The 65,257-nt window shown below is 33.1% G+C and overlaps 4 protein-coding genes across 4 annotated transcripts in view; 3 read left to right on the top strand and 1 right to left on the bottom strand.

The window, feature by feature from the left end:
• The first annotated feature begins 5,829 nt into the window (after positions 1 to 5,829).
• On the top strand, positions 5,830 to 9,844 carry LOC132714848 (uncharacterized). Its single transcript, XM_060697764.1, has 2 exons — positions 5,830 to 6,448; positions 7,277 to 9,844. The coding sequence occupies exons 1-2, from the start codon at positions 6,024 to 6,026 to the stop codon at positions 8,661 to 8,663; spliced, it is 1,812 nt and encodes a 603-aa protein (XP_060553747.1). The 5' UTR covers positions 5,830 to 6,023; the 3' UTR covers positions 8,664 to 9,844.
• Positions 9,845 to 24,327: 14,483 nt separating this feature from the next.
• Positions 24,328 to 36,869, top strand: LOC132714843 (uncharacterized). Its single transcript, XM_060697761.1, has 6 exons — positions 24,328 to 24,869; positions 32,049 to 32,653; positions 33,095 to 33,163; positions 33,340 to 33,417; positions 34,055 to 34,221; positions 34,426 to 36,869. Exons 2-6 carry the CDS (start codon positions 32,491 to 32,493, stop codon positions 35,293 to 35,295), a joined length of 1,347 nt encoding a protein of 448 aa, XP_060553744.1. The 5' UTR covers positions 24,328 to 24,869; positions 32,049 to 32,490; the 3' UTR covers positions 35,296 to 36,869.
• A 367-nt stretch (positions 36,870 to 37,236) lies between these two features.
• Positions 37,237 to 44,545, bottom strand: LOC132714847 (uncharacterized). The gene is made up of 6 exons (XM_060697763.1): positions 44,129 to 44,545; positions 43,627 to 43,757; positions 42,613 to 42,731; positions 42,067 to 42,210; positions 39,748 to 40,806; positions 37,237 to 39,378 (listed from the first exon to the last, which is right to left on the bottom strand). The coding sequence occupies exons 1-6, from the start codon at positions 44,234 to 44,236 to the stop codon at positions 38,678 to 38,680; spliced, it is 2,262 nt and encodes a 753-aa protein (XP_060553746.1). The 5' UTR covers positions 44,237 to 44,545; the 3' UTR covers positions 37,237 to 38,677.
• A 17,729-nt stretch (positions 44,546 to 62,274) lies between these two features.
• Positions 62,275 to 65,257, top strand: part of LOC132714851 (endoprotease bli-like) — a 13,834-nt gene continuing 10,851 nt past the window's right edge. The window contains exons 1-5 of the mRNA XM_060697768.1: positions 62,275 to 62,349; positions 62,832 to 62,906; positions 63,627 to 63,716; positions 64,132 to 64,269; positions 64,488 to 64,579. Of these exons, the coding sequence (XP_060553751.1) occupies positions 62,275 to 62,349; positions 62,832 to 62,906; positions 63,627 to 63,716; positions 64,132 to 64,269; positions 64,488 to 64,579 (470 nt within the window). The remainder of the gene's footprint in view (positions 62,350 to 62,831; positions 62,907 to 63,626; positions 63,717 to 64,131; positions 64,270 to 64,487; positions 64,580 to 65,257) is intronic.

Below are 65,257 nucleotides of genomic sequence, written 5' to 3'. Positions count from 1 at the left end.
TTTTAGATTACCTCACCAAGAAGTTGGATCTAAATATAACTCGATCTTTTGAAGACGGAATACTACTACAGACTGCAGTCACCATTCTCTATTGTATAAACTAATACAGACAAAAAACAATTATAAAAGAAACTTACTTTTGCGTCTTGAAAAACAATTGAAACGGAACAATTTCGTTTATAATTTATTACGGTTTAAACCGATAAATCAAGTAAAAATAGAAATCCTATTTATATAAACAAACTGGGATTACCGAAGTAACTAAAATAGCTTAGATTTCCGTAATATTACTTCGTCTGATTCCGCAGTATGACGGAATCGCCCGAATTGTCACGATTGCAATCGGAACTACATCGGCTATTATCATTAATCCGAAGAGTGACGGAAAAGGCCGAAAAGTTGCGATTGGCACGATTGCAGCTGGTTTCTTGTTCAATCATGCACCAACAGATGTAAGCAGGAAACCACCTAACCGGAACAAGTTTTCCATATGAAATGGCTTGCAGCCGTGGCTGCAAGCCAAAAAGACAGACAACTAATAAGACCGGATAAATTGTATGAGGAAATCGTGCATGGAATTGAGTCCGAGTAAATAGCAAATGTCATCGATTGTAGTCGAAATAAAATCGTGAAACCTAGTAGACTAAACATTACAGAGCCGAGCCTTTCATTGCTAATGGTGTAGGTGCTCATCTGATGCTTTACAAAATACATGTAGTATCCCATTAAATATGACCCTTCGACAAAAAAAGGCAAAAAAATCCTAGATCTCTAAAAATCTTATTGAATTTGAAATCGGGGTAGTGTGAAAACTAATTGTTGAAAAAATCAAGAAGTTTATTAAAACTCATTGCATAAATAATTATCTGGAGCTCGGGCTGATGATTCTAAAGTATGTTCAGCAGGAGATGTGTATGAACATATTAAAAATATAAGACAATATGCTTTGTATCATGGTTGAACATATTAAAAATATAAGACAATATGCTTTGTATCATGGTCAAAATGACCTGTTTACAGTATTATGAGCGTAAAACACATTTGTACACAAATTTCTACTAAAAATCAAAAACAAACAGTATTGATGACTTTTTTTTTAAAAAAAGGCATAAAAATAATTATAAAACGGCAATACATACATAATATTGTATAGTTTTTGTTTTTATAAAAAAGATGTTATTATATCTATGACTTGTAATAAAAAGTCTCGAATTTTCCAGAATTCTATTGAGAGACCACTTTATTAAGAGACCACTTTTTGGCAGTCCCTTGAGTGGTCTCTTAATACAATGTCGAGTGTATTTTATGTGCAATTTATGACTGATTTTTGCAGTATTTATCAACATATTTCTACTTTGTTACTAACACAGTTAAGGGGCTATTTTTGCATATTTTGACCTCTTTTTGGTATTTTACGCGGATTATAAGAGCTGTTTTGCAATGTGTCGATTACTTTCCTTGTTCACTTCACAAAATTTTACTTTAAACTTACATTTTCAAAATAAATTTTCATGAAATTAGAATGAATCTGAAGGCGTGCTGCATGAAATGTAATAACGTTAATGCAAAGTTTTACACCACTAACAACAGCAGGTTTAATACGATAGCTTCCTTTTTTCCCCATTTAAGTGTGCCCAAAAGCATAACTCAAGACACGTTTCTCGCATACCTATTCTATGTCTAGGTTTAAATATTCTTTTAAGTCATCAGAATCATGAATGACTGCTACACATTCTTTGACCTCCTGGTCTGGACTGGTGCTGGTCGGTTCATCTCATCCTCTTTAGGTACACTGAAACACAAAATGATTTTTTCTTATGATAGTTTGTCCTTAAAAGTATTGTGTTGTTTATTGGCACTATACATCTTTATTGTTTATTCTTTAAGTTTATTGTTATTAGTTTACTATGGTGTAAGATTAAATTTGCACAGTAAAAGCAAGTTGAATTGCCTCTACAGAAAGCAGGGTGATGAAAGGTTGTCTTGTCTAAACATCAGCATAATCTTATTTTGTAAATATTTCATTATTCCCTGCTAAATTTGAATTTTGGCTGTCAGTCGGAAGTTCAAGGTTATATAAAATGTAACTGGTAAGGGAAGACCTCATGCAATATTATTTAAGGCACTATCACAACCAGTGGAACCACAGATCTATCATAAGCAAGCTAGCTCACATGAAATAATCTGAAACCTCTGGTGGGATATGAACCCACAGCAGTAAGGACAATTGTTTCAAAGTCAGCAACTGTAACTACAGAGCCTTAGAGGCTCCCACTCAACTATATAGAGCCTGGTCAGGATGTATAGGCTAGCTACACTTTATACTGTTGGCAATTAGACAAATTTAATCTCCTATGCAGTGATCTCTCCTTATCAGTACAGAGATCTCTGCCATCACACACATTTCTATCAATATTTTGATATTTTATATTTTTTTAGCTTTTGAATTCATTTGTCATTATTTTGTACACTTTTGATAATTTTTTGATGAACTATAACAAATGTAGGTACGAAAAGTTAAAAATAAAACAGTAAGAGAAAAATGATGTAACGGTCAATATTTACATTTGAATTTCGACTTTATGTCATGTGACTTTCATCATTATGTGACTTCTGCGAAGGCAGTGATTACAATCTGCCAAGGGAGGTAATGACTATGAGGAGTTTTAGACAACTTACAACATCAACTAACACTCAAAAAATTAATCCTTAATCTGCAGAAATTCTTAAATGAACTTCAGTTTTTGGAACTGCCCATTACCAACTTTATGGATACCAATATGAAAATTTAAAGTAGGTCATCAAACAATTTAAAACCTTGTCAGACTGCACCTATATGCAACCTGTCCTGGACATATACAAGTGGCAAAAGTTAATAACTTTTATTACAGCAGATTCATGTTTAACTTTATTACCTGGCTTGCCTACTTGACTGGGTTGGAGGTCTTTCAGTTAGAAAACTTCTTCTACAATGACTACTGTAAATATAAGAAACACAACACTGGTATATAAGGTCTTTAAAACTCAATCAAATCAGTGGATCAAAGATCAGGTCAAGGTTTCCCAAGCTGAGAAATATGGTGATCTATGGGGGAGGGGGTCATTATTCATTCCCTGTTTTGTCCCAGAAATGTTAGAGCGCTGTGTCACAGCAATTACTTCTCTTCAGGCAAACTTTGTTCTAATATTTGAAAACTAGTTTTCATAAAGCATCTTGCATAATTAAGTACTGTTCAGGTACTGAGATTAATTTTTCTCATTGCTTGTTTGTTTAAAAGTTTGGTCTTACCAAATCAAAAATGTTTTTATGAAACAATATACTTGTTATTAACACAATAGGTTATTCATATAACAAAAGACTGTTTCAAAATATGACAAAGAAATGTGTAATCAGGTTCTTTATCAAACTTTAACAATGTATATTTCAAACCATTATATAAATGATAAAGGCATTGAACAACTGAATAGAACAATTACAATAACATCATATTCTTAACATGTACCTGCTTGATTAATGATATCACAAAAACAATATAATATTCAAAAAATCATATTTTGGCAAATATTTATGCACTTTTTGACATTCCCAAAATTTTTGTGACGAATAAATATATCCACTGATGCAATATGTATTTCATATACACATATACATCATATTAGGATTGACAGTTATCAATATAATCATTAAATTAGAATTAAAATCTATATACTTCAGAACTGCAAGTCCTACACCTTTGATACTTGGCATGAAGGATTACAGAGTGAACCTGTGCCAAGTATGTTTAACCAATTGGCCCCATCCCTAATGCACAGTTTCTTGTTGGCGTCCGCGCCGAAGCGCGGCGCCCTTATGGAATGAAATCAGATTTTGTGAAAGGGCGACAGCAACTTCTCGAGCCTTTTAGTCGGTCATAATAAAAGCCGATCATTCCGATCGGTATGAGGGTGCTTGATTATTAATAAAGAATGAAATGAAATGTCGCGATATGTTACAATGAATAGCGAACTGGAGAATTTCGCAATGCAAACATTTTCAAATGAAATAACCTTTTCCGTCAATAAATCGCGCTGTCCGGGGTTTTTATTGATCATTTTGTAGTACACAGTGGGTTATCATGGTATGTTATTGTTGTACATGTATCCTAGAATGATCAGTTGATGACCTAAATATTCCGAAAATCTATTTATAGATATATCTATTTATCACTCCTATCGGTAATTCCCGGTCTCTCCCGGTCTGTTTTGAACGGGATTTACTAGTGACCGGCGAATAGTACAACATGTTTTTTGTCCGGTCTCTCCCGGGTTTGGAGCAGATGTTTGATATCGTTACAATTAAAAAAAAACACCAACAACAACAATAGCATGTTTCATTTTATCTATATGAGATTAAAACAATAAATATGTACAATAATTGAGAAAAAAGTACATTTTTATGGTATTAATATGACATTATCAACTTTGAAACATTTTATTTAATTTGTTATCCGTGTTTAGTAAAGATGCCAAGGAATTATTCAAAGTTACAAATTAGATTTTATGAATTATTCAATTGATTGTTAATTTAAAAAATGAAATAGAAAAATACAAATGTACATGTACATGGTTTAAGAATAAACAATATTATATATTGAAAGATAAACCATAATTTACTGACTTTTTCCAGTTAAGTTTTGACTTATAATCTTCGGTCAATATGACAATTGAATTCTTAAAATTTATTTTACAATTTTCATAAAAAAAGAGTAGTAAACATAAAAACTCAGTATTAAAATAGCACATAAAACACAAAAAAGAAAAGAAAACAATCATAAAATTTGTATTTTTTTTTATTAAAATTAATAGATATTACAATTATTGTATAATAAACAATTATGCTCAACATGATCAACATGGTAATATAACCAGTGTCATATTTTTACTAAGTGTGAACAGATACCTTAAGAGGGGGTCTTCGCTAATATATAGCGATAACATAATAAGGGACAATTACAAAGGTGTGGTACGTGTTGATCATATGGATTATAAATGATTGTATACATGTATATCCGTTGCTATTAATAACCACGATCATAAAGAAATAACAAGTAATATTCTAATCTCTAGCATGCCAATCAAAGTTCATAATGAACAATGTCTTTCGTCCGCTCATTCATAAGTGATATATACATTTCTGGTAGTTTATAAGAATATCTTGTCATCAGATATCTTCACTTGCTGCATTTCTTGCTTGGACGCCCTTTGATGCTTTGCATCAATGCTTTTCTTGTACAGGTCTTGTAATGAAAACTTTTGCGGAACAATGTGCCATTAGCTCTTTGGTATCTTGCATGACACATTCTCTAGATAACCTTTAACAAATTTGGTTAAGGCATACCCATCATATCAGGGTCACATTGGCCAAGCCCTTGGGGCAATAAAATAGATAAATACAGAATCCCTAAAGAAAGCCCAACACGGCAATCGGTTTGATTGAGCCTGTTCATGGACGGTACTGGAAAGTGCAAGTTAAACTTTTTACAAACTTTGTTGATATTTAAGTCATAACGCCAATATGTTGATGCATGATACACTTGAACAGTGTTCATCATTTGACATGCTTATATTTGACCTTCAACCCAACTTGACCTTAACCATCAATGTCAGAAGTAAATATATTTAAACCTTCATGACATCATCATAGTTTAAGCTATTGTTTGGAAATGATGTCCATTTTGTGCTAAACTTTGTACCTTAAACTTTATCAAACTGTAAGATGATGTGGCCTTTGTATCAATATTTTATCTGATCAAGAAATCAATTGTAATATGAGATGTACATAGCAAGTTTATATGATCAATATTCATAAAAAATAAGTTTATTATTACATGAGCAGTTTAGGAAACATTTGAAAAGTAAAGACTTGGACAGAATATGTGACAGTAAATTATCATGTTGAAAATTGATTATGATACAAGACAAGGCCTGGCATGTATGTGAACAGATCAACTAACTAACTTAGCTTGAACAAGTATATCTATAAGATGGCTACAGATGGACAAATAAATACGGATATTCTTTCTGATGAATTTTTTGATGAACTATGTACAATCTGCAAAAGTAAAAGCAAAAACACCGAAGGTGTAAAATTCTGTTTGGATTGCCAAGATTATTTCTGTATAATATGTGTCCAAGTTCACAGTCAAGTGCCAGTGTGTGCTGGTCACAAGATGTTGGATAAATCTTTAGTGACACCAGGAATCATTAAAGGTCTCCCAAGGGCACCAGAAGTGCCTGTATGTGCTGGTAACAAGGTGTTGGATAAATCTCAGGTTAAGTCAGGAATAAGCAAAAGTCTGCCAAAGGCACCAACAGAGATGTGTGACAGACACAGTCATAAACTCATTGATATGTACTGCCAGAATCACGATAGTGTTGGCTGTTCTACATGTATGGCTGATGATCATAGGTAAATTTTAATAATTTATCAGTAACTTTATGGATAGTTTTTATAAAATTCAAAACATAACAAATGTGTTAAAGAAAACAAGATCTATCATTTAGGGAGATTTAGTGGTCTGAAGCTAAATTTAAATTTGAGCTGTATTTTATGATGTTTCATAAGTGTAACAAAAAACTACAATTTACTGCCATGTAAAAGAGATTCACCTGGATACAAAAAGCTATTCAAAGTGAAGTCTCAACATAAGCTTGCTGTATACTAAGTTTCATTACGATATCTCCTTCCTTACTCTAGAAATTGACAAGAAACCATTTTTCAATTTTTAAAAACAGTGGCATTGACCCTAGGGTTCCAAAAGCAATCTTAACGTAAGCAAAGTCACCACAAAGCTTGCCAGACACTTAGTTTGATAACAGTATCTAACTCATCAAGTTTTCATCAGAAAACCATTTTTCTATTTCTAGTAACAGTGATCTTGACCTTGACCTCAGGGGGGATGGGGGTCAAAAGCAACCCAAGGTGACATCTCTACAGAACCTTGCTTCTTGCCAAGTTTGATCACAGTATCTTATTCTTAGGTCTAGAAATCATTTTTTCTTCTTTTTTTGTAAAAGTGATCTAGATAATAGGGGGTCCAATGGCAATCTGAAGCAAGTTGTCCATATAAGTTTGTTATCTATGAAGTTTGTAGCAATATTTTATTTGTAACTCTAGTAAGTGCCATGAAACCATGAAACTCACCAACAAACTAACAGATGCCCTTACTTATATATAACTTCCTAATCTTTCTTTGTGGGAGAAAAAAAAATGATGAACATTCTGAATATCTTTTAGGTCATGCCAGGACATTTGCTACATTCCAGAATATATTCAAAATAACACTTACCAATCAGCCTCAATAGAAATTCAAACAAAACTAAAGGAAATATCCAAGACCATGGCAGAACAAGTTACCAGATTCAAACAAGATAAACAAAGGCTGCTGAAAAGAAAGGCAGAGTTACTGGCAGATATCAGAAAATTTCGACAAGAAATTAACAACCAACTTGACAAGTTGGAGAACAATGCTATAGGTAACATAGAAGATATGGTTAAACACCTTGAAGACAAGATTGAGAACAATCTCAAAAACCTACAAGCTAATATGGTCAGGGTTACTTCAGCTAATGATAAATTAGCATCCCAGAACACAAGTCACGCTGAAGTATTTATTTTTGTGAAGATTGGGGAAGATACTGCAAATGTTGCCAACAAATGTATAGAAGATAACAAAAGCAAGCGTACTAGAGATGACATAAAGTTACAACCTGAAAAGAGAATTCTTACATTGCTACAACAATATAAAGCCCTCGGTAAACTTGGTAAAAAAGGGAACCCTGCAAAGACTCCTCGCACTTTATTTCAGATAAAAGGGAAACAATCATATTGTGTTACTGCAACGTCTAATGAAGAAGACAATTATTCCAGAAGTGCATGCTGTTTGAAGGATGGTACAGTAATATTAGCTGATAGAAAAAACAAGAAGCTAAAACGGTTCCACAGTAACAACAACACTATCATAGACTACTGTGATCTACCAGCAGCACCATGGCAAGTGTGTTCAATCAACACAACACAAGTGGCAGTAACGTTACCATTACAGAAAGAAGTTCATTTCATTTCTGTTGAAGGACAAATGAGCACAACAAACAAGATTAATACTGATTTTTCTTGTAGTGGTCTTGCGTACACCAACAATAATTTATATGTATCAGATGATACCAAAAAAGTATATGTCTATACATTGTCTGGAAGAAAGATTAAGCAGCTTAGAATTAAGCAATCATTTATCTCACATCTCAAGAATCAACTTACTCGTACTGATCAGCTGCGGTGCATAAACAGTCTAGCTGTCAGCAAAGATGCTAAACGGATTTATGTTACTGATAGGGATCGTGGGCTGATAGTACTGGACAAAAAAGGCAAGGTTATTTCAAGATTCAATGGTGGAGAATTACAATGGGCCAGTTGCTGTTATGTCACTGAGGTAGGAAGTGTGCTTGTATCTGGATCTTACTCCAATAATGTTCTACAGTTTACATCTGATGGTGAGCTGCTGGGAGAGGTTATAAAATCTGACAGAGGAAAATGGAATATTTCGTCTGTATGTTGTAACCAACAAATGTCTAAAATGTATGTATGCAGATCTGGAAAAAACACCATTGAAGTGTATGATATATGATCAGGTCAATAAATGACTGCGGATCACCTTTAGTAAAAACTAACTGAAGGAACGTTTTAATTCAGAATCTACAAACATGAAATGTGAAAAGAACAAGACTGCATAATTTTGTGAAATGTAATGCCACCATATTGTATAACACTATCAATAGCAGGACTAAAAGTTGTTTACTATTTGCTGTACATGTTAATGTAATGAATGAATAAATTATCTTACAATGTTGAATCAATGTCCAATGAAACTGTAGGTTAATATTTCGCCAATGTGAAACAAAACACAATTATCATATATACATGTATCAAGATATATTTATCATAAGTTAAAGTTTAAAACATCTAGTTTAAGTATCAACTATCAGCCTTTAATGCTGAATTATTCGTTGTATTCAGTTAATGCACAGATCATCCATACATGCATAGTATTTTATAATATTAAAAATCATTATATTTTCTTCATTTAAAGTCTTCGCTTTTCTATTGCATAGAAGTTACATACATAATGTTTCCCAACCCATCCACCTGTTTTGTTTATAAGTAGCTATAATGATGTTTATTTGATTTGTTAATATGTTGAAAGATTTCATTCAAAGTCTTTGCTTTGCGGAGAAATGACAAACATTACATTTCCATTAGTCAAACCGTCTGTTTTGTTTATTTTTTAATTTTGTTTGATGTTCATTTTGAATTGTCAAAAGATAAAGAAACATTTCTTATTCATAAATCAATTTACATGTAATAAATAATTTGTTGATGATTTTTCCAGATAATCCATACATGTATAGTATTTTATACTATGTATAATCATTTATATGATTTTTTTCTTCATTTAAAGTCTTCGCTTTTCTATTGCATAGAAGTAACATACATAACGTTTCCCAGCCCATCCTCCTGTTTTGTTTATTAAGCTATAATGATGCTTTTTTATTTGTTTATATGTTGATAAAGAAATATTTTTGTTTATTAATCGAATAAAAGGATTTGATAAAGGGACTCCCCTGTGGTTTAAAATTACTCTTAAATTTATATGAAGTGTATGTAATATGTGACTTTATCATCATTTGTATGTATATTTTGTGTATTTTGTATTATTTATTATTTAATTTAATGTTTGTGATATTGATTCCACATAATCAATATGATTGATTAAATTAGACGGTTGTTGCATAAGTGATACAAGCTATATTTTTGATGTGTGTTACTAGTAATTAAAATTTGTTATATTTATTTATATTATGATTTAAATGATTACATAAATTAAGACACAGAATGAAAAACATTTATGTCAATATATTTTATTGAAAGTCAGTGCATGCATGAAATTAACCCCAAACCTACTGTCAACAGGAGTAGAATATTTTATTCTTGTACATTTAGTATAGGTTTATGTTTATTAGTAAGCATTTACAAAATTAAATTGGTCAAAACCAGCGCAGCCATTTGACCATTTTAATTCAGTAAATGTTTCCTAATAAACACTATAAGTAACCAATTTACTGTTTGAAATTATTTTTTATAAACAGTTGATTTATTAGACTGATAAATAGCCGATTTACTAAAGTGAATGTGTTACAATATTCATTTTAAATGCTGTAATCCTTTGGACAAGAAGAAATTAATGTACCATATTTATGCAAGTTAAGAGACAACTCTTTCAAGAAGCATACCTAACATTATGAAGACAACCTATTTTTACCTTTTTTTAAATTTTCATAAAATATTTAATCAGATATAGCTATTTACTCATTAATGTACATTCATTTGTTAAAATTAATTTATAATTATAGTACATGTATTTAGTAAGAAAAAAAAAGTTATGTCTGTTCAAAACGGCCATCCATAATTCAGTCAAAATCCATATTAGAGTGTGGGCCTTGGAAAATGATTTTCTTTTATGATCTCAAAAATCAGTGAAGTTTCAACCCATTTCCCCTCAAACTAAACCAAGAATTAAAAAATAGGTCAAAGACAAAAAAGGCCGGGTTGCATTTGTATACCAAATATCATAATGATGTGGTGTTACGAAAAAAACTTGCCTTTGATCATCAATGTCGAAAATTTAACCATTGTCCATCAATGTCGAAAATTTAACTAAGTCGGTAAACAGAATGTGGATGAGCAATAGATATAAAATCGAATCTCACGATATGGGACCACGTGTCAATGCTGTATGCCAAATATCAAGAGACTGTGATAAGTAGTTGCTGAGAAAACTATTAAGAAAATTTCCTACCATTGACCATTTAAATGTCCAAAATTTAACTAAGTTGGTAAACAGGAAGTGGATGAGCAACAGACCTAAAACTGAATCCCACAGTATGGACTATGTGTCAATGCTGTATGCCAAATATCAAGAGGCTATGATAAGTAGTTGCTGAGAAAACTGTTACACACATTTCCTACCATTGACCATTAATGTCAAAAATTTAACTAAGTCGGTAAACAGGAAGTGGATAAGCAACAGACCTGAAATCGAATCCCAAAGTATGCGACCACGTATCAATGCTGTATGCCAAATATCAAGAGGCTGTAATAAGTAGTTGCTGAGAAAAGAATCCTGTAAAGGGTAAGCCATTGTTTCATTGAGCAAGAAAACTGATAACTTATCACTCAGTACTAGTTTATTTCAGGATCTGATTCAAGAGTGTGTCTTTAAGCTAATAGCGTCCTACACAAACAAACTAAATTTGGATTAAAATAAATAACATAGCTGTTAGTTTATTTCATTTCAATAATTTCTATCAAGATTAAGTTTTCGAAACAACAACACTTGTGTGACATGATTGTGAACAGCACAGTTTTCTAGATAGGATGAATTTTACATATTCTGTTCAACAACTTCTCTAGTTCAATTTTACTAGCGCAACTTGAAAAATAAACAAAACATACAACTATTAAATGCATGAATATTACTTATTTTGAATGAAATTATTCATAAATACCTGATTGGATTTGCATCCACCTCTGTTGAACATATAAGTTTGAATGTTTCTAAGTTCCAAAATTTTACTGTCCGGAAAATTATAAAAACATTCATTTCTTAAATATATGACTCTATACAAATCATATTTGATTTGCATTTCGTGTATTATTGGGCCAAAGAACATTTTCAAACATTCACATTTCATACTATCATTGATTTCATTTAAATATTTCAACATCTTTTTTATTTGATTGGGTTTTATATCACACCAACACAGTAAAGGTCAAATCATATGGTGACTTTCAAGCTTAATTAGTGGAGGAAGGTGCCTTTCTGTACATTAACTCAGGCATGAATGGGTACTTGTGTAGTACCACCAAAATTCAGTTAGCTAGGTGGATAGCTTCCTAACATGAAATAATCCAAAGTTCTTTCTGCTGAGATTCAAACAACAGTGTTGAGGGGCAAGTGGTTTGAAGTCAACGTCCTCAATCACTCTGACAGGACATCCTTAAATATTTCAATATTATAATAATACAAAGCTGAATAATAATTATGTCTCCCCCACCTCGGGGGGAGAAATATTGTTTTTGCCCTGTCCGTCCGTCAGTCCGTCCGTCCGTCAGTCCGTCAGTCCGTCCGTCCATTCTTCGTTTCCGGACGATAACTAGAGTTCCTTTTGACCTACAGCCCTCAAACTTCATAGGATGATTGGTCTTATAGAGCTGATGATCCCTATTGTTTTGGGGTCAGTAGGTCAAAGGTCAAGGTCACACTGACCGTTGGTCAATTTCTCGTTTCCGGATGATAACTAGAGTTCCTTTAGACCTACAGACCTCAAACTTCATAGGATGATTGGTCTTATTGAGCAGATGATCCCTATTGTTTTTGGGGTCAGTAGTTCAAAGGTCAAGGTCACAGTGACCGTTGGTCAATTTCTCGTTTCCGGATGATAACTAGAGTTCCTTTTGACCTACAGCCCTCAAACTTCATAGGATGATTGGTCTTATAGAGCAGATGATCCCTATTGTTTTTGGGGTCAGTAGGTCAAAGGTCAAGGTCACAGTGACCGTTGGTCAATTTCTCGTTTCCGGATGATAACTAGAGTTCCTTTTGACCTACAACCCTCAAACTTCATAGGATGATTGGTCTTATTAATCAAATGATCCCTATTGTTTTAATGGTCAGTAGGTCAAAGGTCAAGGTCACAGCGACCGTTGGTTAATTTCTCCTTTCCGGATGATATCTAGAGTTCCTTTAGACCTACAACCCTCAAACTTCATAGGATGATTGGTCTTATTGAGCAGATGATCCCTCTTGTTTATGGGGTCAGTAGGTCAAAGGTTAAGGTCACAGTGACCATTGGTCATTTTCTCATTTCCGGATGATAACTAGAGTTCTTATCAGTGAGGACATTTAACTATTATTGATATATCAGTGATATATCAGTTGTCTGGTTTTATATACTCTGTTCTTTTTTGATCTTTCCACCCTTATGCGGTCATTTCTTCCCCGCTGCGCGTTCAATGCTACATGGTCACAGCAAGGTGTATTACACGCATTGTTTTGTTTGCTGATGATAACTACAAATTCCTACTAGCGAGTGAGTTTTCATGCAATATGTAAGTATATAGTATATCACTTTCTATTCTTGTTAACTATTACTAATAGTATACATACATGCATGGCACCATTCAGACTATGTACATATTTATTGGTATTGCGTTACAACTTAAAAACTGTCAGTATTGGACTATTAGTTATTGTGGTTTAAATAATCAACATCAAATCTATTACTTTATGTACTGCTTTCACTTATAAGTTATGTGATTTACATGTACATGGTTTGAAAAAGGGAAGGAATAAAAAGTTACAGTTCTATTCCCATTATTCCTTCTTAGGTTCGCCTCCTAGTGGTGGTGCCGGGCGTCACTACATCTGCATGTTCACTCTCGTATACATTCAAGTATCATCAAAATCCTTTAAAGGTTTGAAGAATTATGGAGCAGACACAATTTCATTTAATTTCATTTGTGAAACTATATATGATATGACCATCAAGTGCAATTTCGTTTGACGCCCGCCTGCCATACGCTGATTGAATAACCAGGATTTTCAAAATTGAATACCTGGTTAAAAACAAACAGTTTAGGAAGCATCTTCTCATACAACCTTAACAATAGAAACCATCCATAGACAGCCTTCATTGAAGTGACTACCGGGTATTTACATTATCTTATCTCCATTTCCATTCCTGTTTCCATTCACAGTTATTCTCAGCAGTGGGGGAGGCATGCGCTTTTTTACAAAAGCATCCTCTAGTTTTTCACATTTTTTTCACAAAATATGTGTGTGGGAATTGTTGCAATTCATTTTTAGCAATTTATTATATTGACATATTATGATGTTGTAGAATACTGCTTATGTTTTCTTTCATTGCATTCAGCCAAACATAAATAATTTATCATTTAACTCCATAATTAATATCCTACATGGATAAAATATAAAAAAGAAAGACAATGTAGGAGTGGCTACTACAGGTTCACTTTAATTTATCAATTAAATAAATATACATTCATACACATCGACGACACTTGAAAAAAATCACTTTAAACTAGTGAAGAGTGGATCTGCACTTAACAATAATAACATATGCTCATATAAAAGTCCCATGTCGTCGATCCGAACATTCCAAAAATTGTGGTTCCGTGTAATTCCAGTGCACTGTAAGGAATAATATGTCTTAATACACACAAATGTGTTACCTCAAAGTCAGAACCACAAAACTCACTCAAACTTAGCATCCATCCTTGCAACGTTATCAAAAGACAACAAAAAATTGTCTATTCTGAAAAAGACAAAACAAAGATAATTTCCATATTAAATAAACACTAATCAATACCGTTGATTAACCTTAAAGTATACATTTTGTTTTAACATTGTTGTGACATTACAAAGTCCAGCATGACATATACAATCTTAAGTATAATCTCAAAACGAGGGCGGGATGGATGGGCGTCTGTGTGTAGTGAACCTATAGTACCTCGAATGGTCAAATACCCGTGTACATACACATTATATATTGACCAGTCTTACGGAATGATACGCTTGGTGGACAGCTGAAATACAGACTGCCATCAACCATGTTTTTGCAACAATCTTTCACAAACTCCTTGATTACTAGCCGAAGTAGCACCTCCTGACCTCAATTAATGTAAACCGAAATTTCTAGTATTCAAACCGATAGATTCTAAATTCTTTATGAGAATTTCTCTAGCACGCGTATAAGAAATAGGAGAATCCCCTCTCAAAGCATATTCGCCTTTTTTCTTGCAAAAACTGACTTTCCTAAATAAGTATTCCCCCGAATCTGTATTAATTTTCCCAATTTTTAAATACTTCTCCAAGGCAGTAACAGGACAGGTAAACTTATTAGTTCTTGCTATAACTACTGTAGCTCCCTTCCTTAATTGATCTGTTTTAGAAGATCCTAACATTATTTGACCTGACTATCATCAATTTCTAAATCAGATCGTTTTAATTGTATTACTTCCGCAAACCTTAGGAATCCAGAAAAACTAAGAAGAGACATTGTAATAAATCTCATGTCCATTACATTTAATTTGAATTAAAATGTAAAACTAATTAAGCTAAATCTTCGGCCAAAAGAGGCTCTTTAGGCTTAGACGGCTTACTACACTCCCTTAAAATGCCACATTTAATATTTTTCACAAATTCAGAAGAACACGGATCTTCTAACCCGGCCATTTTATGAGCAAAAGAGATTGAATACAAAATACTGTTTATTTTTGACTCTGACGAACCATAGGTGAAAACTGATGACAAATATAAAGCTACATGTACATCAAGCGCAGGTAAAGAGCTGAAATTGTATTTCTTACACCATGTACAAAACAACTTAAAATAGCATTTATATTTCTTAAACGTATTTTCCGCTTTAGATTTTAATGTGAACGTTTTAAGCTTTACATATTCTTCATGTAATTGTTGTGGTAATCTTAACAGGTCCAGCTTTCGCCATACTCCAACTTTTAACACGTCTGTGAAATGTATAAAATAAACTTCTATTTAAAGCAACATAAACTTCTATTTAAAGCCAGAACATTCTTCATGAAAACCAACATGGGTTCAGGGCTAAACGCTCGTGTGAATCCCAACTTCTATTAACTACAGATGACATTGCTCGTAGTGTTAATCTTGGTCACCAGGTTGATATGGCGGTGCTTGACTTTTCTAAGGCTTTCGATAAAGTATCACATCAGCGTCTCTCTGTGAAAATGCAATATTATGGTATATGTAATGAAACCAACTTATGGATTAATGAATTCTTTAACGGTCGTTATCAACGAGTAGTAGTAGACGGAGAATCATCAAGACCGTCACTGGTAACATCTGGCGTGCCCCAGGGAACCGTGGCTTGGTCCTGCATTGTTTTTACTATATATTAACGACATCGCCTCGGATATTAAGTCATCAATTCGCCTATTTGCTTGACGATTGTGTCATTTATAGACCCATACTCACCAGTGAAGATCATAATATTTTACAAAAAGACCTGGACACCTTAGTTGATTGGAGTAATATCTGGCAAATGGAATTTAACGTCGATAAATGTGCAACCATGTCAATAACAAATAAACGTAACAAATCTTTATTTGACTACAAAATGAAAAATCAATCACTACATATTGTTAAAAACCATCCATATCTGGGAGTTGAACTAGCAGATACTATGAAATACAACCTACACATCGATTCAATCACAGCAAAAGCTTCTAGTACTCTTGGTTTCATCAAACGGAACTTAAAACATTGCCCGACCACAGTAAAGGAAAGAGCTTATCAAACTTTGGTTCGACCTAAACTGGAATATGCGTCACCAATTTGGAATCCACAACAACTTAATACATCAAAGAAACTTGAACAAATACAACGGAATGCGGCAAGATTTGTCATGAATAAACCATTCAATCGTAACAATCCATCTAGCGTAACATCAATGCTACACGACCTAAAATGGCCAACACTTGAACAACGTCGTCAGTGTGCGGACTTAATTCTTATGTATAAAGTGTTTAATAACCTGGTGGCTGTACCAGTTGAATACCACCCACAACTATCTACAAGATACACAAACTCGGTAAAGTTCGTCACTTATCACTGCAGACTTAATGCGTACAAACATTCATTCTTTCCAAGAACTGTACCTTATGTACAGAATAGTGTACATCAATTCATATTAAACAACTTACACAATACAATTTCGTCTACGTATTAATTAAAACAAAAACAGTCGTGTAAGAAAAATAAAAATCCCGCTGCTATCATTCAAGTACGATGTTGTCTGTCTACGACGCAAGACAGCCATGTACAGAATTTATGTACACCAATGTACACCAATATATATGCATGTATGAAGGGAGGGGGACATGATGATAAGTAAACGAGAAAAAATGTAATGCTGTTAATCTGAAATACTTATTACAAAAATAAAACTTCGTTCAAAATAGATTTAGTCAGTTAAACTTACAAATATGTAGATTAACAGCTAACAAAACCTCGTGTTTTCTTATTCTAAGCGAATAGCTAAAACTTTACTATTATATCTTCTGGAATCAAAAATACAATTAATGCAATTTTTGTTCATGAAAACATTTTGACCTGCTTTAAACTCTAGAATATCTTTGATAAAATCTTGCTAGACGCCATTGTTTTTAAACAAAATTGGCCAAAATGACGAACTAGGCCATTTAGGAACTATCAGAGTGCCTTTCCCTAAAAGGTGAAATATGGTTCTAGAAACAAGATGTATAGGTGGTACAAGCCAATTATTGTAGTCTGACCAAGACTGTGTAAAAGCATCGATTGCTTCAGACTTATATTCATAAAACAAAGAGTTAAACCGATTTAATTTGCGGTTTTTGAAGCGGGCAAAACTATCTACTTCATGAGGACCCCACATTTGATCAATAAAATTGAAAAATTCGGTAGTAACCTCCCACTCATCTGAACTATATGTTACTTATGTCCTCTGCTATCTGATTATGCTCACGTTGTACCCACTGAATACTTAAATCTATGTTCCATTTTAAACATAATTTAAAGATATTAAGCGACTCAAGTTGCAAATCTAATTTCGTGCTACCCGACTGAACAATTTTCACACATGACTGAGAATCAGAAAACCACTTTACTTTAGAATTTTCTAACAAACTTCCATAAGCTCGTAAAGCAAGATAAACTGCTCTTAATTCTCTAAAAGTTGAACTCTTAGCCTGTTCTTCATTGTTCCAAACACTATGGAACGCACTGTTTTTGCAGTCAACGATATAAGAACCACATGACAGATGACTTTCATTAGAATATACCAAAGTCTGTACCTGATTGTAAACCGACAATTTTCTGACTTCTCCAAATTTTCAACCCAAACATTTACTTCAATAAGGCAAGAATGATTTAATGGCAATTTATAACAAAAATCCCACGATTTACTAGTCTCTATCTCTTTATACAAATATCGAGTCATCGGTCTTGCTATATTCCCAATAACAGGCATCATAGAAATGACTTTTCCTGTAAATTTCGCTAAATGTCTAGCAGAGACATAAGGGAGAGAACTCAACCATAACTTGAGAGTTAGGAATGGATATACAAAATTTTTCACTGTTCCAGAAAATACCAATTCACTCCAATTCTTGAACTGGGAACCATATTGATTTTTCTTTATTAATTAAAAAACCTGCCATCTCAAGACTGTTCTTTAGAAAATAAGAATCGGCTTCAGTCTGTTCAAAAGTTTTATTGCTACCCCAACCATCATCTAAAAACATTACAATTTTTATTCCGTTCAATCTCCAGTATTTTACCATTTTCCTCAACACTTTTGTAAAAATGTAAGGGGCGCTACTGATGCCAAAAGGTAAAACAGTAAAACAGTAGTTTTTCCTCTTTAATGAAAAACCTAAAAAAGTTTGATGGCTTGGAAAAATGTCTAAATGATGGTAGCCCTTACTTAAATCGAACTTAAACATATACCCATCATGTGTAAAATACTCAAGTCCAACTTTCCAGTCCTCAAAAGATATTTTTTCTTTCCAAATATGTTCAATCTAAAATCAATCTCTTTTTTCCTAAATTGTTGATGGAAACAGTCAATGGTTTGATAATATGTGGTGTAAATGGAACCTCAACAACACAATGATTCTTTAAAAGTTCTGAAACAGCTTTTTCTACGAAATCCATATTATCTAATGCAGACTTGTTATGTTTAGAAATTGACCTCTGAGGTACAGAAAATAAAGGTAATTTGTATCCATTTCTCAATGTATCTAAAGTATATTCATTAGCTCCATTTTTTTCCCAAAATGATACATTTTTCTTGAGATGACCCTTTACATTTCCATTTAAAACCTTGCTTTTTTTCAAAATCTAATTCCTGCATCTCAAAAAAATCTTTTGAACATAGATACATATCTAAATACTTATCATTAACTAGTGGCTGTACTTGTACTGGTTCCGGTTGTCTTACGTATGTCGATTCCGTCGGTACCGTGTTTTCCAGACAAGAAACGGTTGCATTGACGCCGGAAGTGCCCTCTGTACCCACATGCGTAGCAGACGTCATTTGGTGTTGCTCGTCTTTGGCCACGAAAAAGCTGATTGAAGTTGGGACGTGGTGGTAACCAATATCTTGAATCATCTGCTCTTGGTGTGGTTGATTTGTAACTCATGAAAGAAAGAGAATCACTCTTAAAAGGATGAAAATGAGCTTGTTTTGAAGAAGTTGTCTTAACCTTTTTAATGGCTCTAAATTCGGCCTGCTTGAGTTTCTGTTCATCATCGCTATCGCTAGCGAGAGAAGGCTTCTCATATTCTCGGACTGTAGACCAGCCCCCGGGGGAACTATCTGCTATTTGTATCAATTTATTCCTGTGTTTAATCTTACTTATCAAACCTTTAACATCAGCCTTCAAATCTGATTTAGACAACTCCTTCAAAATCGACTCGAAACCGTCAAGAATTTCAAGGTTAAATTCGTGTTGAATTCTATGCGACTCTTTATTCAAAGTTACTTTTTTAACTTTAGACTTCAAACTTTGAGAAGTTATATCACTCTTCAAGTCAGACAAACGAGAATCAAAATAACTTCTAAATAAATCAAAGGCTTGAAAAACTTCGTTCCCTTTCCCCGAGGACTTACCTCGTCTATCTCTGGAACGCTCCTGTCCTTCTCGACTATCTCTCGATTGAAACTCACTTTGCCTGCTTGGCGAGTTCCTTCCAACTTCTGGTGAAATACTTCGTCTGCTTCTTGAAGTTCTCGAAGGCGAATACTGTTCTCTGTCACGAGTTAAACTTTCTCTGGATCTAAATTCAACGTGTTTATTGCCACGTTGCTCATTATCTTCCATTGCTATAGTGTAATTACGTCTGTGTGTAGTGAACCTATAGTACCTCGAATGGTCAAATACCCGTGTGCATACACCTTATATATTGACCAGTCTTACGCATCGATACGCTTGGTGGACAGCTGAAATACAGCTGCGCTTTCCACAGTGACCGAAAAATCATATTATATTAAAGACCAATGATAAATAAATGTAAAAGCAGCGTGTCGATATTTTGATGTACCCCCCCCCCCCCCTGCCATGACAGATGTGCGATAGTGAGTCGTGATCAATTAACGGAAAATATTGAAGTGCGGTTAGATTGAAGATTCTTGTCACTTTTTTAATTGTGATCAAATCTCCCACCAAAGGACAATTCTCAGAGATCAGCTTTAATGAATTACAACAGTAATGTTGTCAAATTTACGTTATGGCTACAGAGGTCTCAGCGATACAACAAATGCAAAACTATTCAAACTTGAACATGAATATATCTCTAGCACAAAGTGGTTTTGTCTTGCCTAAATAATGGTAAATTTCATGTAAGCTGCAAGTGCCTGTTAAAATTCTTTATTTAATACTATACATTTGTGTATATATAGTTTAATGATATTTTTATTTATCATTATAATTTTAATAATTATATAATATAACATAATGTCATTGTTATTGGGCTGAAGACTGTCATTTTAGCCTGAGGCCAAAGGCCAGTAACAAGACCATTGTGAAAACACTTAATTATTGACAATTTTATTAATCAACTACATATAATCTAGAAAAGTTAAGTACTAAGTGAACAAAAAACAGCTTATATGAATTTCCGTTGTTGTTGGGTATTGCAAATGAGATTCTTGCCAAATGGAAAACTTGTTTCTTTCATCCATTTGATATTTTTTGGAATGTATTTACTTGTTTTACAAAATGTTGGCTTGACAAGGGGGGCTTAAATATTTAAGAAAAAGCATCGGCCTGAGAGGTGTATATCGGCTATTTAACACCGGTTTAGAGTTTTGATGCGTAGGAATTGACCACGAAGGCCGTAAGCCTGAGTGGTTAATTTTCTCGTATCAAAACGACAACACGATAAAATAAGGAAGATTACTAATGTTTTTTTTTTCAAGTGGAAATAACTTCCGGTGCCGATTTTTGTATAACGCTGTTTGATTTTCTCACCCTACTATTGCGAAGATATAGAAATTATTGAACAAAAGAAATAATAAGGAAAAACGTTATTTTATCAAGTTTTCAACAACACAAAATTTACGTCGTATTGTGTTTACATCAGTGCCTCATTTATCATTATTGTATGTATGAAATAACGCCAGCCTGTTTATGAATGAGTTGTTTACTTAGGATGATGTCATTAAGCTGCTTACGGATTGGCGCCGTTTTGTCAAAATATTTATTAACTGATATGAATCAAATATGTGGTTAGTGTTTGTGACATATCATTTCGGTATTGTATGAAAAGAAAACATTATAAGAACTGAAAACATAAATAAAAAAGCTTTTTATTGTTGCTTAAAAACGCCTTTTAAAATATATAATCGAAGGTGAAAAACATAACAGCCGCATATACAACTAGTCCCAAACCAGTGTTTATTGGCAGTTTAACACCGTTTTTTCCCTTCTTTGTCTTTAGTGACCAATCAAATAACGTGGTGTGTTAGAATTAAAACTTCCTGTTAGAGTTTGGTTTCATTTCTTTGTCATTTTGTACCGAATGACTACTACTTTATTTGTGTGCCAACAAAATTGCCAACAGATCAAACAAATTGAATGAATATTATCAGTTTATAAAGATTGATTTCAAATTGTCGCACCGATGTTGCATGGAATTCGTTGCTTATAGATAAGGAAAGGTTAACCTTAAATCGATATTTACGTATATTTACATAAGTATCTTAATCTATGTATAACGGTTGAACGTATAGCGGAACGATAGTTTTTTAAGCGAGGTGAAATGGTGCGATACGGAATAATGGCGAATTTTTGACTGTCAACATACATCAGAGTTAGTATATCTAATAAAAAATGTAACTTTCCTTGACTATTAAAATTGCAAATATTGTGTGGAGGATGTGGTGCTCAGTCCTACATGTATTTCATCGAAAATAAAGAAGTTTTAGTACAATAGTATAAATTTTAAGTTATTGAAGTTGAATTGGCATTAACTGATTTTGTGTCCGTGACAAAGTTATAATCGCGAATGTTAGTTGCTTTTTCTACTTTCAAGTTACGTAAATTCTTATTATTGAGCTGCATAGCAAGCACTACTGTGCTAAGATATGTATGTACGCATTGTTGTCAAAATATTTATGTGTACGACGGTTTTGGTGCGATAAGATGACTGTCCGCAACCCAAGGTCTGATAATTTGACAGTGCTCATAGCTATACTTAAAATGTTTACCATAAATATTTTTCGGGGGGGGGGAGGTTGTGGAGGGATTACTGGTGGCATTTACCTTGCTTGTAAACACTTGGAAGTACTCACATGATTCCGTCCCCTTTCATAAATAAACAAAAAATTGTGCAATTTCAACATTTGTTCTGTCAATTTGTTTTGACGAACTAGTCTACTTTCTTTTTTGTCTCGACAACGGTCCAGACACCTAGAAACGGTTACGGAAAGTCCTCGCCGTTGTTTAGTGTCTGCACCGTTGTCGATACGAAACAGAAAGTAGACAAATTTCGACAAAACAAATTGACAGAACAAATGTTGAAATTGCACAGATGATTTTATACATTTACTGTAATAAACAAGAGTATTCACTTCAATGTAAGTGTCTCTTGTACGGAGATTGACTCAAAAAATTACCACTTCTCTCGGATCAAATTTCATGTACATTTATTTACACAAGTTTTTTTTTGAAAAAAAAAATATATATCATATTAAACATACAATGTGAACTTATTGATCTTATAGTGAAATTATTTTTTCGTTACCTGCAAATATTCTTCTTTTACAATATAAAACGGATCTGTCTAAATACATAGAAAATAAAATGACACGTACCTTTTGGTTATTTACATTCCTCCATATTGGATGGAAGCACCGTATCACGGAAAATCTGCACCGTTACACGTACCCGACAGTGAATATGCACTGTCATGTGTATCTATCGGATCCTTCGTTAAATTGGACATGTCATACACATTCCACAATCTTCCATATAAAGCTGTATCTAGAAATTAGCTATTTTTGTCACACAAACGCACACCACAACTATGTTACTGAAAAGAAAACACATGTCCATTTAGATGGTCTTCTAAGTTTCACTGTATCAGTACATGAAATTAGAACTGTCCTTTCATTTTCAAATGGTTTGACCATATGCGTAATTTAAGTAGGATATAGTTAACTGTTAACTAAAAGAAACAGTTTTTCCCCATACTAGTAACTAATTGCCAATGCGTACAGAACAGATATTTATCTGTACAATGAGAAAATCAGAAATATTGTAGATATTTGCGAAATAGGTACTAGTAGTTAAAACTGTTGGTGTATTTTGTTTTGCTTTTTATAGTAAACATGTTGTTGCTATAATTTTCAAATATCTGTTCCATAACGTCTGCTATTGTATTTTTGATAAGAATGTCAGATTGCCGATGACATTTGAAGTAACAAATGCCTCAATAACTTTCTCCTTACAATGGAATAGATTCTTTTATTTTGACCACCATCTACAAATATATCTTCCGCTCAGCATGCACTATACTATTCGAACTAGAACTACAACATACAACACATATTTGAAGCAAACTGGATTTGTCACTTTTTCTTTGCTGTTATTCAGTATCGCACCATTTCACCTCGCTTTAAAAATATCGCACCTCTTTACGTTCGACCCCCTGTCAACCAGACAACGTTTTTAATGAAGTTTTAATATTGACTTGAAGTTAAAATGATTTCGAAGATAAGGGTTTAAACAACGACAAAAAACTAGTGGACGGATGATAAAAAAATAAATATGTAAGTATTTTATATTAAGAAAGATCGATTATTTTACTTTGTTCTTTTTGTTTATTCAATATGAAAGATATCGTGCTTTTGCCATTCATTTCAGTGTCTAAAAAATAAACTTTAAAATCATCCTTAACTTATCTTATTATTCTTTAGTTTTATGGACTTTGATATTAGTTTGATAGTGTTTCATTAGTAGTCATTTCTTTGTGTAATTATACATTAAAACCGAATTCCAAGATATATAACCTTTCATATCTTATTTGTATGATTTTTAAATATATTTTCTATACGGTTCCTAGAAAATTTACGATTAATCCAACACGCTTTACCGTAATAATCAGATTGTGAACTTTCGTGCTTATTGTAAACATGTCATATGACGTCAGATGTGACGGCAACAAACCAAAGACGTTTATAAAATTACTTATTCGCCTAATGCTCATTATATGAATATATAAGGGTTGAGCAAACACTATAACTTTTGTGATTTTAATGCGTGCGTTTTGAACTGTTGACACTATTGTTAATTAATTCTCGTCTTTTGCAAATTGTCATTACATTCAAAATTAAAACATAAAACAAAGAATTAGAAATATACATTTATTTCTCACCAGAGCGCGCAATGACGTCCACATTATTCTTTTTACAATACCAAATAACGCTACCTGCGTCGCGTGTTATTCCTTTTGCAATGGGTCTCGAGCTCCCCTTAACACGCACACAATTTAAAATGACCATACAAACATTTATTTTAAACATTTTCATACAACATATTGTCTCTATAAGATAGGATGCTGACCGTTATTTTTGTAATGTATTTATACCATGCAGGTGTTATTAGCAGGAAACACCGAAGGTCAACGTGTGTAAGATTTTGCGAATTGGCGAATACAGAAGGTGTTCCAGTAAAGGTGAACAATTTGAACATATTTCAAGCATTGATTCAGTCTTGTGCTGGTAGCATTGTACTTGTTAAGGAATATGTTTTCTTTGTTTCCCTCTAAGACTTTATGGCCTTATGAAGATCGCATCGAATGGGCTAAAATTGCAGCAATATGATTCTCTGCATTAGCTAACTAACAAAATATACAGGTGATTTGTTAATTTAGAAGGTTTTTTACAATGTCTATACAACTATTTGTAATAAAAGAAACTTTAAGTAGTTTAATATGTATTCATATGGGTTAGACTTATTTATTAATAATTGTTAACGTCGGAATGGCATGGCTCAGCAGCACGCCACTGCGGACCATTAATTAAATGTGTATCAACATATTTTAAACCACGTGCCTTCGTCGACGGTGGTGATGACGAGCGTTTCCACACGGACTACTGCACTTTCTTTTTTGCGTTAAAGCGGTAAAACCTTGAATATTTGTGTGTCAATGTATTTCTATCTTGACTAAGTATTCCTCAAGTATTCTATTGCTGTCGCCGTCCAATTATCACAGGAACTTACGCACGCCCGGCAAACTGTCGCTCCACTTCAAAATTGTGGTGTACGGTAAAACGAGCGAACGGCATTTCCGAGATAGAGCGGAAGGCCGATTTAAACGGCTAATTGTAAGTATTGTTTATGTTTTTGTCTTGTTATTCATTTAAGTTGTATTTTTTCGAAAAACGGAAAATGTAGTTCCGTGTAGGATTGATTTAGGCTTCCAATTATCTAATCTGTTACAAAAAGAAAATTATATTAAGCCCGGGAGAACTTTTCACCCTGACGAAGCGAACGACGATTTGTAGAGTATGGAACTTCTTAACTATAATAATGCCATACCCTTCAGATTTCTTGAAAAAGTGTATTAGTAAAATATCAACCCGTAATAAGAACTTGTCCTTCGTGCAAAATAAATTACTTCCGAAGGATTTCTAAAATTTGTAAATCGATATTTTACGAAAGTAGTGGAGCCAAAGGGCAAGAGATGGAGCAAAAGGTTCGATGTTGAGCGCAAGGCGATATTAATATGACGTATTAAGAGGAGAGTAGTCTATGATTTTTATATATAAAAGCTATAGAAGTTAAAATAGACATGATCAAGTGTTGAGACCGAGATATATATTTGCCTTTTAAAGACAACTAATAAAGTGTGATATCCATTCAACAACTATAGCTTTATAAATATAATCGCGAAGGTGTCACCCATAGCTGCGCTATGTAGATTCCATAATATATGTTCCAAATTTTGATGAGGCCCGACTTTTGAATCATACACATGTATGCATGGCATAAAACAGGATGCAACTTATTCGAGGTCAATCATGATTTTTGACATGGTTATGCGCATTTAAAAACGTGTGTCCGTGCAAATTCGACAAAATCGAATATTTTCAGTTCTACCGCGAACAAATGTTTACGAGCAGGTACGTGTAACGCGATTGTTCACGCCAAAATGTTATGTTTTTCGAAAAGTTAGATATTAAAAGGTGCAGAACAGAAACAAAATTATGCAATGCACGGGACACATTAAATTAAATGGATCACTACTACCGAGTCCAGTTCACAATGACTTTCTGTAATTAATAGTTCTAACTAACATGTTTAGAGCAAATACAAATAAGCCACGTTTTCATGAATTTGTAAGGTGGGGAATCGCTGTGAAAATTCTTGACAAAGTGTCAGTGGTTATAAGGATATAACACGTGTTTCAGTTATGTTTCAAGATACATCCTCCATAATTTAGCATTGTTGTTTAGTTAATTATTTTCCCCTCAAAGTGTAAATAGAAATGTTTACTTTTATAATCAAACACTGCACTACAAATCTTGGTTTAAAAAAAATAAGTTAAAATGAAAATCTGTAAAATTTTGTTTGTTTATTCAAAGAGAATCTATGAAGAAAACGAACTAGTAAAAAGGCAGAGCTCAGTGGTGTACGGACTAAAATTATCAATAATTGATAGACCTAGTTGTATAGTAGAAATAAATTTCTATTTACACTTTGAATGGAAAATAATAAACTAAACAACAATGCTAAATAATGGAGGATGTATCTTGAAACATAACTGTAACACGTGTTATATCCTTATAACGACTGACACATTGTCAAGAATTTTCATAGCAATTCCCCACCTTACAAATTCATGAAAACGTGGCTTATTTGTGTTTGCTCTGAAGATGTACGTTAGACTTAGTATTAATGACAGAAAGTCATTGTGAACTGAACTCGGTAGTAGTGATCCATTTAATTTAATGTGTCCCGTGCATTGCATAATTTTGTTTCTGTTCTGCACCTTGAATATCTAACTTTTCGAAAAACATAATATTTTGGCGTGAACAATCGCGTTACACGTACCTGCTCGTAAACATTTGTTCGCTGTAGAACTGAAAATATTCGATTTTGTCGAATTTGCACGGACACACGTTTTTAAATGTGCATAACCGTGCTAAAAAATCATGATTGACCTCGAATAAGTGGCATCCTATATTACGCCATGCATACATGTGTATGATTCAATGGTCTGGCATCATCCAAATTTGGAACTTAAATAATGGAATCTATACGGCAGCCATAGGTGACAGCTTCGCGATAACATTCATTACGCTATAGTTGTTGAAAGGATATCACACTTTATTAGTTGTCTTTAAAAGGCAAATATATATCTCGGTCTCAACACTTGATCATGTCTATTTTAACTTCTATAGCTTTTATATATAGAAATCATAGACTACGCTCCTCTTAAAACGTCAAATTAATATCGCTTGCGCTCAACATCGAACCTTTTGCTCCATCTCTTGCCCTTTGGCTCCACTACCTTTGTAAAATATCGATTTACAAATTTAAGAAATCCTTCGGAAGTAATTTATTTTGCACGAAGGACAAGTTCTTATTACGGGTTGATATTTTACTAATACACTTTTTCAAGAAATCCGAAGGGTATGGCATTTTTATGGTTGGGAAATTCAATACTCTACAAATCGTCGTTCGCTTCGTCAGGGAGAAAAGTTCTCCCGGGCTTAATATAATATTCTTTTTGTAACAGATTGTATAATTGGAAGCCTAAACCAATCCTACACGGAACTACATTTTCCGTTTTTCGAAAAGATACAACTTAAATGAATAACAAGACAAAAACATAAACAATACTTACAATTAGCCGTTTAAATCGGCCTTCCGCTCTATCTCGGAAATGCCGTTCGCTCGTTTTACCGTACACCACAATTTTGAAGTGGAGCGACAGTTTGCCAAGCGTGTTACGAGACGCGCAGAAGTTATCCGACGGTCAGTATCTATGGTATTCTTGATTTAACTGTCGATAAGGGATGGACGACCGGTTCTTTGTTTTTGCTGGACATCACTTTTGCAATAATTTAGGAAGAGGAAACCAAAGGTCTGCTGACCGATTATTTATGGTTTGCTAGCTGAAGGAGATCAAACGTCTGCGTGTGCATTTCAAAGGTTTACACAAAACATGATTTGAATTCAGTCACAGGGTGAGAGAAATGTACAGCCTGACCGGAATTCGAACCCGGGACCCTCGGAAAACCGTACCGCAGCTCTATCGACTGAGCTATCCGGCCGCTTACACATCTTCTCCCCCAAATATGAACAGTTCCGAGCCGTGACATACTCCCCTGCTCCAATGAAATTTGTCCACGAATTTCACAGAGATACAGAGCAATTTAAATCAAACTCTGATCTATATTCAGTCACGGTCCCCCGTTTGGCGCCAAATGTCAAAGGGTGAGAAACATGTGCAGCCTGACCGGGACTCGAACCCGGGACCCTCGGAATACGGCTTTACCGTCTGAGCTATCCGGCCGCTTACACATCTTCTCCACCAAATAGTGAACAGTTCCGAACGGTGACAATTCCAAGCGGTGTTTCAATAAACTGGCTTTCTCTTGTGTAATTCAAATAACTGTCACAGTGATGTTTTATATTTTACTGACATTAAAGCATACACAATTATGTAGCATTCGTCGGTTGCGGTTATTTGATATGACAAAGTTAAAAATAAGGAACCCAAAATAACGTGCTCCTACGAAACCTTCTAAACGTTAATGTAGAAACCACAGAACGTAGAACGTCGGAATTTGAAAGCAAACATTAAAGTGGTGTTTATTTCTTATGGCAATATATTGTTCTTATTTTGATACAAAATTCATACAACAAAATAAAGACGCAAAAGGGTTGACAAACAACTTTTCGAACAACCGTACACCATTTTTTTGAGTTGTAGTACAAAACTTCATTATAGACCTGCACTACGGTATTTCCATTTCTTTTCAATAGAAACGTATGTAGCATTTCGCGCATGCGTATTTTGCTTAGGACAAAGAGCAGTTACAAAATAATAGATTTTATTTAGTATTCAACAAATTCAAAGATTAAATAAGGTTAACTGAATACTAGAAATATTTTAATGAACATGCATTATCCCAAGTTCTGACCTATTTCCAGAATTATAATTAACTTTGATTTCATGTGATATATAAATCTTTTTAGTTTTGTTTTGTTTCAAAAACTTTAAGGAGAATAAAGCAGACATTTTTCTTGATAAAAAAAATTATTTCCAATTTTTTACATCAAATATCTCAATGATTTTCAAGTCCGACGTGGTCGCAAAGGGCTGAACAAATATCATATTCCTCATTGCTTTTTGAAGTTACCCTAAGCTAAGGATAAGCTAAGCTATAAAGGCATCTTTTGCTGTTATTTTTTAAAGGTATTTAATATATCAATCACTTTTAAGCGACAGTTTACTCAGAATATTGTCTATTGCATTTCTATCATGTCTATGAAAAGCAAAAATCTGTGCTCTTTGCGGATTACGCATGCGTGAGAAAATACTACATCCGGTCATTTTTTTTTACAACAATTCGTCTATACCAACCTCATCAATATTTATGAATTTTGTGAAGTGACAAATAGTGTGACTTACATTTACATGTGTTGCGAGGCACCGCATAAAATGCGTGTTATTTGACTATCCGTCTAAACTTCTCAACGAGTTTGAAAAATTATTTAAATATATTTAAAATGTGACTTAAACAATTTTTTTTTATGTTTTGCATCACAGTCAAACCGGATAAAGGATAAAATCAGGTAACTGAAAATATTTTATCACGTGTTTTCACTTTTTTCATATAGATAATTAACCTCGATTTCATATGTTACAAAATTCATTTAGTTTTTATACATGTATGAACTATTTCAACAACAATTCAATTGACTTCTTTGTTTACATGAAGATATAATTCCATATTTTTTACAACAATTAACTCAATGCCAGGTCCGTGACCGTAGAGGTTTCTTAAACAATTGTTTTTCACATGCTTTTTCATGGCCATCTTTGTCACAAAGCTATAAAGGCATCTTTTGAGATTTTGTTAAAAGCTATTTTATATGAACTTAAACCACGGATTTATATTAAGTAGGATCTATGGTATAACTTAATCGACATTGTCTATGAACTTCTCCTACTATGAACTTCTATGTAGGACGATGTTCTTTTTGCCCTACGCAGATTGCGCATGCGCGAGACAATCTTTCTTAGCAACGGCCCGCGTCGTAAAAAGGTATAAAAACGAATAACATTGATATTTATCACAGAATCTTACAATTATTATTGGTCTTGTGCCTTCTGTGTGCCATGTGAACGTAGCCTTTGTCTTGTTGATCTTTGTTCTCGTTTTTTTATATATACATTGTATATTTATTTCAATTTAATGTAATTGTTCATTTTTTTCATATTGACGTGTTGCGTTTAATTAAAACTTTGTTTAATCTTGCGGTCTAATACTACAGTTTTCTCCTGAATGAGGACATCTTTGCAGTATATCTGGCAAACTTTTGTTGAACTATTTTAAAAGGCCCTATAACTGAAACATCTATGTGATATACAATTTACATGTTTCATCAGTAGTAAAAACCTTTTGGGCTGTTTGTGGGGCTTTTTTAGGGATTCTGTTTTTCTCTTTTTCAAATACTAAAAGCCATTGACATCTGCTTGGTGCAGACATATTTGCCTATCCTTTAGATTCCTTTGTGTGTTTTATCACTGCGAACACACAGTCATTACTTTTTGATATGTATGATGTTTGAGGATACATGTACTAGTATATTGAAAGAAGGGAATGTTTTGTTTATATAAACTCAGAAGCAGAAATAAATTAAACAGTTCATGAATTGAGTATTTACTTAGTATTATACGACAAGATTGTAACATTTTATGTTAACATTTGTAAATGTCATTCGTCTTGATTAAGTCATTCAAATTTGGTAACATAAGATTTGCTATGATAATAAAGTAGAAAACTATTACCGTAAGAATAAGCATATCAGAAGGATTAATGAAAATAACTTCCTTAACAGTATTACAGTGACTTAGGAAATATATATTGCTTTTGAGAGATCTTTGTTATACAATAGCACGGTATGGATTTCAGATGCGCAGTAGGCTTGAGTGATTAATTACAAACATCTCAACGATATGCCGTGCTATATGTTTAATACAGATCAATCAAAATCAAGATCTATTTCCATTTCTAGCACGTCAAGAAAAATTATACTTGGACTACATTTTTGGTGGTGAAATTAGTTTTTTGCCTCAGTTTCTGATAGCAACGTTTTTTAAAGGCTATTTCAGTCAACCATTTGCACAAACATTTTTTAAATTGTTGATAAAGCTTTATGTGTTTATTTTATTATTTTATTTTGTTTATTTTTTATTTCCTTTTAGTGACATAAAAGTGATTTTAACCGTTTTGCAAAATTGCCGCTACGTTGTAACGTCATGTTAACAACACTTCAAATGTCTGCACAGCGTTAATCACTGAATTAAAGATATTGGTATCCGGATTAATTTTCTTAGACATTTTCATTCTAGATAGTTTTCAGAGAAAATGCAACAAAGTTGTTATTCTTTTATTTATCAGATTTTTAAAAGAAATGGCGCCGCCAATGTGTTTGAAAATACGGAGGGAGGAAATAAGAATTAACGGCGAGTTTATTTGTTGTAGAATATATCACGCTTACTGCCTTTCTTTGTGTATATAAAGGAAATCTCCGATAGTGTTAGAATACGTAACATAGTTACATTATTTGATATCATATTCACAATTATAATATTACACTTGTATTTGTTTAGATAGGAAACATTTGTTGCCAAATAACAGTTTCCAGCGATGGATGTGAGAGAAGCTAGTGTACCAGCAGCATGTTTCCCACGATATCAGTACATGTTGAAGATAAGAAAAGATTTGGCCAAGCGGTATAACTGTTTAAATAAGATCAAAATATTAGAAGATTGTGAACCACTGTTAGATGTTAATGATGACAATATACGCATATTTATGTGCAAATCAGAAGAATCCACCGACCAATTCATAGATATCAAATCAATTATTCCGAGAAATTGGGACACAGTTAATCAAAAAGAATATAAAATTGAATCCTTGAAAAGAGATTCTAAATTCTTCAAAAATGCCTACTGCATTTTCTTTAAAGATATGCTAACAAAATAAGAAAGGTTTTCCCAGCGTACTATTTTTATAGGAACGGATAACAACTTGACAAAAGTTATATCAAACATGTTAGGAAGCCAAAAACGTACTGTGGTTTGTCTTGAGGAAGATGTTGGCGCTGCTTTATCGACTCAATTAGAGAGACATGCTCTTGCAGGAATAAGAGTTGCATGTGACAAACTTTATGTTATTCTTACTGGTAATACTACCGAAGGTATAAGTAACACAGGTAAATCACACACTTAAGTGCAACTATTGTGCAAGTGTTTTTGATTCTTTTTGTCAACAATTAAAATTTGATTTGTTCTGCAAGATGTTGATTCAATAGCCAGAAGCCTTTTTGTAACATTTTTTGAATAATTTAATTGTCTATAACGTTTCGAAATGAAAGAAAAGAATATTTGCAGACGTCAAAATTTCGTTTTCAATAATAAAACAGAAATTGATGTTATAATAAACGGTCTAATGCTTTAACTAGTTATCAAATTAAAAGGCGATTTATATAAGAAAAAGAATGAAATCAATGTTTCTATGATGTCGACAATGTAAGTCTTTAATACAGAAACTATGTATTAATTACTCTTCAATAGGAAGTTCAATTGAATAAGTTATTAATGTTATATACAGAGGTAAAATAACACCTATTTATACTCGTATATATATTTTTAAGGAGAACCATCTGTGAATTCTGAAAACGTCGAATCAACGAAACAACGGTCAAAATCAGCAGGATCGAGCGGTAAAATGTTTCATTCTTGACTGTGTTGTACAAGTTATTCTAAATTATTATTAATCATTATAAATATACGTCTGAAAACAGCACTTTTATACATCGATAGTAATTTATGTTCACGTTTACTAACATCCTTGTACAAAGGTCATTTCTTTATTCATGTTATGTTAATAATATTTCAGTCAAAGATTCACCGAGACAGGCTTACCGACACCTGTCGGTAACGACTGAACAAATACCATGTGTAAAAGGGAAACAAGGTACAAACTATATATCTGAATTAAATCTTTGCTATTCTAAGTTTAATTATATATCACGATACTTATCCATAGATAATAGCACTACGGTGTCCAATTTCGTCCACAAGATTTTGCTAGTTACACGCGATAATAATCGCGTCAAAAGGGCGAAATTGAGTTCTAAATTTCGCATGTCTTAGATTGCGCTAGTCTCTCAAACGCCTTTTCTTGAGAACAGGGAAACATAAACTAGCGAAATAGGAAAAGGCGCGTGAAGGGCGCTAATTATCGCATTGGAGACTAGCGAAATTTAAACACGCGATAATTATCGCCTCTACAGAGCAAAATTTTGAATAAAGTTCGCATGTATTAAATTTCTCTTGTCTCTCATGCGATAATTAGAGCACTTCAAGGCGATAATGATATAGGTTGCGTTGTCGGAATCGACAACGTAACGCGCAATGTACCAAATAAGCCACCAAACAACCCTATACAATTCAACTTAAATGATCGATCACTGTAAATGTAATGCACGCTTATAAAATTCAACTTGTATATTTGTTTGCTATTTTAGGATGAAGATATGTTCGTGTAATGCGTAAAGTATATCATAAAAATCACAAATGGTTTAACGATTTTCGTGTTCGGTATTTTTTAGGAAAGATCAAAAGTCCAAAAAGCGGAACTCCTGTCGAACTTTCAGATACAGACTCAGAGTTGATTGAGCGCCTGTATTACGAATTTGTTGGATTGTTTAACAGAAGCATTCTTCCGGAAGATGAAAAGCCGAGTCATTCTGAATGCTTGTACAAGATTGATAAAACGGTTTGTAGTCTACCTTTCAGTTAGTAACAAATTGTTAAGTTAAAATCCATTTTCAATATTCGAAAGAAACGTTATCACAGCACTCTTTGAAATGCAACTTTAGCTTGTGTATAGATATTCATTATAACACTACAAGTATAAATATTTTGTTAAAGCAAAAAAGGGTAGTTAATTCATGTTACAACGATTTGCTTTGTCTTACAGATATTGCAAGAGTTACAGGAGCTGAGTAATTCGATAACAAGTTGTGGATATCGTTACAGTACACTTCATGTAAATGTCAATGTCAAAACGACATCCGATGATCTAAAACACAGTATCGGACATGTAATGGAAAAACATAATATAACAAAATACTCTGTAGTACCCTCGGTTATACAGGAGTTTTCAACGTGTAATGTAGGTCAAGGGGTAAGAGTCGAATATGTCAAAAATGAATTTTATACTGGTACACTCGGCGGATTTGCTTATACGTCTTCAGGAGAATCAAAGCGTGATTGGGCCATCCTATCTAGACATTTTGCTAAGAGCAGTTTTGACAGGAAACTGTACGTAGCAAAGCAAGAAAATATGTATATCGGCGAGATTATGAAGGAAGTTAAGGACGATGAGACAAATAAAGAATACCTTGATATCGCTGCTGCATCACTGGATGATAACATATCATCCGATAAAACATACGTTACTGAAAAGAATGAATCTGTCCAAGGAAAACTTTTCTCTTATGATGCTAAGAAGCTTATGTGTTTACCAGTTCACATTAAAGGAGCTAAAACCGAACTAGGCCTTGGAACAATTTCTGTCCCGGAGCAAATCGCAGTTCAAAACGACAATTTGGATGAAAACTACATTATTGTAGAAGATAGAGAGGAAGGCAATGCTTTCTGCCAGGAAGGCGACAGTGGAGCCATAGTGTGTGCTGAGAATCCGGACAAATATGGAGAAGAAGTCCATTTGATTTCAATGGTTATGGGAGAAAATATGAGTAAAAAGGGTTCATATACTACGGTCAGACTTGACAAGGGTTTAGATCAGCTGAAATCCTTAACAAACAAAGATTTCAACATGTATTGAATTAACGTATTATTTCAATAGCATAAAAAAATATTGCCTGTGAGAAGTCCATATGTCAGATGTTTTAGTAAGATAAGCTAGAAATGTTCCTTAGATTTCATCAGCTACGTGTTTCACAATATTCAACAATTCTTAATGAGATTCTAAGAAACGGTTTCAGAATTCCTTTTGTATATGACTATTTACTTATATATATTTGTTTTTGAAGTATAATAGTAAGGTTCAGCGTCTACATTTTTGTATTTGTATTGAAACGATAGAAAATGAATGTAAAGTTACATAATTTTGATTATTAATTACCATGCTGCAAATATATATTTATACTCAAGATGGATCTTTTTCATCGTTTTTACAAACTTTACAAACAAGTATTTTCTTTAGAACAAGTGTATTTTTTTAAATTACTGTGACTTAATTAGGTTAACAATATTTCATCGGAGTTTTTTTGTTATAAACGAAGCTTACACGCAAGATTATACGCTAATGCAAAATGACAGCAAACGAATGGTGTATCACTAGAGCTATGCATTGCATAGTTTACATTGATCAGTGCCAAATGAAATGCATCACAAACGAATGCGCAAGTTAAAGGAAAAGTGTTGCGACACGGATATTCCATTACGTCCGTAAAAGTGCTTGTTTTTTTCTGTTACAGTACGGGTATTATTTTATATCGGACTGGTATTTTGTACGTTTTACACATGTCAGATCAATCGCGTGCTTTAAATTGACGTCATTTTAGCGCGTTGTATCAATTTTGGCATTATTTAATAATGCAACTGTGCCTAGGATGATGTTATTTCGCCGTTATGAATGAAGTTGTAATTGCATACGTTGTTGTAAGAAAATATTTATGGATAAAATGACATAACAAGAAAATAGAATATGGTGGAGTATATTATTATATGCAAGACACAAATATTTAAAATATGTTTGAGGTTTAAATAAAAAAAGCTGTCCCTCTGGAACCCGCCCGATGAGTGGGTCCACTCGGGACGGTTATTCCGATCCGGATTACAACACATGACACATATCATTAAGCTGAAGTAAATGCTGAAGTAAACGCTCACCAATTATTTTGCCAAGAATTTGACTCGATGTCTTATTTATATAAAGACATTGCTGATATGCTCGTATAGTTTAAGGATAATAAATACTGGGTTCTAGCCAGCCTATTATCGCACGTCGTGTGAGACATGTCTTTGGCATTGAGGTATAATTGCGTTATCCGTTAATCTTAATGACAAGACACGATAGCCAAATTATGACATTACGATTGTTCACCGCATTTAAATTAGTTTTTGGCGTCTTCCTTATAAGAGATAAGAGAGGATGATCGAGCAGCTTTTTTCTCTTCTTTTAAACATAAGAAACAATGATAAGAAATGTATGAAACCAAGTCATTTAAAGTCCGTGATGAAACTGATGATGATTTACATTAGATACTTGCGGTTATTTATACCAAAAACTGTGAACGTAATTTGAGTCAAATACTGAATAGATGTTTCGTTGTAAGTGTTTTGTTAAGTAGCATACACCATAAATGATTTAAATAAACCATAAAAATACTCTTATTAGCATGATTATTATTCTTATCTTCCTTAAAGTGAAAACGGAAGTCCAACACAATTGCCGAAGATTCCTGCCTTCTTTAGTATAATAAGGTTTTGTCTATTAATCATTTCAATGAAAATATTTGCTAAGATTGGACCCAATTCAAGGGTTTAAACTTTAAAGGATATGAATTCGGCGCTTTAGAATTGAAAAAAACAATTGTTGATTGATGTAAATCACACTGAAAATGTTAACAAAAATAAACATATGTTGTCTGAAATAGATCTGATATCGGATGTAATATATGCGGACATGAAATTATTGATTAGGAAAAATGACTTTACAAAAGAGAAAAGAAATGTTTTTAATAAAGTTCTTTTATTTGCCTTAACCTATTTCATTGATATAAACACTGCTTATTCATGTGCAAGCAAATGTAAGCAATATATGAAGGAAAATTGTTAAAATTTGTCTTAAATCCTAGCTAAGGCATTGAAATGTATATATATTAACTCGTAGGTATATTCCGATACATCTTTATAATAACATTTAATAAGCAAAGTATCTTTACTAAAAGTGTAATTTTGAGCATGAATTCAACATTAAAGTTTCAAACATTTCCGAAACTTATGCACTCGACTGCGATCTAGACAAAATGGTTTAAACATTGACAATTAATTGACATTTAATTAGTGGTTAATTGTCGCAGACGGTTGATAAATAAATCAGGTCTTCTGATTTCAAGTATTCTTTTTAGCTAAATCATATTTATTTAAGCTCGATTGCGAAACAAGTTCTTGTACCTTATATCAATCACAATCGTGTCCGCTTCCTCGAATCAACTAGTACTGTTATCATATAAAGAACCATGGTCGTGATCAGAGCTCGAACCAATGATCCCAGGGTTAAGAGGCAGACACACATCCCAACCATTAGGCAGTTTCTTTAAAACAGACGATTCCTTTCGAAGTGTCGTGGTAAACAAAAATCGTTTTGACTGCTGTTCCAGAATCAGTGATTTAAGTAAGCGATAATTTTGATTGCATCTCTTGGATAACTAACTTACGGTGTATATAGATCTGTTTATCCGTGCATATGGCCTTCGTAATGTTTTGACTATTGTTTAAATGTCGATTTAAGGTGATGTATCAGGTCATATCTCGGCGGTGACTTTCCTGGTTAACTTAACAGTCATCACCAACTTCTCCGGAAGGTAAAGGGTAAACGATTTCTGATAAGAACAGTATGTTATTTTGTTAGAATTTGTGAAAAGCAAATTTAAAGTGTTTTGCACCACGGATTTATATAAAAATCCGTATTTACACACAGTTTTCAAATACATTTTTTCAACGGATCATTTATTTAAATGAATCAACAAAACAATAATTAAGGTTATTGTACAAGTTTAAGGATACAACAAGTACCACCTGCGCGAATCCACAAGACCAATTTATAAATGACACTTTCAAAGAATGCCAACAATTATATTAACAATCAATAGTCATGAATCTAAGCTTACAGTACTCCGTTGGTAGAGTGAACGATCAAAATTATACGTGTTGTATATATTAACAAGAAATAGATAATAATGTTCTTTGTCAGAATACATATTCAGAGTTTGTTCCTACTACCAATGCTTGTCTCATTGTGTCTGAAATTCGAGAGCCTTCGATACTTTGTGGTAAAATATGACAAATAAGATCCAGAAGGAAAGGCGGCGCTCAAATCCCTTTTTTATTTGGCATAATAATTAATATCTAATGAAGTAAATAAGAACGTTCCGGTTGTCTTGTCTCCATGAGATTTTATTTCTCTGCATAATGATGTTTTATGTTGTCTGACGATTTGACAAAAGATTTTCTAAAGTTTTAAACTTTTCATCAAAATACTCCCGCATCTGCGTATTTGATTGTTCAATATTGACTTTCAAAGATGTTATCTCCTCTTTTACGGTATCCAAAGAATGCTCAACATGGTGGACTATGTTTTTCTCTAAATCAAACGTTTTCTGTTCTAATTTATCCACCGCAGATTGATCAACGAAGCTCTCGGGATCACACTGGGGCACAAACGGCATTTGAATCATTGTTAATTGACCATGATTCATTTCAACTTCCATTTCTTCTCCGGATGACCTTTGTTGACCTTTAAATTGTGATAAGCCTTTACTGATAACACTAACAGCATCTTCGATGGGGGTAGCCATATAATAATGATCCATTTTACCTTCAAATATGCCCACTGCTCGTGTATCTCTACCATCAAAGGCAAAAACAAGAGAGCCAGAATCCCCTTGCGTTGCAAACGGGTTTGAGTTAAGACTATTTTCGATTTGAATTTGGTTAAACAAAGTAATATCTACACCTTTTCCTCTTTCTTCAAGTTTATTTGTTCTAACTGATGTACAGTGATCAACATATCGTCCTTCAGTTAAACCGCTAGAACAACCAAATTTGTACAAAAACAACATTTTCTTCTCTAGCTGTGTCTTTTCGAGAATTCTCCCAGAAGAGAAATGGAAACGGTAACCTGAAGAATTTCAGTTTATTATTAATGTTCTTTAATACAATAGCAATCAATACGCATAAATATAACAAGAATGAAAAATTAAATAGAGATACAAATAGCAAAAAGTGTTTCTTTATCAGTTCCTTTCCTATAAGGCATATATTTGATGCAGTTTCAGAAATTATAAGTAAAAAGAAATTTGCATTCATAAATTTTTAAAAGATAGATAATAATCTAAAACGATATTACTCTTCATTAACATATTAAGACGTAACCATTTTTTTATATTTTAACTTTTAACTTTGGAATGAAAACGGTATTATGTGTCAAAACAAGATAATACATATATATTTGGGTGATCTTTACAAACATGAACACAAGGTTCTATACCTGTAAGCGGAGGGAAGATATCATCTGGAAAATAGCCATCATCCGGCTCTCGATCTTTATTGATCTGCACCAATGCCAACTCCATTCCAGCTTCATTTTTGTTACCTTCTTTATAGACGGCCATTTTAATCTTGCCAAGGGGATGTCTAATGCTTGAATTGCCTACTGTTTTTGATTCAGGTGGTTGGAAAGTATTGTTACCAGCGAAACCGTAGTATATGTAATCATGACGACTTTTCGTTAACGCCTCCATTTGCCTTATGTCAAGAGCAACATGCGCACTTGTTAGGAAATACGTTTCCGTATGATTTTGTAACTGGACAAAAGGCCCTATCGTTCCTTGTTTGGTACCATATCCGCTATCCATTTCGCATCCCATTTTAACCTTTTGATGTAAGTCACTAGGTTTACCACAAAGACAGAACACGCCTTCTCTTACATCGAAAGGGTATCCAGCGACAGTTTTGTCGAATGATTTTTCTTGAAATGGAATCAAACCCTTAATTTGAACATATAATGCTACGCAAGGAATGTTTTCCATGCGAGATGTCTCCGTTTGGAACCCTGAAGATTTTACCCTACTTGTTGTAATTTTTGTAATATTGCTGTGCATTTGCATTAAGGCCTTAGCATTTTCTTTGACAAATGACTTGACATTTTCCATTTCTAGTAATTTGCATGCGTGTGTTTGTTGGAATTTGTATATTTCTTCATTTTCTAAAATATGCGTATCTGATAAATCATCCTCACATCGCTGGTATGTCTCGAATTCACATTCGATTTTGATAATTTTACTTGTGTGTATAACAAAAACCAAGGCTTTTTGTTTGTCCTGACTCGATCTATACGCCGGCCACACATGTAAAATCGAAGATGATTGTTGCTTTACATAGTCGCATATATTGCGGAAGATCGCGCGAAGAATATTTGATGAAGCTGTGACTGTTTTGTATATTTCGAAAAGGATTTTTTCGTTTGGCAGCAGTTTATCTTTTAACATCCTCATGACTGTAGCTTCATTGAATTGTTCCCCAAGACATCTCTCCCATGCAGACGGATCTAGAACAATAAAAACAACAATTGGTATGTAAGATTTCGTATAATAATATGAGCACTCATTTTAATTACATTTCATATTTATTCCAATTATCAAGTCAAATATCTGTTAATTTGATTTTAATGAGATATGTTAATTAACAACATGAAATTAATATAAAATATATCTTATACGACATGGTATATGCACGATATAGAATAGTTTAAAGACAAATAAGATGTAGCGGAGAATATGTCACGGTATAGAAAGTTTCACTATTGAGGGGAGTAAATGTGTAAGCGATTGAATAGCTGAGACTATATAGGCGTGGAATGGTAGTCCGAGCTCAATATTTGGTCAGGCTCGACATTTGTTTTACTATCAGATACTTGACAACCAACTTGGTGGGGGCGTTATAATTTATATTTCTTTCTGCAATAGACGGAATTCAGTATAGCGGGATAATATGTCACGGTATAGTACTCTTTACTCATAAGAGATAGTTTGGTCGGTTGATTCGGAGAACGGTAGACCAGGGTCCCGGGTTATTGTTTGTTTGTATAATCGGGTTTTACGTCACACCAACAAAGAAAATGTCATATGGCGACGTTCCAGCTTAACTGGTGGAGAAAGACCTCAGGCGCCCTTCCATGCATCATTTCAGGCACGAACGGTTATCTGTGTAGAACCACAGACGTATCGTAAGCTAGCTGCATAACTTCCTCACATGAAATAATTCAATGTTTCTGTCCGGTTTCGAACCTACAGCGGCGAGGGGCACGTAGTTTGAAGTCAACGACTTAACCACTCGTCAACAGACGCATCGGGGCAGAGTTCCATGCAAGATGCAAATGATTTCTGATACATGCAAAGAAGGTTGCAAAAGATCAACCATGCATTCTTGACTCTGATATTATGACCACGTACATTTATTTGTATTAAGTTATCAACAAGTAATTTGTGTCTGACGGAACTTATGCAGAAGTCATGTTTGATTATGTATTGTTTTGTATTTTTCTTTTATTGATTTCAATAATTTTGCTATTTATTTTTTGTAATAGAAAGAACTTTAAAATTGATTTGTTATTCATAAATAATGCACGACCATGAATAAATTTAACATGCTAGACAGTATAAGGATTACATTTAAATTTAATTATGATGAATTTCTTTTTGATATAAATTATCTGGTCATTTTTATTGTACGTGAAATGTTGTTAAGAACGTTTTATCCTCATATATATCATTATATACCGTAAAATATTCAACAATAATATACTTACCTATTTTCCATGTGTGAGTATTCGTGTTATTGTAATTTGTTATTGTTCTTTGTTCTTCTTTATTTAAATTGTAACTATTGAATTCTTTAGTTAATGTAGATGTTGAGTCGTCTGCGTGTTTTTCACAAAGTTTGGTTTCTGCATCTAAACAGTTTCATTTCATGATTTAGTTACGTTATTTAAGTACTTGTGATTTACATACTAAATAATGAAACTATAAAAGTATAAATAATTACAATGCAACACAATAAAATTGCATTAAATAAAATAAATTTCAGCAGATTTTTAACTAAGGATGGTTAGAAATCTACATGAGTTCACACATTAAACATTTGCGCACATTTTATTACAATCTTACAGATGTAAAATGCTATAAATAAGTCATTTTTATATAAATCACATACAACGTCATAAAATGAGAGGTAAGATGATAGAAATTTCGAAAACTAATAAGAAAGCTATTACTAAAACACGAAATTGTGAGTTGAGAAAAAATACACCAGCATTAAAAAATGCATATAGCTCTTCGGTGAACTCAAGATATACCTGGTGGTTTGCATTTACTGTAACCCTTTGGGTCTTCAGAATTTGATTGGAGCTTCATATTTGTATGTGGTGTGACTAAATCTGCGTCTGTAAGCCGTTCGTTAGAAATCTGAACAGTCCTTTAAAGGAATTTAAAGAAACTCTTATTGCAATCACTTTTTGATCTGCTTTATTAATAAATTAATGCTATTTTGATTGTTTAAATTTGCGGCACTTTGAAACAACTGTTAGTATAAAATGAAAGGGTAAGTACGTCAATATGTCATTTTGCTTCTGTACACAGGATTATGAAATGATAAAATTAAAGCAGTTTCTGGTTATAAAAAGTGTTAAGTAGAAGAATGTGCTTCACATTAATAAGTTTATGTCAATTTTGAACTAGTTTAGATTCTACATATATTGTTTCCATCCGAATGTTTTGGAGGCTATAAACTTATAAACACATTCAAATCTTACCCTAAAACCAACCAGTTCTACGCAATTAGTGTAAAGTTTCTTGCTCAAGGAAATACAAAATGTAGTATCCTTTCCCGGATTTTACCTCATAGCAAAACGATATTTATCTAACTTGCATTCCATCTTTAATGTACAGGCATCTCTAATTAAGTAAATAACACCCCTTTTCAAAAGTTTAAGCCCTCCAAATAACATGAATCAATGTTTACGTGCGTTAAATACGTGGGAATTGACTAACAAGTGTATAGTTTAAGTATATATTACCTTAGACAAACGTTAAGGTAACTAACCCAGACAATGTAATGTATAGGTATATTTATTGTCTCATTCACTTTCTTTCTTCTTAATCTAATGTTTTGGTGTATAGATCATGTAGATGGGTTAGTTCATTGATTACAAAGGATACTTAACCACCTAGACTATTTTATTATACTTAATTTGTCTGATTTATATTTAAAGGAGGAATTTGCTAGAATTTAAAATTAACCTATAATTTATACGTCCATCAAGCGTCGTTAAAAAACAAATAACACAGATATAGTAAAACGAATGACTTACATCGTACTGTCCGACGATACATCTTTACAGTCAACATCAATTACATTTTCATCAGCATAATGGATGATATTGACTTGTGGACCAACATTACAAATGCTTGCTTGTGAACCAACATGACTTTCACCATCAGCCTTTTGTGAAGAAATGAAATGTTTTGTACTCACAAATGTTCATTTTTTGGAATTATTCCTTCCTACTGTATCTTACTCAGCTCTACTCTACGCTACCTTATTACAACCTACATAAACGTACCTATTCTACCATACATAATAACATACATAGAAAAATGAGTCGATTTTAATTTTGAACTTTATTATCATGTTCATTTTCGTTATCTTTTTTTAAAAAAGCTTTATCTACATTTTTTTAAATTTAATTTCATTTGAACTATGACATAATCGAAAACATATAATTATTTCATATTGATGTAGTAATAATCCTGAACAAAATCATACTAATGGATAAAATAATTGCTAATAAAGTGAAGAAATAAAAGTTATACAGCTGTTCTGATGGAGCTGCTTGAAATGTCTCCAAACCCTCTCAACTTGATGCTACTACCGATACCCTGAAAAATAAATTTCATAAAACAATTTCTTTTCATTTTCATGTTGCCTTCTACTTTAAGAATTGATCATTTATTGGTAAACTAGTAATGTAAGGCATTATATATTTATTTCAGCTGGAAAACTGATTTGATATGTTTTACTAGCTTTTAAAACCTTCTCACAGAGTTAACTCAATGTTGGGCCTTTGTGGCCATTGTTAAGAGCAGCTCATTTTGGTCCATTTTATTGACTTTGGATTATTGTATGCTTTAAGCTTTCTAGCTACCTAACGAAAGGTCCGTTACCATCTGCACAAGTAAACAATGGCGCATTTGATGCAGAGTGGAAGGAAGTCGCTATATTACAATTAAAGTGTGGGTAACATGTATTAAAGCTACTTGACCTCTTCTTACTATAACAAAAAAAATTATGTCAACAATCTTGAAATTTACTTTTTGTTCGCGTGCTTTATGGCTCTTTGCACTTCGTGTGTCAATATCGCTTTTTTTATACATTTCTTACAAAATAAGTTATATGTAGTATAACATGATTTTTTGCCTCATTTTTACAAAACATTTCGTGTATCAATTATGAAGCTGTCTACGCTATCAACAATACTTTTTTTAAAAAATTTAAACAAATCTATTAAAAGATTTGATAAATATTTACAGTTCAGAGAACTTCAAATGAATTTTCCATTTAAATCGAATGCTGGTGGATGTAAACATATTTAAATGCAGCATTTAGTTTGAAAATCGTAACACACGAATGAACTGTTCAAAGATATCGTCTCGTCTCGATAAAGAACTTACATATAGTACACGGATCAATATTATGACTTGTTTAATTGCCTCCGAGTGTATGAAGTGTACGAAGCTTGTTAATTTAATAAAGTAAAACCTAATTTGTAAATGTTTAAAGAATTTAAAAGATATCATCTAAAGAGTAACGTGGATAAAGTAAATAAAGTTAAATTTACTATGAAATGAATTTAAAGTAAATACATGTCATAGTTTTAACCAGTACACCGATTTGACAAACAATTGAATCTTCACATCAAATCAAAAGGAGATAAATAAATAAAAAAATAATAAAAAATCGAAGCATACTTATAAATCGTTGCTTGTAAAAGTGATATGTAATGTTAAAAAATAGCAAGAATCGTTTAGTAATACATTAAGTACCATGATATCAGTTTCTTTTTATAAGAAAAAAAATCCAAATTCTTGCCAGTGAGATTACATTAATCGGAAATGTGACTTGTTCGTAAATAATAAGACAACCATTACGTTGTTACACTTTCTACATGTGAGGGCCGGGTAGTTTTCAAACTTATTTATTTAGTATTTATGAAATAAAATAATTTGCTACATCGAACAAGTATACTATGCATTTGAATATATATATTGCTCTATAAAGATAATACGGGTATATGAACATATATTTAATCACCAATCTAAAACCCGTAAAGCCTTTGTATCTTGATAATAAACAAATGCTAGGGTATCTCAATAAAAAAATGTACAAATATTTTTACATGCTTTGCAGTTGAAAGAAAAATTAAAACTGATAATTTTCACAGTGAATTGTGTTTGATAATTTTCACTGCAGCCGGACTAGACCTATATTAGATTGCAGATGAAAATTATATTTCATAACAGAAATAAATTCGTCGTATGTAAATTGTGCCTCTTTAGGAGTATAAATTAAGTAACTGCATACATTGTGTTAAAATGTTACAAAATTCGAGAAATTTACAGACCTACATTTCAATATTGGTACGGTGACGTCATGATGTGATGACGTCATGAAGAAGAACGCATAACGCCACGCATCAAAGAAAGTGAAAATTACTTAAAATCACTAAAAGCATGTAAGTTATAGTTATAGAATAAATACGAGGACTTTACCGGCTGGTATCAGCGCATGGGGCGACAACAAGGGTCAATCATAGGAAATTAATCGACATGGAACGTCGAGATCAATTTCCATGGTTATCCCTTTTGTCGCCCCTTGCGCTGATACCAACGGGTGAAGTCCGAGTATTTATTCTGAATCTGTACCTGTTTTATCGAATGACAATCACGACTTTTTTCTTGGATATTTATTCTTGGAGATTTACGCTCTCTCGTAATATTTGCTTTATTGAAACATATAAATATTTTAAGAAATACCCACAGAAATACACACATTAGATGCCGTTGAATGAACAGGGCATAAATAACCATTTGACGAGGTATGTTGATGCATTTTTTCTGAATGCGAAATATCAATCACCCTTCCAGCTCATTTTCAAAATATAATCTAGGAAATATTGTTGGTAAGAATTCCGGTGTATATTTCAGAGGTATATATTCTACGCGTAATTTTTATAACTAACGACAATGTAGAAATCTAGTGATTTTTTTTTCTTAACACTTCTTCCATTTATTGATATTTACGCTAGAGTATTATGTTCATTCGTGTAGTGATTCACTGAGTGACTTACTGGTCATAACCTCCTTTAAAATGGAGGCATTGTTTAAAGCATAAAAAATGAATAATTTGATCATTGTTTCAGATTTGTCCTCGAGGTCAGGATGCAGAAAACGGCGATTATTTTCCACATGAGTCAACATCTTTATAATAACTGCATTTTCAAGTTTTGAAAACAAAAGATTGAGATGATATCTAAATATTAAGAAAAAAAAAGTTATTTCGACTGTGTAATGTTTTGTTTTGCTCTTTTTCAGGTATACTCACTTTATAATTTGAAATAAGATAATATACGGGGCATGCTCGAGAAAGTGTACTTTTACCTCATTAAGAGCACCCCAAAGCGTACTGATACCTCATTTAGACAACAGCAACAACATAAACTTTATTAAACTCAAGCCATGATAACAAGCATGTGAGCATACAGCGAATAATACAATCAAAAATACCTTGTGAGGTCACAAGACAGATTGTTTGCTTAACGGGGTTGACAATAGTGATAATGTGTTACTCCATTTATTTATTTTTTGAAAAGGACTATAAATTCTTGTGTGGGAATGTTCCATTTTAGGATATTGGGTGGCTGAAATTAATTTAATAATCTACACTTTTTAATAGTTATTTGATTTTTGAACACTATTAACACCATTTTATATTGTTTTTAAAAGAAACAGAGTTTATTTGTATTGCATTTGTGCAGCCTGAAGTAAATCACTGCAACGAAACCGCGTTATACCCAAAAGATAGTGTAATCGTTGTGTAAAGCCAGGTAACTTCGCGTAAAATGTGTTAAGTAAGATAAATTAATTAATAGATGATTATCAACGAATGATTAGTTTAAATATTCAAAAGGCGGATATAAAATGCTTCAAAGCATCTGGAAGTATTCACCGTTTGATCATAAAGTATCAGTTTAGCTAATTTAGCAGAAGACTGAGAAATGTCATGTATAGGATATCGACCGAGTACGAGGTCGTTCTGTTTAGGAAAGACCTGGTCACGAATTTCATGGCGCGTAGCGCTCGAGGTGTTTCGTGAAATTCGTGACCAGGTCTTTCCTAAACAGAAAGATCGATGTACGAGGCCGATATCTAACTTACACACCGTCTAACTAATGGCTTGAGCAATAGCGGATCCGAAACATTTGATGTAATGCACAAAGATGATTTTTTAACACAACGCATTAATAGGTTAGTTATTATCAACGTTCTGCTAAAATATAGTATATATTTTGCATTGAACTTTGAACTAAATGTGCAATTTGTCAATAATAAAAATATAGTGAATAGGTCTGTAATTGAATTTATGTAAAAGAATGAATCTAGGACATTTGCCCCCCCCCCCCCCCCGAACAGTTGCCCCTTTTTTGCTGTGGCGACTTGTAACTTGTCAGAGGTCATCTCGTGTATATATTTTATGTATTTTTTTTATTTATGGATGTTAATTTGTTTTCACAAATTTGTGCGAGAGTTTTTGTTTATTGAAGCAGAATGGAATTTCGACAGTAGGCGATGAATTTTAATTTTTACAACAAACAATTCAACAATTATATTTTTTAACATTTTTAAAACATGGGGGGATGGCAAATGTCCAACCTTTCAACAGATATGAGGGGGCAAATGTCCGCCACTGCAAAAAGGGAGAAAACTCCGGGGGACAAATGTCTGAAGGGCAAATGTCCGAATACCCAGCAGACCACGAAATACTTACAGATGTATATTGTTGCATGACAAGTGTAAGATACATGATCCGAAATTATATTTTATATAGCAGATTATAAAGTGTTCTAGAATAAAAATGATCGCTCATCATATAAATGTTTATACTAAATCACTTATACTTCATATAAACATTTCTTTTTCAAGACTTCTTTTTATAATATCCTAATCGTTTTTGTCGATATTTAAATAACTAATGGGAGATGTGTCCATTGTAGACCAATCCACTTTAAGTACTTGTATCTGCATGTCACTATAAGCAAGGTTTGGATTATATCTTTAACGTTCTTTTGACCTAAGCTCTTGATTCGAAGGTTTTCAGGGAAAATCAGTTTTGATTTTTCGCGGGTTGAATAGAAAGGCAGGATAATGCCTAACTAAAAAGGGGGGGTTACGGGGATTTAACAATCTGATTGATCCCGAGGGTGGGACTGTTACCAGGGACTTTGCTATGAACTGTGGGTAGCTGCGGTTTCCCAGGCAAAGCGTATATCAAATGGACTTTATTTGAATCACAAATGAAACGGACATATTTTTGTTATATTTTTTCGATATGAATGTTTGGTACAATTTTTATTTACTATGATTTTTTATGGATGTGATTTAGAATCGTGATTAGTGTGCGGTGATAACTGTTATATTTTCATTGAAATGTAAGAAAACTTAAAGCATTTATTTTTGTTATATTGTGAACTTAATGACAAAAGAAGCGCTTAGATTACTATTACTTTGAAAAATGACGCGATTGGAAAAATGTTAAATGTGTCCTAACTTTCATATGCTATCCATTTATTTTATATAGGGATGTTGGAATAATTTCTAAGTGCATGCAATAAACATTATCTTGTTTAAAAGAATGTATCCAGATTTTGTAAGACAGGAATATTATAACAATCATTTATTTACATTTTATTTTCATTTTCAATTTTTGATTGCATTTCTTGTTTTTTTTGGCTACGCATAGGCAGGTCTATATTTTCACGTGTTTTTCATGACCGGGTCTGTCTGACTAGAACATACATGTGCACGTGCAAAAGATAGACCTCATAACGGATTCTTTTTTGTTAATACAGGTCTATCCGAAAAATATAGACTTGTCACAATAGAGGAGGTGTGTAAGTATAGGATATCGACCGAGTACGAGGTCTTTCTGTTTAGGAAAGACCTGGTCACGAATTTCATGTGACACCGAGAGCGCGTAGCGCTCGAGGTGTTTCATGAAATTCGTGACCAGGTCTTTCCCAAACAGAAAGATCGATGTACGAGGCCGATATCCAACTTACACACCGTTTAAACTATATTTTGGCTTGAGCAATGGCTGATTCGAAGCATTTGATGAAATGTACAAGTATTATTTTTAACACAACGCATATACAGGTAAGCTTTTATCAACATTCTGCTTAAATACAATATATATTTTGCTTTCCCCTTTAAAACCAAAAATAAAAAAAGCTAAATGTGCAATTGGTCAATAATCAATTGAATAGATCTGTAATAGAAGATATGTTATAGAATGAATAATTACGTTCAGACAATGCAGATTCTAGGATATTTGCCCCCGGACAGTTGCCCCCGGACGTATGCCCCCTTTTTGCCGTTGTGACTCGCTTCTCGTGTATAGATTTTATGTATACCAATGGAAACATTTTAGTTTTATTTATTTATGGATGCTATTTTGACCCGAGAGTTTTTGTGTATTTAAGCACAATGAAATTTCGACATTAGGCGATGAATTATGGTAGCAAACAATTCAACAATAAAATATATTTTAAAAGAAGGAGTGGAGGGGGGGGGGAAATGTCCGCCCCTTCCAAAGATATGAGGGGGCTAATGACCGTCATTGCAAAAAGGGGGCAAACTTCCGAGGGGCAACTGTTCGAAGGGCAATGTGTGGTCACCTAGCAGACCACGAAAGACTTACATATACATATTGTTGGCAAGTGTGAAATATATGAACCGAAACTTTATTTCATATAGCAGATTATAAAGTGTTCTAGAATAAAATACGATCTTTCATCATGAAATGTTTTAAACTAAATCACTTATCACTTGATTTACATGAGTATGCTGTGATTTCTGCTATACTGTATAGTTTCATAGATATGAACTTAAAGCGTCCATTTGTTAAATTATGAACTTAATGTCAGACAGAATTACTATACTTTAAAAAATGACGCGATTAAATAAATGTTAAATGTGTCCTAACTTTGACATGCTATCCATTATTTTTATTGAACGATTTAATATAGGGATGCTGAAATAATTGCTTAGTTAAAAGGGTTAAAATTTTTCATTGCATTTCATGTTTTCTGTGTCTGCGCATAGGCAGGTCTATTTTTTTCACGTGTATTTCATGACCGGGTCTGTCTGACTAGAACAGACCTGTGCACGTGCAAAAGATATACCTCATAACGGACTTTCTTTTGTTTAAACAGGTCTATCCGAAAAATATAGACCTGTCACAAACAATAGAGGAGGTGTGTAAAACCTGATAATGTCACGTGTCTTCACAGAAGTAGAACATGTAAACCAAAAGCACCCCAATACTGAAATTTGGAGAACGCCGATCTTCAAAGGAAAGTTGTGGCGGTCACGCGATAATAAATAGAAAATGTGTTTGTTTTGCATGTAAATTGAAATATATGTCAGTCGTGAACAGCAGCTATTATGTATTACCTCATGGCTACGCCACTCGTAAAAACTATTGTATCTAGTGTCCACTCAGTGAAATATAATTGTATCGATCTAGCATGCGAAACAAACAAATATCCTCTATATAATTTCATGACTCAGTGGATCTGTTCATTTAGTTAATATCAAATTCGCACATCAATATTCGGTAAAATTTCTTATACAGATGTTTCTTTTTATTGTAATTGTAGTATTTTGCCGTTTTAGTGTAAATGGTGAGTGTCAAAATAACTTTACTGTAGATTTTGCCAAACTTGCTCTCAATGTTAAAGTCTGGTTCATCACATGATATTTGTTTATAGCAAAACTTGGTCGCCGTTAAAGTTTTTGCTCTTGTTTCGTTTTGAATCATGACAATATTCTTAGCTGCCAGTTCGAGAATGAAATCATCCACGAAGGTAAACCAGAGGTTTTCCTCCACCAATAAAACTGGAAAGTCGCCATATGACCTTTTTGTGTTGATGCGACTTAAAATACAAACAAACAAAATTCATTAACCATAGTACTGTATATAGGTTTTGATTTTTTTTTTCATTTACAGCTAACGACGCAAAAAGCTTTCTCGTGATCTGTAATCGCAAACTGTAACACCGTGTAACGTTAAAAGTATACGTCAGCATATTCCGTACCGCTTATATTCGTAAAATGCTGATCAACATAAAAGGAAAATATACAGTCTGCTTATGACGGCGGAATATTTGAGAAAGTGAGAAATGGACAGAAAGAGATGAGAAATTGAAAAAAATATAAAAAAGAGTGAGAAAGCTGATGGTCATGATTTAATCATCGCGCATGCGGCCAGAAAAAAAAACTGTTTATATGACAAAGGAAAAGAAGGTAAATCATAAATTTTGAAAACACTTCGTTATGGTTTATGATTTCTTTTTTCTTGGACCAAGATTCTGTTGGTTATATCATTAATATAAAATTAGACAAAGCCTTTGAACGGGGAAGTTGGTTAAAAAATCTTTTATTTTTCCGTTTTAAAGATGTCAATCGGTATTTCATGCACCGCTTCAGTTTTCACTCGGAACACTCAATGATTATTATTTATCCGAAAAGTTGCAATTGTCCGTTATCGGAATACCAAAGGTGCTGATCGCAATGATTTGACCTAAAACATGTTTAATCTTGTTATTCATGTAATATAATATCAATATCAAAATCTTATTTTTGTTATATTGTTATAGACAAGATATGCAACATTCGAGTACAAAAATATAAGTACATGTATATCTGTACTTGGTGTCAAAATTTTCAAAAGGGTGGTAATTACGTCGGATTTTCGCATGGAATCACCCGGTGGAAACTTTTGACACCAAGTACAGATATATATATATATCTGACTAGTATCTGACAAGTACAGATATATGTATATATATATATTTGAAACAAATTATGATATTCTGTTTTATGTAAGATCACAATATTATGACTACATTAACTAAATTTTATACAATATATATCACATATAAGACAAGTCATTAACGTACTGAAATAAAATATTTTATCAATAGAAATTGAGAAATATATCAATTAATATTTATAATATCAATACATATTATTTGTAATAGTGTCATCTTTAAAATACGTCTTATCAAGCATCTCTCGACCTCGCCTAGAATAGTACTAACAGCTATTTGACACCTAATTGACATATTCAATGTTTTTTCTTCTTTATCTAACTGGTCAGCAGTTTTCGATGACGCTTCTTTATTTAAACTGGTTAGCAGTTTCTTATATAAATTATTATATATATATATATCATCAGCTAATTCGTCAGCAGTTGATGAGTGAAAGACTTGAAATCAAATCCCACAGTATAAGACCATGTGTCAATGCTGTTTGTCAAATATCAAGAGCCTGTGATAAGTAGTTGCTAAAAAGTCTGTCACAAAAATTTCCTACCATTGACCATTAATGTTGAAAATTTAACGGTAAACGGGGCTTGGTGAGCGACAGACCTGAAATCAAATCCGACGGTATGGGACCACGTCAATACTGTATACCAAATATCAAGAGGCTGAGATAAGTTGGTATGGAAGACAAAACTATGAAACTATGAACATTTGTTTACATAAATTCCATAAATAAGTTCAAGGTGGGGGGGGGGGTAATTCTGGAAATAGTCATGCTTGTCACACAACATATGTGTAATGATAAGAAATATAAACAAGAGGGCCATGATGGCCCAAAGTCGCTCACCTGTATATAGGCCCCCGGAGCGGGGCCAGTTTAAACCCCAGGGCTTTTATTTGAACAAACTTGGTTGACACCCATTAGAAGATGTTTCATGCTAAACATCTAAGGTCTAGCTTGTTGGGTTTTTTAAAAGAAGATTTTTTCAAGTTTTTTTCTTTACACATATAGTTAAAAACAATGACACACCTGGGGCAGGACCAGTTTTGATCCCAGGGCTTTTATTTGAACAATCTTTGTAGACACTTACTAGACAATGTTTCATGCTTAATATCAGAACTCTAGCTATTCAGGTTTTTTCGAAGAAGATTTTTAAGTTTTTGCTTTACACATATAAGGAAAATGAATGACCCCCGGGGCGGGGCAATTTTGACCCCAGGGCTTTTATTTGAACAAACTTGGAATACACTCACTAGAAGATGTTTCATGCTTTGTATCTAAACTCTAGCTATTTGATTTTTTCATCAAAAAAGATCTTTTAAGTTTTTGTTATATGCATATAAGGAAAATGAATGACCCCCGGGGCGGGGCCAATTTTGACCCCTGGGTTCTTATTTGAACGAACTTGGTAGACATCCATTAGAACATGTTTCATGCTAAATATCTTAGCTCTAGCTCTTTACATTCTTTAAAAGAATTTTTTTAAAGTTTTTACTATATGCATATAGGGAAAATCAATGACCCCCTTGGGCGGGCCAATTTTGACCACAGGGCTTTTATTTGAACAAACTTGGAAGACACCCAGTAGAAGATGTTTCATGCGAAATATCTTCGCTCTAGCTCTTTGGGTTCTTTAAAAGAAGATTTTTTAAGTTTTCACTATATACATATAGGGAAAATCAATGACCCCCCAGGGCGGGGCCGATTTTAATTCTAGGAACAAAATTAGAACAAGTTTGGTTTTGGACCTATAGGTGATACCATAGACCAAATATCAAAGCTCTAGGCCATTTACTTTCAGACCAGAAGATTTTTCAAGTTTTCACTATATGTATGTAATGAGAATCAATGACCCCCCGGCCATTATTTGAACAATCTTGATAGAGGTCTACTACACAATGTTTCATGCCAAATATCTAATCTGTAGCCTTTGCCAAATCAGAGAAGAAGATTTTTTTAGATTTTACTATATACATATAAGGAAAAACCTATGACCCCCCAGGGCGGGGCCAATTTTGACACTAGGGACAAAATTTGAACAACTTTGGTAGAGGACCCATAGATGATACCATATACCAAAAATCAAAGCTCTGGCCCATGTACTTTCAGACAAGAAGATTTTTTAAATTTGTGTTTTTTGAAATCCATTTCTGGCCCTATGACCTACATATGCAACAGACCGGAACCATTTGAACAACTTTGAAAGGGGCCCACCCAAGGATCATTTCTGTGAAGTTTGGTCGATGTGCAGTCATTGGTTTCAGAGGAGATGTTGTTTATGTTAAAAGTTGACGACGCACGACGACGGACACAGGGCCATCACAATAGCTCACCCTGAGCATTGCTCAGGTGAGCTAAAAAGTAAATTAAATTACTTATAATATTTCTTTTTAAAAAAAGTTCAAAGGGATATTAACCTGAAAATATTGCTTTAAGAGTAAATTATGAACCTAGTCACATAAGATGTAATTGATGATAAGGAATATGTATTTGAAGTAAGAGGTAGATGCCTTTGAAACTAAACTAGAAATGTGTCCATAGGACACGGATGCCCCCACACACCACTGTTCTGTCAATCTTATGACTCTAGGTCAAATATTTTTTGGACTACATATGCCACAAGTTGAAAACTAAAAATCAACAAAGGGCCATAATTCTGTTAAACTTGGTTGCAGCAAAAATTCCTTCCTTTACTGCCATCTACACATTAAGGTTGTTCATCCCTGGAAGTTTAAGCAAAATCTGCCATCCGGTTTAAGAGGAGTTGCGTTCACAAAATTTCTACATAGTATATAGTGAAAAAATCAACAAAGGGCCATAATTCTGTAAAATTTGGTCGCAGCAAAAATTCCTTCCTTTACTACCATCTACACCTTAAGGTTGTTCATGCCTGGAAGTTTAAGCAAAATCTGCCATCCGGTTTAAGAGGAGTTGCGTTCACAAAATTTCTACATAGTATATAGTGAAAAAATCAACAAAGGGCCATAATTCTGTTAAATTTGGTCGCAGCAAAAATTCCTTCCTTTACTACCATCTACACATTAAGGTTGTTCATCCCTGTAAGTTTAAGCAAAATCTGCCATCCGGTTTAAGAGGAGTTGCGTTCACAAAATTTCTACATAGTATCTAGTGAAAAAATCAACAAAGGGCCATAATTCTGTTAAATTTGGTCGCAGCAAAAATTCCTTCCTTTACTACCATCAACACATTAAGGTTGTTCATGCCTGGAAGTTTAAGCAAAATCTGCCATCCGGTTTAAGAGGAGTTGCGTTCACAAAATTTCTACATAGTATATAGTGAAAAAATCAACAAAGGGCCATAATTCTGTTAAATTTGGTCGCAGCAAAAATTCCTTCCTTTACTACCATCTACACATTAAGGTTGTTCATCCCTGTAAGTTTAAGCAAAATCTGCCATCCGGTTTAAGAGGAGTTGCGTTCACAAAATTTCTACATAGTATCTAGTGAAAAAATCAACAAAGGGCCATAATTCTGTTAAATTTGGTCGCAGCAAAAATTCCTTCCTTTACTACCATCTACACATTAAGGTTGTTCATCCCTGTAAGTTTAAGCAAAATCTGCCATCCGGTTTAAGAGGAGTTGCGTTCACAAAATTTCTACATAGTATCTAGTGAAAAAATCAACAAAGGGCCATAATTCTGTTAGATTTGGTCGCAGCAAAAATTCCTTCCTTTACTACCATCTACACATTAAGGTTGTTCATCCCTGTAAGTTTAAGCAAAATCTGCCATCCGGTTTAAGAGGAGTTGCGTTCACAAGATTTCGGGACGTACGGACGGACGGACTGACGGGCGGACAAGTGCAACGCTATATGCTCCCACATTGTGGGGGCATAAAAAGTCATAGTAAAAAATAATATTTTTCAAGTAAAAAAAATCTAAGTTCATGGGGAGGTAATTCTTGCAATATTGGTGCTAGCGTTAACAACCTTGTCACATAACATTTGGTTAATGATAAGGAACATATATTTGAAATATGAAGTTGATCCCTTAAGAAATAAATAAGTAACAGTAAATAATAGCTGTCGGTAGGACAGCAACGCTCTACCATTCTAAGTGCTTGATAGAAAAAGAGCCTTGGTAATGTTAAATATTAACAAAAGGGCCAAATTTTCCTTTAAATCCATGTTACTGTTATAGGCCTTGAAGAGAGTCCTATTATGCTCTCAAAGAAGAGTATAAAATTTCAACTTGTTCCTAGCCAGATGTCAATTGTATATGAAAATATCTGAGGTGGTATGCAAACTTTAATTAAATAACATAAAATCTAAGTCAGAAAAGGGGCATAATTCTGTCAAAATGCTTGATCCAGTTATCTCCTCCTGTTTACAGATTGGGTCATGATGGTGAACAAGTGTGCAAAGTTTCAAAGCCATATATCAATAGACTTTGATATTTGAGATATTACAAAAACTTATACATAAGTTATTACACCTACGCTGACACAGACGCCGACAACAACACTGACACACTGGTGACTACAACAGCTCTACTTTTTCTTATCGAATAGTCGAGCTAAAAATAACTTTTTTAGGAAAATTCTATCTTCAAGAGGAGATAAATTTGAAAATTGGTGCTAGAGTAATGAACCTTGTCACATAAGTCTTCATTAAATTCATTCGCATGTTTGGCTTGGAAACCGAGAATTTTTGCGAAATTTTAGGGTTTCTGGCAAACGTGAAATCGCCGATGTTCGGGATCAATTTTCGGATAGAATCTACTGCAGTAAATATCAAAGAAAAGCGTATGTGTATTTTGGTTTGTTGTCCTGGCATTTCGGCACAATATCTTAAATTCTTAATAGTCTTATCGAAAGCTTTTGCAAGAATGAAACTAAAGCAAAATTGTGCATAGAAAATGCCGAAAATATTCGACAATCATTCAAAATTACACTCATTTGTAATTTGAGAAAACAGTCTTTAAACTTGAGGCGTAAATAGTCGATAATTTTATCCTTTTGTCGGTAAAATTTGCTAATTTCCAATCAACTGTTGATCAAAGATATAAAAGTATCACCTCGTGTTATATCTGGTAATTACATGTACTGTACAGCGCGTGTATACATTAGTCTGATCACTATTGCGTGATAATGATCGTAAGCGTTATCGCTGATTGGCTTATCGCTTCACGGGTCGATGTGCATAGGACCGCCTACCTATAGACTGACACGCGCTGACGCATTTGTGTATTTGTGGTTGTAAACAATCGGTAATGTTTATGCGTCCCCAGGCAAAATTAAGCGTACGTGGAATCCTTGCTCTGAAATATTTGCGTCCAGCTGTAATAAACATGCGTACCGGGACGCCGAAATAAGCGTCCCCGAGAACCCTTATTAAGATGTGGTTGATGATAAGGAACATATATTTGAAGTATGAAGTTGATCCCTTAAGAAATAAGGAAATAACGATAGAAAATAATATTTTTTAAGTAAAATTCTAAGTTCAAGGGGAGATAAATCTGAAAATAGTGGTGCTAGAGTTATGAACCTTGTCACATAAGATGTGGTTGATGATATGGAAAACCAAAACTTTAATCTGAATAAGGACGCGGACGCCGGGGCAAGTAGGACGGCTCTCCATATACTTTGTATAGTCAAGCTAAAAATGAAAAGTAAGAAAGTGTTTTATGCAGTAAACATTAATAGAAACATAAAAGTGATATGGCACTTTTTGTACTAAGAAGCGAGGAATGATATTTTATCTTTTCTTGCATCCTAAATCTATAGTAAATGATATTTTTACCGTACCTTTCTTGCCTATTAAATGTATGGTATTGTACCTTACAATATTGCTTTAGCAATGATGTTCCAGGGTTTTCACATGTTTGTTTACACAAAATATCCATACATATATCTAATTTCTATTATAATACATAATTATATTCATTAAACTTTATGCTTTAAACAAAAAAATAGATCTTTTTACAACATTACCATTAGACAGGATTAATTTTGACCCCAGTGACACTACTGAAGTTTTCCAGATTGTATGTAAATGATAAGCAGACTGGAAATTTATACACCTGACAATCTATTTTCCTTTCTTCGAATTTTTCCATGAATATGTGACCATAAGGCTTGGAATTTTTTTAACAACATAGCAATATTCTGAGGTATCCAATGCATTTCTCTGCTTAACTTCAGCTAGAAACTTTTTAAAAGGAAGTTTTTCACATATTTCCAATACAATTTAGGTGAAACATGTAGGTCCACTGGCATTCAGGGCTTCCATTAAGATCCAAAATTTGGAAGTCAAAGCCTGCAAAATGTCTTGACATTGGAAGTAACAAAATATTGGTAAAGAAGAAAAATGCATTACATTTTGGAAGTCACAAGCCAAATTCAAGGAGTGAAAAGACTCACAAACTTCCATTAATGGAAGCCCTGCCATTACTATGAAAATGGTAGCCTGATGTTCATTTACAAAAAGTGTTTATAACTTTATCATTCAAACAAAAAGTTTCTCCAAAAATTGTGTATTTCTCATCTAAACAAACAACTAGGCACATTTCAACATCTTACAGTTCACATATATTCGTCTTACATGTCCACAGATATATATACAATGGATAGGAAGCTCAGAAAATAGTTGATAGTCAGATTCAGATCCACAGTGCGCTTCGGTGAAAATCGGGTTTTCCCACTAGCCCCCGATTCTCTCACTCTCGTTAAACTTCGGCGATATCCATGAACTACTGTTTACATTGCCGACATTGTTTTTTTTTTTTGAGAAATATCTGTGTGGAAAAGTGTGTATGGTACGTTTTAACATAAATAACTATTGCTTCTTATGTAAGTAGAAAATGCTTCGTCTTTTTTTTGTCAATGTTCCTCTTGGAATTAAATATGGCGGTATTTTGGCTACTATTACCCAGGATGCATCAAATCTTGGAAAATCCAGAAACACATGATAACTTGCACAAGAACAACCCCAATAATACTGAATTTAACTGTATGACGTCTAAGTTACTTCTCCATCTATATTAAGCTCCATGAAATGTCCAATCAATCAGTAAATCAATAAGTTGATTGATCATTAGAACATTCAATCAACAATCATAAATCAGAGAATGAATCATCGAGTCAATGAAATCGAAGAAATCAACACTCTGAAATTAAACAAATTACATCAACATAAAAATAGAGTTAAATCAATTTCCTTTGTCTGAAATGCATAATTATCATTTAAATAAAAACCTCCAAATTTATGGTCAATTACAATAAACCCATTCACAGTTTCTATATGATCTACGTAAATAACCGAGGTATATCAAGTGAAAAAATATGAGTTGCTTCCCTTATCTTCGAGTAAAATTGATATCTCTTATGCTTAAACAAAACCGCTAGTTTGTTCTGATTAAATGTCCGCTTTTAAAATGTATTACACCAATAGCAAACGTTGGATCTTAGCTTCATCACAGTATATTCTTCAACACATCTTTTGACAAAGTATTCAAATGAACAGTTAACCCTACCACATTGCAGACCATTTTACATACAATTTATACAGTGAGAAAACAACCGGTTATCTTTATTCCTAAAACTACTGATAAGAAAAGCCTCTCGTCTGCTAGTTCTGAAAGTGTTTACCGGTGTATTAAATATTTACAACACATTGAACAGCTTACTTAACCTGTAGGTATATTAACTTATAATATAGCTATATGCTTTCTATTGGCCGCCACAATCATAAGTTCATTTAATGAAGTTATAATAAAATACATCATAATCATAAATACATTCTAAACTCACCAGTTCGTGTAATTGAATGTACCAAAAAAAGCATTATCTTCTTCAAACACGCATACTGTCAAACTCTCTCTCTCTGCTGTAACTTCTGCAAAATATAATAAACACAATGTGCAAAGTGATATGAATAAATTGTGAGATTAAGTAAACAGAGAGCTAGATTAACGGATTTTTCTGAAAACAATTCTCAAAGGTTCCAAATCACGAAAACTGATGACATTTCAAATCAGACCACACTCGTTACTTAATTAAAAAATCATCTATGACAAACACTAATTTAAACCAAATGCAACTCAAAATAATACTGACCAACTATCAATAATCCATATTTCCAATAAATTAAGAACACTTTGAACTTTTTACAAACAAAGCCGCTTAAACATAGACAAAACTAGTGATATTGCGGGAAAACAAGGGAAACAACTCAAACAACACAAAAAAAATATATCAAGACACCTGAATTATCAACACTGTTATACATCATGAAATCCAAATAAGAATTCCAAAACAGATTACATTAAGTTCAAATAATATTGGTAAGTTTTCTGTACCTACTTTTAGAAAATGATGAGATCAGCTTTCACATACAAATATAGCGTTGAAAACTTTGTTTTGGTACGAACTACTTCCTTACGCAAAGTTAACGCGAATGAATACTAATGATATTTTTTACTGATTATATCCTGAAAACATGCAAATAATATACGATAGAAATAACAAAATCAAAAATGAACTACTGACAATTCAAAATCTTATCACTTGTGTGTGACAAGAAAATCTGTGTAGAACTACTTTGCGTTGTTCGGTACCCATTCTTCTATTGAAATCCCGCAAATTGTGATAGAACTGTATTCACTGCTAACGCAGCGAATACAAAAACCACAATTATTGCACTCCACATAACTTTAATAAACTCAGGTAGAAAATATAAATCTTTCAATAATTTTCTTGAAATTGGGAAAGATACAATTAAACATGATGTTCTTTTTGCGGATTTTCTGTCTGTTGTTTATCTTTTCTAATGTATTTGCTATCGACAGGGGGACTTTACATATTTTTAATTGAATGTGGACAATGTACACAATACTATAGCTCATTTGCAAACGGCATCGTTCACTCTCGTATCTAATGCAAGTTGATTTTCAAATTTTTCATGACTTCCATTTTAAAATAGATATAGATGTTGAATAAATCAGTAGTATGACATTATATAAATGTCACATCACACTGAGAGTGATAAAATGAAACGTCCACCCAAGTCAAGTGGTATGAATCGGGGCGTTAACCTAGATTGACGTTATTTAGTCAATAATGAACATTTTGTTTTATTTTACCTCAATGTAAAACTCACACAGGCCTTTTATGTTTTCTGATTGAAAATCACCCTCCTAAGATATATCCCATTGGGAATATTTCTTAAATCACCGTGGAGCACATTATCATTGTATAACTTCATATGTAGCATTGTTTTAAAGTTAACTTGACTTTGTTAACTAGGCTACGTTTCATAGTTTAAAATGTCATATTCACAGAATAATACATGTATATTTTGTCTCAACTTTATGTAGAAATGTATAAAATTATTCTTGAATTCTGTTTGTTAGGTTTATTGTTTTGAGCAAAATTAAATTGTAAAACTGATAATTTGTATTATATTTATTTCCTTGACTGCGTTCTACATAAATATTGAAGTTGTAGCTGCGCCTCGGAGTAATATACAAGTTCTCCAGCTGACAGTATCCGCTATCACCCCGACAGCCATGTGTTATTTATATATCATCACCCTCGTAGGAATTGTGTGTTAATTATAGATTTGGACATTTCATACATTACAACTAATGACTCAAACCCAGCACCCGATCTGTGCATGTAATGTCAGCGGGCCCAAATGAAAATCGTGATGTTAACATGTGACGTTACAGTAGACTATATATAAAAAAATCACGTAAATTATGATTAAAGATAATTCAATTTTCAAATTTTATTTTAATGAAAACGGAGGTGAACAGTTGTGTTGAAATGTTCGTCTCGTCCATACACATTCATCTCAATAGTAGGAATGACTGATGCTTATTCTTTTAACGCGTAATTATGAATAATTTAAATATTGAGAAAAAGGGATTGTTGAACATTTCATTATCTGCGTTGTCGCTCATCAACTTTGTTGTAATCGCTATAAGCAAGGGGTTACATTTTGTCACATTTTAAAATAAACAATAAGGCATAAATGACAAAAATAATACACTGAAACATGATCAAAACATATCGAAAAAGTTACTCTACATGTATATAGCGGCAAGGTTGTATGTCCCTAATGGACAATATCAGGAACTGAAAAACTGACAATACCTAATGTGCTGTGCAATGATTAAAGGTCAGCCAACAAAGCACACAAGCACAAGTGCAATACAAAAAGAAGCACAAAATATAAATTAAATAAATTTACTTTGTTAATGGGCTTTTTTATTACGCTTTATATTACGTATTTATCTTCGGACAAAATCATCCATCAATTTTGTAAAGCAAGTCAATTGAACAAAATGTAAATTCAGTATGAAGTATGTAATGGATATGTTCTTAGACGCATTTCTTCCATGCAGTTTATTTTAATAAGTTAAATTAGTCAATATATTTTAATCTTTATTCAGATAACCCCTTCAACGCACATATTACAATATAATGGCGACAAAAATCTATCGCAAGTTCCTGAAACGGATGAGCAGGTATATTGTGTATATATTTATCTTTATTACGCTCGTTGTTATGCTTTTCCATGTATAGATATGTTTTTAACAGATTAGAGATTAAATTAGCTTCCCATAACAGGTGTCCATTTCTTGATTTTTTATTATTTATTTTCACAGAGTAATTTGTCATGTTTTATTAAAAGAGAGATACAGGCAAAATTTTCATTTCTTCGTTTTGAATTTTTGATATATTGTTCTGTAAAAACGAATACATTAGGCAGGGACAGGAACAAAACTATTCCCCTTATAAAGAATAAAATGACGGTTTCCTAATTTGACCCACGGAAGGTAGGTTAGACCGTTAAGATTTCACAATAGTTGTCACGGTGAACTCTGGAAACGTTAAAGGACATGCAAAATGAATTGTTTAAATTATAAAATATCCACAATATCTGCTTTCGCAAATTCCACCGTTTGTTCAAGTCACATGCCTTGTTTTAAAACTACTCGATGATTCTGTTGGCGTCTAAATTTCGTTCAACAATTTAAGATATATTTACGCTTCTATCCAAAATATATAGAATGTATACAGAAATTCTGTACTGGGACTTAAAAAATCTATTTAAGCGTGATTTGAGTATATAAGATCATTTTAATATTCTTTTCATTAATTATCCCTAATTGAAAATAGTTTATCAAATGTGCTTGTTTTTATAATAAATATAGCAATTGAACATCTTATTTCAATATCTGCAGATATTAGAAATTGAACCGGTAAAGATACTACGGGGAATAATACAACTTGAAGGGGACGCTGAAAACCTTTACGAAGAACCTATTACCATGGTAAGAGTTGAAACTATTGTAAATTGCATTTGAACGTAAAACCTTACCAATGAGATTAACGTGCACGAAAGTTGTTGTTCTTTTCTTAGTAAAAATTGCTACTTGAATTGGTTTTAGGAAAACAACCTTCTGTCATTAAACATTGTTTAATTTAATGTATTGACCAAGTTTACAAAAACAAAAGGATAATTTAAACTATCAAAAAGATTCTCTGAAACGTTGCATTATTAAAGAGAATTATGATTGAAACAAATGGATAAAAATCTAACTTACTAACAAACGAACGAACTCAAAACTGCGCCAAGCAAAACGTCATTTGATTTCATCAATATTATATGAATATTCCAAGTAGACCCGGCAGCAATTGTTTGATATGTGTTCGGTGTAGAAATATATATGAGAGTTTTGTCTATAGCCAGATGCTACAAAAAGCAACTACTATGGCACGGGTGTTGAAGATGCATGGGCAATGGGTTGCACCGGCAAAGATGTCGTCTTAGGTCTTGTAGGAGTAGGAATAGATACACAATTACTCGATTTGAAAGAAAACATTGTAAGACAGTTAATTTGCTAATTATATACCACACTTGTACATATTCACACATATAAAAAGGATTTTTGATAATTCACTTGACACTAAATCAATAAAGTTTGAAGATTTAATAAAGTTTTGTAAATGTAAGTTTAAATGTAATTATGTATTAAACCTTTTATGAAATTCTTATTAGTGTTTAAATTTAATGTTATAAAATTATTTACATGCTCTTTCAGAAAAAAGACTGGAGCTTTAATTTTGTTCAAAATAATACCAATGTGGCTCCTGAACACTTTCAAGACCATCCAGAAACTTTGCGTGATACAAAGTATGTTCCGGTTGATATAATGAGAAATATCTCTGTAATATTTTATTTTAAAAACCAATGAAAGTTTTAACTTGTGATCCAATATGTTCATAATTATTTACTTAATGTTCTAATACAAAATCAGGTTTAAGTTAAATGTCATTTACACAATCAATTATAGAGCAAATATAGCTTTATTTACGAAAGTAAAAAGTGACATTGGTTCAAATTTACGTAAGTGCGATTGCAATTAAGTTAGAATTTTAATTTTACAATTATTAATAAACTGATCAAAAGTAATTTTGATCATAGATGGGAATGATTTTCATCATAAAATTTAGAAACAAATATAATTTGAATTCTTTTAAGTATGTAAATTACTAAGGATTATGATATAAGCTAAAACTAAGATAGAAGTATTGATTGGCGTGATCAAAGTAAAGTATTCTTATCTAAGTATTATACATTGGTTATATAAGCTATTTTGGATCCCTCGGCAACTGCGACTTTCACTGATAAACTACATATCGATTTGATTTACAGTTCCTTTTCCAATGATAGCGCACACACAAATCATATTAAGTTTAAATACTTCAGTTTTCATATTTCATATGTATGCAAATCGTGATCTAGGTAGTGCCTAGCAATTATAAGAGAACGCAATAAAAAATGGGATTTGCCCCCCCCCCTCCCCCCAAA

This window comes from Ruditapes philippinarum, unplaced genomic scaffold (assembly GCF_026571515.1).
Source record: "Ruditapes philippinarum isolate M1 unplaced genomic scaffold, ASM2657151v2 ctg3546_1_1_1_1, whole genome shotgun sequence".
Classification (NCBI taxonomy): Eukaryota; Metazoa; Mollusca; class Bivalvia; order Venerida; family Veneridae; genus Ruditapes; species Ruditapes philippinarum.
This window is presented reverse-complemented; position numbering and strand designations above follow the sequence as displayed.

Excerpts from the sequence above, each read along its gene's own strand:
- LOC132714848 (XM_060697764.1), top strand. The coding sequence starts at position 6,024 with ATGGCTACAGATGGACAAATAAATACGGATATTCTTTCTGATGAATTT. Across the intron at positions 6,449-7,276 it reads TGTATGGCTGATGATCATAG|GTCATGCCAGGACATTTGCT; the intron begins GTAAATTTTAAT and ends AATATCTTTTAG.
- LOC132714843 (XM_060697761.1), top strand. The coding sequence starts at position 32,491 with ATGTTAGGAAGCCAAAAACGTACTGTGGTTTGTCTTGAGGAAGATGTT. Across the intron at positions 33,164-33,339 it reads AAAATCAGCAGGATCGAGCG|TCAAAGATTCACCGAGACAG; the intron begins GTAAAATGTTTC and ends ATAATATTTCAG. Across the intron at positions 34,222-34,425 it reads TGTACAAGATTGATAAAACG|ATATTGCAAGAGTTACAGGA; the intron begins GTTTGTAGTCTA and ends TTTGTCTTACAG.
- LOC132714847 (XM_060697763.1), bottom strand. The coding sequence starts at position 44,236 with ATGAAAATGAAAAGAAATTGTTTTATGAAATTTATTTTTCAGGGTATC. Across the intron at positions 43,758-44,128 it reads GCAGCTCCATCAGAACAGCT|GCTGATGGTGAAAGTCATGT; the intron begins GTATAACTTTTA and ends TCTTCACAAAAG. Across the intron at positions 42,732-43,626 it reads GTATCGTCGGACAGTACGAT|GACTGTTCAGATTTCTAACG; the intron begins GTAAGTCATTCG and ends ATTCCTTTAAAG.